This window comes from Anarhichas minor, unplaced genomic scaffold (assembly GCF_050575085.1).
Source record: "Anarhichas minor isolate MPS153535 unplaced genomic scaffold, ASM5057508v1 ptg000010l, whole genome shotgun sequence".
NCBI lineage: Eukaryota > Metazoa > Chordata > Actinopteri > Perciformes > Anarhichadidae > Anarhichas > Anarhichas minor.
The window spans coordinates 8,305,048-8,370,408 of record NW_027466456.1 but is presented as its reverse complement, the minus strand read 5'-3'; the positions used below and the strand labels follow the sequence as shown (position 1 = coordinate 8,370,408).

The window sequence follows — 65,361 nt, the reverse complement described above, 5'->3', positions numbered from 1 at the left end:
TTAATGAGTGTACTTTTATCTTTATAGAGCGCTTAGTCGCTCCTTATTAAGAAACGAGTCCTATTACTCTTTATTTTTGTCAGCTGAAAACTGTTACATGTCATCAGACATTTTGGAGTTTATGTGTAAGGCCTACATTTTTACAAAAAATATTAGTTAGTGAAGCTTTAACTTTTTTTTTTGTTCTCCACTAGACCTCATATGAAAGAAAAACAAGTGACACACTGTGCTATATAGCAACCACCCAAACAGTCAGTATTATGTGTTGTGCAACAACAGAAAGGCAGCAGTCCTTCCAATCCGCAGTGTTTTGATATTCTTCATGCCTCACCAGATGAAACCAAATCAACCCTCCAGGCATTAAAATCAGTGTGATTATTAGCCCTTGTGTTTGCATGCCTACACCAGAAATACACAAACATAAATTTGCCAGGCTGTGTGTCAAAATATTCTTTAATATTTGCACATGTTTTATCAATGAATAATGATTACACACTCACCTGATTTGAGATGACAGACGTGCACATGCTGGCCTTTGAATCTATTTTTCCTTTTTTGTGTGTTGTTTTTGTCCTCCATCAGCCATCAATCTCCTTGTGTTGACGGAGACATATGGCGAACATAATCGATGTTAAGAAGAGGGGAATTACTTCTCCGTACTCAGGACCAGACAGTCTGCACTCTCTGACGGACCAGTTATTTCAGTTAAATAGAAATATTCCTTTGAAATGTAGCTGAAAGAGAGAGCCACTAAGGTTTCATTGATGTCTGAGCAGGAAATTGCAGTTTACTTACACCACAGCAATCTTTTGTTATTTTCAGTCATCACTCCTCTCACACATCCATGTTCACATTAAATATTACAGTACCTGCTAAACATCAACATGTTAGCATTGTCATTATGAGCATGCTAGCATTCAGGTGTTTGCTACTATGACTGTAGGTTCTTAGTCTTGTTTTAGACTGGATGGTAAATTATCCAAAGGATTTTGAACATGTTTCACAAGCCACAGAGGTTAAAGAACTGTAAAGAGTGATAAAATCATCGGGTGTGGTTGGAGTTAAAGCACAGTATCAGTATGTGGTTATCCCACTTATCCTGCTCATTTAAACGCTTTTTCACAGCTCGTTATAAACAAATCTGTCTGAAAACATTAGAATTACCAGACCTGGGGATATGAGGTTTTCATTAGCCAGTGATGAAAGCAGAAACTCTACAGGATGTGTGAATTGAGTTTGAATAAAGACACTCAGGCTTCAACTAATTACTTTGGCGAGTGAATCCCACCTGAAGAGGCATGTGTAGTACCACTTCAGATGAGTAATAATTATGATAAGTTCATGATAATCAAAAGAATTGACACGCTTTTTTTAAATTTTTAAATTTTTTTACAGCCTAGTATGATGTATTCACTCCATCATTATTCAACCATTATAGGTCAGCATTTAAAACGGCATCACAGATGCTAATGCCCATTTCTGAAATAGCCTCTTAAGACATCTCAGAAATATATCAGAATACATTGATCTCTGGCATCACAGTATTTGAATATTATTGAATATTATAAATGAGGACCAAAATAGCCGAGTTGTCACATTTGGCGTGCCCATTAATAGCAGACATACACCAAATCCAACAGACAGATTTGCTGATTAAAAATTAAAATCTCCATTTCATGTCATGTATCTTCTATTGGCTGATAGGTACATCATGTGATGTCACAGTTCCTTTAAGTCAAGTTAAGTCAAGTACTGCAGCTGAACATATGGGGAAAGCACATAGAAAAGACAAGATATTGTCAAGTTTTGTTGATCTGTATTCACGGATAATTTAGTAAAATAGTTCCTGAGACACTGCCAGGTGGCTACTACACTGTACACCACACAATATAGCATACAGCAAATAGTACAAAGCACTTTGTACCTCCAAACTGGTGCCTAATATAAGTCCAGTCCCATATCTCTACAGTGAAGCATGCTGCTCAGTCTGCAACTGTCACTTTCCCACAAACCTCAGGTCACAGACTGTCAACACAATTATGTACCTCATTTCACGATCGAATGAAAATTGCTCTCTTAGTTTTCGGTCATTTGTCGTTGTGGGTATTGTGTGTTTGTTTTCACGGTGCAATAGAGCGCAGTGACGTCACCACAGTGCGTTGTTTGCCTGAGACGGGTCAGACCTTCAGTCAGTGTGACCCAGCAATCTGAAAGTGTGTGTGTTTTCACAAACACACTTGTTAGAGGAACTGAGTGTTTGCTTGTTCTGTACTCTTTGAGTGTAACCAGAGAGACCTCAGTAATGTCATTCAGAGCATGTCTTTCTGCTTGATCAACGATAATGAATTGGGCACCACAGAGCTCATTCTTGTACTTCTATCTGTTCGGTCTCACTGCAGTTTTATGTGACTTTTCCTCCAAATCCAACACCTGAAAACCGACATGCTCCATCAAGTCGCCTCAGACCAAATGTGATTTATTTTGATTAAGCACACGGCGGAACTACCAAGCTAACACCTAATCTGCTGTTTGGAGGACAAGTCATTAACAGTGAGCCAGCAAAACACAGAGCGGAGGAGAAGAATGACAAAAAGTTAATAGAGCAAACAAACCATGTCAAATGAGCTAGAGTGGCAGACACTTTGCACCACTTTACACTCTAACAAACACGTTTCCCTAACTCTTTGCCTTTGGTAAGGAATACACCAGCTTTGTTGGTAACTGCAGAATGTGATAATATTACTATTGGTACTAAATATGTATAATATTAAAGACGGGTCACAATCAATTATACTACAAGGTGCATCAGTTTTTCTGGAAATATATGTAGTACGGTACACAGTCTAGCCATGCTAGCGGCTCTCTGTGGCAGCACTTGAGCACATGCTGTCATGCTCACAATGATAATGCATTTTGAGGTTGATGTTTAGCAGGTGTAATGTTTACCATGTTCACCATGTTAGTTAAGCAAACAGGGGCTAGAAACCTCCATGTATATCTGGTGAACAGTCCAAGCTAAATGTGGACACAACACAAAGAGGTGTCATCTAGACACCCAGCAGTAAGTGGATCTAAAAGCTCCCCTCGTCAAAGGTTGACATGTTCTTTCAATACTTTAATGAAAAGCAGGACTGTTTCTGTGTGCTATCAGTGTCTCCGGTGAGCTGACTCCACTTGGAGTTTGATTAAACAAATCTTGGTTAACCGTGAGGTATTGGAGAATTAAACAGCATGCGTTGGCCTCGTTCACTCTTCTGGTAAATTATAGCCTGATTCACGTCTGTATCCTGCTGCCACAGACAAGATAAGGATCATGTAAGGCTAATTTTGCAGAGAAACTGGATGGTGTGGGCATAGATGTGTCCCATTCAAGTTTAAGGTGGAGAACAAACTTGCAGCATGCCTTATTGAACTAGTCTGTAGTTTTTTGGGAAGTTTAGCTACCTTTGCCAAGGTTTTACGGTTTGTACTGTAAAGTAATGATTCAATCCTGTTTCTAGTGTGATTAAAGAGGTTGTCTGAAGTTGGCAGTAAATAACCCCTAAACAATATCCTAAAATGTAGGATATTGTGAAGTGTTTGCAGTGGTGTTATGGACACTTCACAGTACAGCTTACATTTGCCGTCACCTCATGTCGGCCTTGCCCTGCCAGCTCTGGTTTCTTGCAAGCACCAGCCCGATAATACTGGCCGAATAATATACCCTCATCTACAACCTCGCACCCTGCAGTCTAATGTTGGGCTATCACAACGTCTAAATCTTTAATGCCCAAATGACATGTCCACAAAGGAAGTAGTCTCTTTAAATATGTAGCCTATCCAGTTGTTCTGCCGGCTTCATTACAACGCTTTTCTGTGCACAGCATTGGATTCATAATTCATGTTTTTCAAATATTCCCTCAGATGAGTAGAGGCGTACACAGAAATCCCATTCATCTCCAATGCAAGCACATTGGAGATGAATGTCAGCTGAACTGCTCCAGATTAACCAAACTAGGAATATTCATATGCAGAAGTATTTATATTTATCAGCAAATGCAGGATTTTCTTGATGAATGCGAAAGTAGATCAAGGTGTCTGCAGAGCTTTGATATCATTATCCGCTGATTGTTACTGTTTAGAATGCAAACGCAGCCGCCTGCTTTTGCTGCATTTAGTTGTTTGGTGGCCGATAAAAGCAGGTTGCATTCACAAGCCCGCTGAGGTGCGAGCGCCTTCAAACAATGTTGACCCCTCAGCGCCTCTCCTTTTATCTATGCACTTTACTATTTGTGGTAAGGTCAATTACTGCAGCATTAGAGACTATTTGTATTTTTATTAAGAATCCTCTTAAGCTAATGCCAAAGGGGAGCTCTATTCTTCCTAGCATGACACAAAACACCAAAACCACAAAGTACCACGACTTTTGATGGCGAGGCAATATAAATGGATACAAAGTGCTCTGTAATATGATTGAAGCACACTTGTTTTTCTGCTGCTTTTTGTTGTGCTTGTAGATGATCCATATATAAGGCCATGTTCCTGCTGTATCAACACGGGTTACCTGCAGGTGCTCTGTTTATTCTCAGGATCCAAGAAGAAGTTACGTGAATGTGAGTGTGAACGTGTGACAGTCCTGTGATAATGCACTCCTGCCTCTCACCTAATGCATGCTGGGATAGGCTCCGGCCCCTTGTGACCTCGAACAGGATAAGCTTTTTAGAACAAGGAAACAATGGAGTATATAAAGGATGGAGTGGTGCAATAGGAGCGGGTGATACACAATTTAGTTCAACTCCAATACCAAGTAATTCAAGGATAGAATCACCAAAACTGATGTTGTTCATTATTAGAAGCAGCTAATGTACTATCATGTAAGGGAGAGCAATATATAATGATTTATGAAGTAAATGCATGAAGAGAGCTTCTTCTGAATACATTTTCATGATCAACAAATGATCCGCCTGTTTTTAGTTGCGCCCAGCAGCTCTATAGCTCACTCTGTTGGTCGGTTCCCAAAAATTGCTCCACCCTTTGGTGGCAACAGTTTTCGCCCTCGGAGGCTGAACTTGGCTTAGAGATCAAGTGTGTGGGTGTGAAGCTGTGTGTTTGTGTTCATGCTACTTGGCAAAAAGGGGGGGGCAATGAGAGTGGCCTATAATAAAAAGACGCACAACTTCTAAACGGATTAATGTAGCATGGCCAATCTCATGGACTGTTTGTTGTTGAGGGAGGCATCATTGGTCTCAGCAGAGGGTTAATGTTTCAGTGGTGTGGGTTAGCCCTGCCCCTATACTTAAGCCACGCCCTCTTTCATAACGCATGAACAGTCTCTCCTCTGCTGTTTGACTGAGTGCTCAGCACTGTCTTATCAACTGTGACGTTGTTTCGCCACAAATGAGTGCATTCCATAGGCTGATAAAATAAGTTCTTATTTTCACCATAGCACTCGCTCTGCGCACCATTGATAAATCTGAATTATTCTTTGAGCGCCCCACCGTTGGTTAAATCATGATGCTGGGCTCAGCTTTCGATACAGTCAGTCATCGGTCAGCCATGCCGATGGTCATGTCGATGGCTGACCAACTGTCGTGTGATTTATCTGAAATAACAAGGCGATTGAAAGGGGGTATGAACTCAGAAGAGTTCCTTTTTATGTATTGATCCTATTGACTCTGCTATGAACATTGAAAGCGAGACTTTGCTATTTGCTAAACTATACATTTTGTTGTGTAAAGTGTAAATACAACTGTGATGATGCTAGTAGAGTGGCCTTCAATTTGTAACCTTTTGGTTGTTTGAGTAGAAAAGATCTGGCCAAAACATTGCAGGACTTTGATGGCAGGTTGTATTTCCATCCTTAACATAAGCCATACTTGACTCTTCAGGACAGCGGACAGCACTTGATGCAATTGACCGTGAACAAAGCCAGGACTTTACATTGTTGTATTTCCCCATAGCTACATGTTAGTTTACAGTTAGAAATACATTATGTTCTCTTCGGCAGCCCTTTAAATTGATATAAAGAGTCCCGTCCATAACGCTGAGCAGTTAGTCAGCCCCGTATGTGATCCGTCTGTTTCTCTCTTCCCTTCCTGTCTCATCTGTCGTCTCACTCTGATGAATAGATAGAAACGTGACACCTTCAGAACAAAGGGATCGAGATATGATGAGATGAGATATGAGACACACGGGAGGGATCCAGAATGTTTAATCTGAGGGTGGTTAATTGACGCAGCAGGTTGATGACTACCTAAGTTTCACACAGATGCTAATTAGGCATCCTGTTAGCTCTGGGACTCCCACATACTGCAGCGTTTCTGTGGGTGTGCAATTAGACTGTGAGCCGTCATTGTGTGAAGTAGACTAATACAACATGACATACACAACACAAATTCAAAACCTGGGACCGACAAACATCATGAGTTACGGGAGTGAAGATTTTGAAACAATATGGGGATGTTTTAAGTGAAATAATTTAACATGGGTTAAAGAAATACACTGCCATTTTTGTAAATATGTTTCTTGACTTTCTTTCGAGAAATTAGATAAAAGGATTAATACCAGTTTCATCTCTGTGCGTACAGTAGATTAGATTGCTCCAGAATGTGTTTATAGCTCAGGTTAGCATGAAGTTAGCGGAAACAGTTAGCCTCCACAGACGGACAAATACACCTTCAAAAGGTTTTGAAATGATCTTGTTTACATGTTTTAAACATAAATATTCATCTTGTATGCTAGTCACCAATTCATCCAAGAATCACCTGGGCTTTGTTCTGCAGTTGGCGGTTGGTATAATAATTCCAACGTGTAAGCTATCTGTTCATTATAGGGAAACATTATCAATTTTCAAGCAGCTTTGTGCAAGTCGTCTTTGAATATGAACAAGGTTCAATATCCGCTGGAAAAACGCCACACAAATTGCAGCTTACAAATTAAGAAAAACACTTTTTTTAGTTAAAGCTGCTTCTTGAAACTCATCTACCTCCCTTCTGAGTTGTCTATTCACTGAAAGTCAAAGAGATCACCTGTCGATCAAAGGGAGCTGGCATTACTATGAAGTGTTATTTGTGGAATTCTCTGCTGTGTGAGTTTCTGTAGATGGTGCTCTACTAATCGTCTCTTCAGCCACTCCTGTGTACCAGTCAGTCAATCTAACCAACCCAGCCGGACCTCCATTGATAAAACTCAAAATCATAGACCTTATAGTCCTGGCTCAGTTCAGACCTCAGTGGACTGCTTCCTGTACCTCTCTTAGAGTTAAGACCAAACTCAGTAGACCCAAAACATTGCTCATTTGTAAATATCAGACCGAAGGAACAAGTGTTCAGAGACAGAGCTAATGATGAGATGGTGTGAAGGGCTCCTTCTCGGGACAGGACTGCATTTATTTCACTCGCAGCAACATCACACACATCTGTCATGTTTTAACATCATGCGCCTCTCAACCCATCTCTTGTTATCCTAGTAGACATCATTTCATAACAGGTTTGTAGGCATTACTCCCATTATAATGTGTTTTTAAATGAATATCCAATTCATAACATTAAACTTAATGAGTACACTTTGTATGCTATAGTATAATGAGTCTGGTTGATGGACTGATTTTTGTTTTTCAGGTGGAATGAAATAGACTATAAGTTACACAAAATAGTGTGTTTTTATTACCAACATACAAAATTATGTTTATTAATTTCTCCAAAGGGGAAAAGCTTTATAGCTTACTCTATTTTGAATCACTAAGTTGAAGACGTGCTTACACGTATGCAAATAGCAGGTAGATCAAAAACCTTATCGTTTACATGTCACAGTATCCTGGTTTCTTTCAGAGTCAAACAGCTCACCTACACTGGTTTATCAAAATCAGAATAAGGACTTATGAGTATGAGATGTTTACATGTGCAAAACTGTTAACAGGTCACTCTAAATCACCTGAGAGTAACTAGAAAACTAGCGCACATGCATAAGTGCCCCCCTTTTAAAATCCCTGTTAAATCTGTGTTCTCATCTGGGAGATGCACAACAGTCTCATCCATCCTCAGCTGCTGTTGGATATTAAGCATGCCTGCTGGGAAATTCACATTTTGTCAAGGACGTCTTGGCATTACTGTAGAGCTACTGATGGAAACCACATCCCAACTGTATCATCGAGTCAGCCACTCTGGCAGTCTTTTGGAAGCTGAGGGGTGTCATATGGAGTCAAGACAATCCTGTGCTGACCCCTTACACCACAACAGCTGTCTGCTGTTCTGACAAATTGGCAATGGGGACTAGAACATGCAAGTAAGCATGTGTTACTCACACCACCATATGGTGTTGTGGAAGGGGTTTGTGCTCACTGTATTCTTTTGAATAACGATTCTGAGCGTGAAGTACCAGTTTATTAGGTAAACCTACTGTATAGCTAAATCTAATGCAGTCTAGTCTGACTCACAGGACTGTGGGTATAAGCCTTCTATTGGATGCGTATTTCTCATGGCATTCTCCTACCCTTCTGCTATTGTGATTGTTTGAAAAAAATACAAGCCAGAGCATTTTTTTCCCCCTTTGCCAGAATGAGGAATGTGGAGCCAGACTTTTATTTGGCGCAGGTCTGTGGAGATCGGTCTGGCTATGTGATACTAAGAGAGGTGTTGATTCAACTTTATCCGTCATCTTGAGTAAATTGCCATTTTAAAAAAAACGTATTTCCAAAGGTAATGGCACAAAGAAGAGCTTATTTATTGAAATGATACTCTATCTGAACTAAGAAATGAACCCTCTCTATAGAGATTTACACAATGTATACTCTGTATACTATATCTAGCTCCAGTTCTTATAATGGCTTTACAGTGTACGGCCCTCATGTGATTCCACAGACATCCTAAGAGAATGACTGACAAGATGAGCATAATCACTGCCAAGGTTGGGTGATTCCGCCAGGCTATATCTGATGAATTAAATGAGATGTGGAAATGATGGGGCGCAAACCCAGCAATGCAGCAAAGAAGTGCTCTCTCTATTAGTCTCTCTCGCTCCGTCTGTCTGTCTCTTTTCTTGTTTGGAGCCCAGTCTTATCACCATCGTGACAGCTGAGCAGAAGGAGAAGCAGAAGTTATACAGGTAAAGATATTTGTTGTGCTCGCTCCTTTTAGGAAACTTATGAGGTTACAGTCTAGGCGGAAAGGGACAGATTTTGTTTCCTCCCACTCTTTTGTCGTCGTGCTTACTTTTGTTTCTCATTTTCTTCTTCACTGACTCAAACACAAGCATGTGAGCCAACCTCACGAGTACTTTATTTCATTTGTGAATGTATTCTGCCATGTGTGAATTACTGGTTAGACCGCTGACACATTTTTCAAAAGGAACAGCTCACTGCAATTTTAGCATTTTGTGCCTTTAATTAAACTCGCGAGAGTTAAAAATAGCACAACAATATGTAAATGAGTCTAGTCATTGTATTGTCTGAACTCCAGGTGACTCAGCATTGCAGGATCTCATTTATATGCCACCAAAGTCTCGCCACCAGCATCTTATTCCACTATTGCGCAGACAGAAAATGCACCGGATTACATGCTGATTAGCTGTGTCTCTAGCCGTCTGAAAACACCTAATTCATCAGTGACCAATTACTGGTGACCTCTGAACTTGACATCACTTTACCTCATGCAGCAAAGTGAAGGTTCTAGGAGATTGTCCCACAGTTGTCCCACAGTTACATTTCTCCATCATCTGTCCTTGTGCAGCTTCAGTGAGTAGAATGAGTCATCACTTTCACTGAACTAGCTTACAGTCATCATTGTGTTGAATCAGTGTGGAGAATCAGATGTGTGATAAATGAGACGTACTTTGTTCTTTCTTCTATATTCATGCTCTCATGCTGTAAAATACTCGACGATAAGAAGAACAAGATGAGACAAATCAAGAGAAAGTGGGTGTCCAAAAGCATCACCAGTATGTTCTGTATAGATCACTGATCGTATCATTACTGAACAGTATGTCATCTGAAGGTGGGCGTTCTGTCAAACTGATTATGATGAAGGAGACTGCTGTGAGGATGCTTCATCGCTAAATCCACAGCTTTGGTAAATTTGTGTCTTTAGGGATTATAAACATTACTTCCTTTCACAGTGGGGGGCAGTTAAGCCTTTTACAGATTAAAAGCAAAAGTCCTTCTCTCCTTAAGAACTAAGAACAAAATCTGTGATCATTTTGGTCCATTCATTACATTGTTTAACACAATTTCAAATCCGTAACAAACAACTGACATCTCAGCATGTAACGGATGCAGTCTCTGTCAATATAGAAAGATGTGAGCCAGGGCTCGAGAAAAGCACAGAGGTGCCGATCTCTTTAAAAGGGGCAGTCCCTTCCTTATGTAACACTGGCAAGTCTGCTGTACTGCCTCCAAGGGAGTTTACAGTTCTTCTCTCTTCATTTTGAACGCGTCTCCTGTGTGTGAGCAACAACAAACATCCACATATACAGTATATACACTCACGCAGCTATTCTGTGCAGATAAAAATGCTTTTTATATGGAAACAGTCGGATCTCCTTTCTGCCACTGGATTCATTTATGTGATTTTTGAAGGTTTTACAGCCGGCAGCAAAGAAATCATGTGTGCCTTCTTCTACGTATTGGTTTCAATATGAATACTGCAGGTATCTAATGCTAGTTTAGAAGCTACAAAAGAGAAACGATGAAGCACCTTGCAGCGTGGATGTGAGCTGGTCGCCCTTACCGGTCTTGATTATTGGCTATAAAATATATCACCTCAATCTTACTGAATATCACAAGATAGCCTCGGCACACAATCGGTAATGGGTTCACTTCATGAAATTCAAGTAGGCCACTTACCACCAGCAGGTGTGACCTTGCAGCCACTTGCCTTGAAAGGCCTCGAGATGTTGCTGCACCTCATTTGCATTTTCTCTGCTCTGGAGATGAACGCAACCCACAAAATGCTGGAGGAAGCCTTCACCCCTGGTTCACGTTGTGACACCGTCTCTCTCGCAAAACAGTTAAAAGTAAAAAAATAAGTGAGGAATTTGAAGAGTGGTCATGCCGAACATGGAGGCGGGCAGCAGCGGTTGAGCTGCAGGTTGATGGTAGAGTTTAAAATGTGAGGAGTTGAAGCTGAATTGAATTACAATCATGCTTTTTTGGGCTGCAAGTCACTTGGTGCAACTCCTCAGTCGGTGAGCTGACAGCAGCCTGTATTGTTGACTCATCGTCTTGGGTAATTAGTCTCACCGGGGGATTGTTCAGACTCTAAAAGAAAGGTGAAGGAAATGAGCGAGTTCGATTTCTCTGGTAGAGGGCGAGTAGCTGGCGTGCGGCTGCAACGTAAAAGCAGCCTCATAGGTGATTCATTTTTCTTTTCTTTTTTATGAAAACAAAAGAAAAAGTCATTCAGATCCTGAGGGGCTCATTAGTAAATGTGAAATCACTTTTAGTTTAAAATTTCATTTTATCTTTTCAAATCTGAATATGTCAGGTGTGTCGGAGAAAAGCACAGCGTCACGTTTACTGCTGGTTCATTTATTGATTTAAGAATATAGCAGAATAGCAGAATATAGCTGCTGTAAGTCAAACAGACAGAAATATCGTAAACGACAATATAGAGAGCGAGTTTTCATTTTCTATTGAAATGAAAAATGTCATCAGGTAATTTCACTGGCCACACATTTTATTATCCAGTGCATCAGTGAGAGGAGGAGGGACAGGAGTCTGGTGGAGAGGTAGATTTTAATGGAGCGAGACAGCATTGTAAATCTGTCACTGTAGTAGAGATGTATTCGACATACAAGTACATCAACAACTAACAAAAACTGATCTGTCAACAGGAGACACAGCACAGGGGGGAGCAGAGCACACTGACATGTAAAATGAAATGCATCTCACAGACCACTCAAGTCGTTACCACATTAGTAGGTGGAGAGTCAACACATGTATCTAAATCTGCACATTATATTAACAGTATATTCATTGTTTTTCTATTTATTGGAATGTATATATGTACATGCATGTTTGATTTAGTATACATTTAAACTTTTATCATCCATACTTCCTTGACACTGCATGCCAATTTTGTATTCCATACTTCTGTATTCTTATCTAAATCTCTCTCAGTCTATCAGCACTTTTGTTTTATTTATGTGCATCTTTTTGCTTTCCCACGTCTCGCTGTGATGAATGATTTGCATAATTCTGCAAGCAGCATTTGCATGATTCCTTTTGTTTTGAACTGCAAAACATTTGTTGAAACTATGTATTGTTCAAAGTAACTTGTCTTGAAAAATACAAGTCTTGTTTTTTGATTGAGGAGGAGGAGGAGGTGTGCGACCCCCAGTCTGATAAACAAACATCAAATGAAATGTGGCAGGTTCAGGCGGGCTGAGATGTGAGATTGTTATGTGACGTTTGAGAGCTCTGAGAAAACAGACTGTTCCCCTCTAACCTTCCCGGTCCCGGTGGTTGACCGCTGAGTCATTCTCCCCCTCCACACAAACAACAGCAAACGTCCATTCATCCATCCATTTTCTATACCTGCTTTTTTCCAATGCAGTTTATTAATGCTGATAGATGTGTTTCATATTGACAAAATGCAGTGGTGGAAAGTAACTAAGTATATATTTACTCATGTACTGTACTTTAGTACAATTTTATGTTATTCCAGTTTATGTATATCCAGTTCATGCTACTTTATATGTCTACTCCACTACATTTCAGAGCAAAATATTGTACATTTTACATCCCTATTATGTTATGAGGTTGCACACAGCTAATGAATGCATTTGATAATAACACTATTGACACTGTTGTTGTGTTGAGTGTTGTCTCAAGACACTTCAAAGTCATTACCCCCTCACAGAGGACTTGATAAACAACACAATATTAAAAAACACAAATGGGTAAAACACAGGGAAATAAACAAAATAAAGTAGCTATTATGTTGGAGGGCAATTGCAAATTGACCAAGACTACATAGCTACGGCTGCCCTATTTCTGTTGACACTAAAGCTGTTCAATTGTTAGTTGCCTGTGGTAAAATGCATGCATGCGTGTTTGTGTCGAAAGGTGCTTGCAGACAGTAAGTGGCTCCATTGTTTGTAATGAAAGCAGCCATGGCTTGAGGTTGGCAACAGCAGCAGTAAGAGAGAGCTATCCACACACTGCTATTTTGCCACTGCTGTCTGAATTGATGTTGGTTGAACTTTTTTATCCTGTGTGTCTGAAAGATCTCTATCTGATGGATTCTTAAGATGGAGTGCTGTGGAGTTAGAGAATCAGGCTTGAGGCAAAAAGTTGAAACATTCTCTGGGTTGTTGGATGTGAACAATGATCTTCCTGACAACACCAGAAAAGAGGTTTTCCTTTTTTTTAAATCCAGCAGAAAATTCTGTCAGTGTTTGAGTGAGTTTGCAGCTAACTCAAGTAAAAAATTTCTTTATCAATCAGTACAGTATGCAAGTATAGAGTCCTTTTTAACAATAGACACACATCAAAAATAACTGCACAATTCTCAAAAGAGGCAATCCCTCTGAAGGATTATGTCCTCTCAACAAGCGCATATACCCGACAGTCATTTCCATGGCGTCTTTATCATTGCAACTTATCTGGAAATGTATATTGTTTTCTTGCAATTTATCTTCTCTACACTGGAGGACCTAATCTCCATTTATATTGCTACTTAATGCTCATGGTGAGCTCAACGCTGGGTGCACCCTGACACAGCAGACAGGCCCCTGACTGGCCCAACACTACTGATAGGTATACCGAGATGACTCCTTGTGGGTCACCGCAATGTCAGTTAGAGGGAAGGGTCGAGTAGAGAGTAAGTGTGTGTGTGTGTGTGTGTGTGTGTGTGTGTGTGTGTGTGTGTGTGTGTCTTCAAAGACAGCATAAGAGAGGGATGGATGTTGTGTTAGAGTTATGCATTAATGTTATGCACATTTAGTATATTTGTATATGGTCAGTGATCAGTTAATAACTCCCAACAGACTGAAATAAGTAAAACAAGTGCCTCATTATTTTGTTATTTTGTTAATATTTAAATGTGATACTAATTGATAAAACTGTTGATGAAAACAGGCCAAAAGCTTAACAGACTCTTGCTGAGGCTCGTTTGTTTCCAAGTTTTTAAGTTCAGGATAACAGATTACCAGAGCTTTTGTGTTAAAGGACATTATGTCGGTGTTGACACTTATCATCAGACTTCTTCACAGTTTCCTGAGGAGATGACATTCGGCACCAGCATTCAATGAGTAACGTACGTAACTTGTCTGTTTTGCTAAATTCTTTGGGATTTGAACAAATGTTGCCTTTTCATGTGAGAAACTAGAGTAAATGTACCTTCCAAGTATATTTTGTTGACTTGACATTGATTATAGATATAAATTTACTAAATGCTCAATGTGAATATCATACTTACACAAATATTACAGTATTCAGCTTCAAAACGTTTCACAAAACACCATAATTCATTCAACTTGCAAAAATAAAGACACATCGAAGAACACAAGAAGAGACATACTGCTCAAATTACATTGCAATCAACTCCCAACTAAATCAACTGCTGGCAGTTTTGTTCTTTGAGTGAACTTAAAAGTTGGCAAAATTGTATTCTTCCTCAATCTAATGTTTTAAGATGACATATGAAATGAAATGAACCTGACAATCACACTCAATTTATCTGGACCTTGACAGAGAATGTTGTGCGCAGCGACAAATCATGTGGATGCTATTATTATTGTTATTGTCCAAAGTGTAAATCTGTCTGATGACGGCTCCAAATCACCTGCTGTTCCATCTCACCCTGCGGTATCACTTCGCAATGACTGAGAGGCCCCTGTGAACCACACACAAGAAACTAGATGTCTTCAAGAGAGATACTTTTACACTTTTGTATGAGTTTCTACACCTTTATATTCTGTGTTTCTATTCTGATATGAAAGCACACCACCTCTCCTGTTTCAGTAAAAACAAAAGAAACTGTGTGGGATTGGAGATGGATAGCTGCTAACGCGAAATGTTGATGTGGTTTGTGAGGTTCGCACCAGTCCATTTGATAAAACTAGTGGCAGAAGATCATCAATTCAATGAATATTCTCATTTACTTTACCTTCAGTAGTTAATGTCATTGTCACTGCAAATGAACTCCGCACAGCTTCTTGTGATAAAAGATGGAGTAGAGACCTGCTGAACATTAATCAGCCCAGAAATAGCTTTCCTATTTTTACATAGACGAATGGTCCATCGTTAGCTTAGCTACAGTAGGAAGGTGCTGAGCAGGCTAAACAGTGTTTTAGAAGTCGCTCGTTCTTGTGGCCGTTGATTCACTCTGTGGTTTAGAGTTGGGTTTGTGAGTGACCTCCTTCTTGTTCCTTCAAACTAATTAGATTCTGTGCTTTCCTTGCTATTATTATTTGTTATACATATATTTTTGATGAATTTTGGGAATGAGTGGAGGGTTGTGTATTGAAAATTGCAAGCAAACCTTCAGCAAAAGACATCTGGAGCTTCTTATTGCAAAAAAAAGGAGCTTGTGAGTTCATAGGCAATGATGAAAATAAGAGTATGAAGTTATTCTGATACATGTCAAAAAAACTGCTGCTGGACAAAATTTCGAGATTTTAACTGCAGTTATACACGTTTGTGTGTATGCGTGTGTGTGTGTGTGTGTGTGTGTAGGTGTGTGTGTGTGTGTGTGTGTCTTATTTGAGCGTTATGATATACTCAGCTGCATTGGCTGTCCTATCCAAGGCAGTTCAGCTGATGTGACGTTGTAGTTAGATTGTTTGGAAGATTTAATTGTCTGTCTGATAACGTTTGAATCTAATTTGACAGAATGGTGATACTCTTATCTAAAAATATCCAGCTTTCATTTTGAACTCAAGACAAACGAGGACAAAACGGAGACTGCAGAGACTTGTAAATCACTTTTAAAGCAAATGTTATTCTCTCATTGTGTTTCAAATTCTACATTTTGTGTGTGTGTGTGTGTGTGTGTGTGTGTGTGTGTGTGTGTGTGTGTGTGCGTGCATTTGAAACATGACGAAACATGTTAAGGCCCAATTAGGTTTGTATTATTTCCAACATTCAGTGTTTGTTGTATGTTCTGCTGTTTTATCATTGAACTGTGAATGTGTTTGTATGTGTGGTGTGATTATTGTGGCCTCGTCAGTGTGAAAAATGGGTTTCACATCAGTGTGGTTGTTGGGGAGATACATCGGGAGCGTCAGCAGGCAGAAACTTGTACGATCCCTCCAACAACATCATCTTGCCTGAAACATTTCAAAGGTTGTGTGCAATGTGGGTTCATTTTTTACACAGTAGTCGAGCAGATATTTGGGCTGTAAAACCAAAAGAAATGAGCTAAAAGAGATGCAGAGTTAATGCTTCATTAACAGCCCCGTTCACATAATAGGGCCATTTGATTTAATGTAAAAATCAATCAAAATTTTGACTGATACAGGATTAATGTAAGTAGTTTTTAGAGATCCCTACAGTTTCTCAACGTATTGGTCAGTACTCATCCTTAAGCACAGATCAATAATCGCTTTCATTTTTATCACTGAAGTCCTTTGGTCACACCCACATACGTAGTGTGAAGAAGCCACCAAATGACATAAGCACATAAAAACATACAAAACTGCAATCAGTGTTTTATTTTTAGAATGTATTTGTATACCAGCAGCCCCTCTTCTCACCCTTTGCTTGTCTTGTAAAATTGAGTGACTTGAAGTACGAGTGCAGCACAGTAAAGACACTGTCATATCTAAAGGTCATGTGGTAGAGCTGCAATGTACTTCATTTAATTTACCAAACCCCAAAACCTTTCTTAGTGACCCACAGAGCAGTCCTGTGGGGTAGGAGAACAGAACAGACACGATCGCTCTAATTGCAAATGGCCATTTAAGAGTGAAATACTTTGCCCATAAATCTTGAGGTTGAATGGCAAAGTGCTTGCTTGTGTCCTGAACGCTGGGCCGATGCAGTATCATCTACTTGGGGTACAGCGAAGGTGAAACAGCTCATTAAGTCAATGACAGCATTGTCACTGGTGTGTTTTAGAATGGCATCATAGATCCCAAAATATCTCAAACTTTCCTTTTATCTAGTGACTCAAACTGACCTCTAAATGAACAAAATGATGTGACTAAGCACTTTTGTGTGTGTGAATCCTGTTTCAATATGGATGCCGGAGTTGTTCCTGTAAAAAGGTTTTTACAGCACCCCTGTGCAGATGGATGAGACCTCTGTCTGGGCAGCCGGCAAGAGTAATTCTTAACTAAAATTAGACAAAGGAGAAGAGGACGGGCTAAAAATAGGAAGGTCTTTTTTTCTTTCTAGCTGAGCTATTTCTGTCTCATTTCCTCATACAAATCCTGACAAGTCATTATTTTAAGCTAATTTTTCTTCTTGTTTTGGCAGCTGGGTCGTTGGCATCATTATGTAAAGTATTATAGAAGATTATTCTTCCTTCATTGAACATTTTTAATTCCTTTTTTCTTAAAATATATTGCGATTGTTAATGCTGAGATCCCTGTAGTTAAAGGTTGAAACCATGGATTTTTAGTTTTAAACATTTTTAAAACATGTCTGTTCATGGCAGCTGCTGCACCTGTATCTAAAGTCTGTTTCTCAATGCACAGTTAAATGTTTTGGCACATTTCATTGTGTTTTGATAATTTTGTGTTCTTATCTGAAAACATTTTCTCAGCAGCTCCCTCAGCTCACTTAAATCTTGTAGCATATTAATAACCCTTTAATCACTGACATGTGCATTCTGTCACATAATTACACATCAGCATATTAGACTCTTGGGTGAAAACATGAAGAGAGTAAATTAAGTACTTTACACATGCATGATGTAGGTCTAAACAGTGTTTAGACCTACATCATTTAGTGATTATTATTTTGGGATTTATGGTGACATACATGTACTGTATGTGACAAGCAGTCTGTCTGCACAATTTTGTGTGTCATATGAATGTTTTCCATGTAAAAGATTTCATGCGCTGGTTAGATGTTAAAGATACATCTACGTCTCTGGAGACAATTCAATAATCTAATTAATCACTGAGGGTCTATACCTTTTGTATAGATTGTCTTGAGCTAATTATTTCATGGAAATAAGTTAAAATATAAAAACATGCTCTGTTTACAATGTGCCACCATGACAAGTTTCAGTACCTAACAGATTCCATTTTTAGCAATGAGTGAGGAGGTGTCATTGTGACCCCAGCTCCATGTTGCTGCACTGCCTGGGGGTTGCAGCTGGCAGGCAGAGATTGGACTCAGCTTGCACTGCTGGAAACTCCTCAGGTGGTGGGGTGGGGGGTGAGACACCAGCGCCAAGGCATCTGTGTTCTCCAGTGCCAGAGGCCAGGACTGCCCCTCAGTGCCGTCTGCCTGTGTAAGACAGCTTGTGCACGTGAGCTTGTATTTCTCTATACTTATGAAGACCATTGGCTCAAAACAAAACAAGGACGAGGAAGCTGCTCTGTAAGCAATTTAAAGACTTGATATTGGTGTACAATTTTGGTTTCGGTCGTGGTTAAATGTTAGGTAAGTGGTGGTGAAGGTCTTTACAGGAGCTGGGGGTGAGCGGTTTTCAATTTGCTTAATATACATCTTCCTGGTGATGAATATAAATATAGAATTAAAAGTCAAACCAGGAGACACCAGAAGGTGATTCAAGGGGTGGCAGGTGTTCTGTGTCTTTATGAAATATGGCAAAGAGCAACTTTTGAGTTTGTATGCAAATGAAGATCAAATTTTAATTTGTACAACCCTGGGTCCAATATCAGGGAGGAAGTAATCTAAAATACCTGATGAACCTCACGACTGGACAGTTTGTTCCAGGCTCTCTTTGTTCCCACTTTGCGCACTAATAAAACAAGTCCCAGGGGGCTGTTACCTGTTACATATGGCAGATGTTGATGTGTAATTTGTGGCACAAATAATTGTCCTGAGCTTTTTTTATTGTAACTCATTTGTGCTTTTAAGCTATTTACATAGCAAAGTCTGTTGTGTATATTAAAAAAACAATAAAAATGTATTGTTTTTCTGTGTGTCTGTTGACATTTGTATGCGTGTTTCACAACAGCAGGTTGCAGCTGCATCACAAGGAAGCGTCTTGAGGCTCGAGGGCAGCTGGACTGAGTCCACTCATCCAAGAGAAGACGTCTTTCAATCTGTGGGTCAGTCAAGTATCAGTCAAGGCATGAATAATAACATAATTCATCAGAAAAAATATGCAGAACGCAAACTACCAAAGAAAGCATGTATTTTGTGAGCAACACAGAAAAAAAAAACCTAATTGGTTTTGCAGCTTTGATGTCACTATTGTATACTATATTTTCACAGGTGATGTGGTGGTTGAAGCTGCTTTTGACCATTATGGGATTGAAAGATTACAAAGCAACCACATAGCGAGGGAGTCTTGACGAGTCTCCAGCAGGTTAAGTCACAACCTTTTAAATGTAAGTCCAGAATTCATTCTGTTCGTTATCTTTGGTCAGGTTCTTTACATTCTGGGGAAAATATCTGGGTTTCTAGTTTGCTAAATGCTCCACATTCTTCCAAAGCAAATCATTCACATTGTCTCCATGCTGTAACCTATCATGAGTTTGCCGTGAGCTTGTTTGCTCACAGTGATGGCCTCTGGTTTTCTATGGTGGGAGCCGGAGGTCTGTAAGCAGCACAGAGCTGTAGTTTAGTTTTGATTGTCAGTGGGAGCCGCAGCAGCAGCAATCCTGTCACATTACAGGGAGTAATCTGTGTTTCTGTTATTGCCAATGAAAACGTATGAAAAAGTATTTAACTGAAGTCAAAGTTCGGACAAAAACTGAATTATAAATGATGAAGAGTTAACACTCAAAACTCGGTTAATCTTCTGCAGTGTGTGGGTGTGAAGTGATTGACAACATAAACAATGATTGGCAGATCAAAGCGGCACAAAGAACGGATCTCTTCTCTTCAGTAGTCCTGCTCTGTTGTCGTAGAATAGTCTGATTGACAACTGTTCTGAGCCAATCATTGCAACGCGGCCTGTGCGACACCGTCCACGTTGTTACAACATCTTGAAGGTGCACAGCACCGCACCGACCATGCGGACTGCAAGAAACATTAAACTGGTTAAAGCCCTGACCACTTCAATCTTGCAAAAACACAAAATCAAAAATCTGTTCTAACTTTGGCCAAAAATGTTGCGTCCGTCTAGGATCCCACTGCTCATATGAAGAAACTGATTGATAAGCTACAGTAGAACCTTTAGAATATCACTATATGGAGCTTTAGAATATTAAATGCCCACTATATGTCATGAAAGTGCGATGGTCAGTGTGATTGGAGCATCTCGTTATGAAGAATTTTCATTGCTTGTAATTTTTTTTCAACCCGCCTCGTCCACTTACACTTGTCAATTTCCCAGAATGACCTTTGACAACTGTCACAAAAGTAAAAAGGGGATGTGAACTCGTTGGTTTCTATCAGAATGGATCTGGGCGACTGTGGTTAAGTGGATAGCAGGGCCGTCTTTCAATCAGAGGGTCAGCGGTTCAATCCCCGGCGCCGGCTCCGCTAGTCGCATGTCGATGTGTCCTTGAGCAAGACACTTAACCCCAAAAATTGCTCCCGTAGCTGTGCCTACGGTTTAGAAATGTGATAGACTCTGAATTGTAAGTCGCTTTGGATAAAAGCGTCTGCTAAATGACTGTAATGAAATGTTTTTTAGTAACTTTAGAATGCTGCAGGAGTGGGTCTAGAAGTGATAGAAGAAATGCACAATAGCATTGACTTTTTTTTTATTTACTCTTTGCCTTAAGAGTTCTATTCTTTAGCCACAGTTGATCAAATATGAATCTCCCCCAAGAGCTTTCTCTCAGCTTTTCTTATGACTTCACAAAGCAAGAAAATACTGTGGAGAATGGGAGTTAGAGTGCTTCAAAAATCAGCCAGCCATATCTGTCTATTCTCTATAATAGGCCTCTGTTGGTCATTAACCCCGAGTAATCAGGTGTGCCATTTCAGCTGAAAATCCATCTGGTTACTGCAAACTATTTTCCAGTTGAAATCTCTTAGTTTGGCTGTACGGGGCCCCACCTCATTTTATGGCCTCTTATGTTCTTCAGACACTTTGCCCTTTTCACACACAATTACCTCCTCAGCTCCATTTCAGGCTCATTAGCAGGACTTGCAGGCTTATTCCTTCCTAAAAGCAGAGGCTTCAAGGGATATGACGAGTTCTTCCGCTTCTGGAAAAGGACCGTTTAGCTCATCTAAAACTGTAGAACTGTAAAGCCATTGAATTTCAAAATGAGAAATGAAAGTGAATTTATCAAATTATCTCTTATAATAGGAAGAATCCCTGAGAGAAGATGAATGTGAGTTTGATATATCAAGTTATAGTTTCATCCCTTTGTCTACACTGTATTGTATAAGCACTAAGGATTTCTGCTATACAGATTTCTCCATATTTATTTTAAATCATCTGGATATAGTCCATCAGGAAGGTTTGATCCTACGGTTTGATCCCTACAACAACCAGGCAACCTTTCACGGTGTTTGAGGGCAAGAATGTAATCCTCCTTGTACTTTGGTCTGAATGTATGAGATCTTTTGAATGTAACAGGTGGAAATTAGAAAAAGAGCTGTGAAATAAATGTCGCATTAGGAAATAAAAGCCCGCTGAAATAAATTAATGTGGAAATCTGAAATAATTTTTTTTCCACATAGAAACCAATATTTTTATTTTGTTGGAAGCCACTGGATTTCACCATGTGGTTGAAACAAAGAGAGAGGACTGCATGTAATTTTGAAAGCCGAGATTGTGAAATTGCACCAACTGCCCCGTGTGAGATTTGGTTCAAACCACAACACTGGTGCCTCATTGGCTAAGAGCCAGGGGAAACCCAGGGAGTCCCTGTGACACGGCCATGACGTCACCAAGGCTATATAGACCGGCACATACCTTCACACTTCGCCATCTATGCAACGCAAAATGGCATTCCTTATGCACTGTGAGGTTTAAGGAAATAATAAGTCATATTTTGTGTCATTATGAGCATCAGAAGTGAGTGGAGAGAGGCGGTTCACATTTGGATGTTTCTTGACCCGAGGAAATGAATGGTTGTTTTCGAAGTTTCTAGAAGTAAAGTAGGACATTTCGATGGATTCACCGGGAAATCTGATACATAGTTTTGAAAGAATTACTGAAGCTGCCAGTACGCCAAAGCCAGTTCAAAGTGTAATTACATTTATTGAGGTTAGCAACAGAGAGAGAATTTGGTGTTTAGAATTCACTAAGCCTATAGGCCCATGCCAAGAGAAGAGATAGGACAAGATCCCCTGGAGACGAGTTTCTGGTAGCAGCGGGTGGTTGATGGAAACTCTCAGTTAAATCTCCTTGAACACCCTGGAGGTTAAGATGGTGATGGGTTGCACCATAGTAGGTCTGAAAAAAGAGCTTCAGGGACTGATTGGCTTGAGGAGAAAAAAGATGATGATTGGTCAGATATGATGGTGTCAGATTTGTTAATGTTGGGACTTTGACAAAGTGACGGACAAAGATTAGAATGGGAGAAAATAGCAAAAATGCACTCATAGTGGAATAAAGGTAGAACGAGAAAGAAAAGATCCTCAGTTAAAAACTTTTCCCAAAGCTTCATATTGTGATGGTTTTTACACTCCTGCAGGAGAGCTGTTAGAGATACAGTACCAAAACATCTGAAGACACATGCCAGATATCCCAAGTACAGTAAGGATGCTGTACATCAGTGGATCCCAGACTTATTGGCTTATGAATCCATCAAATAAATCAATGTCTACTTATGACCCCTGATCACAGGTTCTTCCTCCGTGTGGAGATGAATTGTAAGCAGTTCAACCAAGGAGACAGTTTTCCTGGTCATATTGTTTCATTTGAGGCACCAAAGAGCTAAAAGTATCCAGAAAAGAAAATAGAAAAGAATTGTGTATCAGAAATATATTATTTTCCATATTTATTACCTTAATCTCCTTGTGACAGCTCATTTATATTGTCTTGGGACCCTCTTGGGTAGTTATTTATAGAAACCACTGCTTTGCAGACCAAGCATTTTTCTTTAGAGCAGAAGGAAGTTATGCTCATTTAACCTTCATGTCAAAGCTCATTTAAGTTTGACTTCTTTTAGCCAACAAATAGAAAAATAGATAAAGGTTTGCGCATAAGTTCAGTGTAATCGAACAAAAAGATTTCAACTCCAATTTTTGCCCTTTCTGACAATCACAAAGGCCCGGAAATGCATCTGTTTTATGTGTTCTCAAAGAGATACAGGGAAGCAAGTGTAGAGCAAAAACACAGCAGTCACTCAAATCTGGATAAATGATAAAGACATCAGACTGTTTTCTTCATTTGAAGACGAGAATAGCTTTGCGATGCAACATCATAGGAGAGGACTTAACAATAGCTAACCGTGCAGCATTACACTCAGCTGCAATTCAGATTCAGATGAAATATTTAGCAACACAACTCTTCCGTTGAGTTATGTAGTATGTTGGTGTTCATCTGTGCAAGACATCTCTTGGTCAAGACTTGTCATATTATTAACAAATCATTTTGGTTTACATTCTGTCCTTTCTGATATAGCTGCCTATTCATAATTCTCCACTGGCATCAGAACACCCTTATCTGATGTAATTGAGTTATCCCACTCTGCTGTGTGTGTGTGTGTGTGTTTTTCTCCATATAGCCTCGAGGTAAATCTGATAAAGCAAAGTTATGTTACCCTCATTAAGTCTCTTCATTCACAAGCCATGCTGTCTGGCACAACTTCCTACATTTTTCCGTCACAAACGACTCCTCTAAAGGGATTTGTGTAAATTGCGGTGTCTGGAGTAGTCTCAGATTGGATCCCATCTGATTAAATATGAACATATTTTATTTGACTTGAAACTAGATTCTGTTGTCTGTATCACTTGATTTCAACTGAAACCCCCTCTGTAATGCAGTACAACAGCTTCACCGAGGGCAGAAACACCACTGGGAGCATTTTAAGGAGTGAAACCGTTAAATGAATATTTTTCTGTTGGCTTTATCTTTGAAAGTTGCTGTTTTTTATCCAATTCAGAAATGCCCTCTAGTGGAAGAGATTGATATCTGCGCTGAGTTTCTTCTTTGCACAAAGAAGTTAGGAAACAAAAATGAGTAAAAGGCACATCTGAGAAAGAGAAACTAAATGTCCACAGAAGATTAAAACATGGCAGTTTATTAATGGTTCTGTAGGCAAACACACATGGAGCAAATCCCAGCTGACATTGGGCGAAGGCAGAGTACACCCTGGACAGGTTGCCAGACTATTGCAGGGCTTACGCATAGTGACCCTAACCCACCTACGGGCAATTTAGAGTCATCAATTACCCTAAGTTGCTTGTTGGCATGTCTATAGACTGCGGAGGGAAGCAAGAGAACCCACGCTGCCACGGAGAGAACATGCAAACTCCACACAGAAGCAAAAATACAAATCAGACAACAATACAATATAATCAAGAGGATAAGATACTATAATAAAAGAAAGGAAAGGTGTTTCATTTATTTTAATACCAATATATAACAATATTACTGAAAATAATAGTTATAGATTAACTAAATTGCTAATAGAGATCTTAGAAAAGGTGGCATTTTGAACTAACTTCAATTTGCAGTGTTTGTAGTTATTCGGTCATATAATGTAGAGTGATGTGGTTTTCCATTGTTTGGACTTTATTCAGTAACTAGGTTTAAGTGTTGACTTTGAGTTTTAAGGCTGTCTGGGGTTTGGACATTGTAGGGACTCATAGCCCCTTAAACCTTTTAAGTATCTTTTAGTTTATATAAAAAGGGCTTTTGAAAAATGTTTATTGAACATATATGTAGAAATCCTGAAATAAAAGCTGACCCTTCATAGTTACTGTTCATTGTCATAGTCATTATTCTGCTATACCATATTTTAAAGGCACAAAACAGCAGGTGAACAGTTTCTATTAAGATAAGTTTTAGTTTTTGATTATGTTATTATCTCTCACGCACAAACTCACACATATGTTCACACAGACTGGGTTAATGAATCTGGCCTACTGTTTTCAGACAGACCACCCTACTAAACACAAATCCCAGTCCCAGACCGATGCTCAGTGTTCTTTATGAATTGGCCTGTGGGATTTATTCGTTTAGCAGTAAATATCCATTTTGACCTTTTGAGAAGAGTGCAATCATTTCCGTTTTTGTTAAGTAACATCATAAGTTTGCACCTTTTATAAAATACCAGTGATGAAGAAAAAATATAGCTGTAATACTTAACTTGAGCAGAAGAAACAAGCCCATACGTTTTATTTTATCTACTAGGATGTCATCTAAATTGCAGACACGTGTTCACCAATTCTAGATTGCGTTGGATAGTTTCCAAAACTCCTCTTGTTTTTTGTGAATGATAATTTGAAGTCTTGTGGCTCTCTGTCTCCCCCTGCTGCAAGACAGTGTTTGTTGTGCCTGGATTTCAGTCATAACAAGACAAACAGATTTCCATTAATAGATTAATAGTTGTACACGGTATTATGCATATAACACATTAATATGCTAACAAATATATATTTTTTTTTTTCAGAAATACTTTACAGCACAAAAAATTCCAGATGTGAAATTGCCACATGATATGTACAACCTGCTAAAGAATGCAATCAGCAAAAATATATTATTAGGAATGTATAGCTTACTTTAATATTGGGTTCAACATCTCACCCAAGGACGCTTCGGCAAGTCGTATGGCTGCTAATGTGCTCATTTACTGTCATTGGCAACAAAGAAGTGAGCTTTCTCTAAAGTTCTGTTGTTAAAAGTCCTACGGTCCCTGCCTCTTGTAGAGGCCTCAAGATGATCTCTCTCCTGTGCGAGAAATGGGTGAGTTTGACCCCGTGGTTTGGCTTCTCCCTGCGCTGCAGCAGGCGGTAAAGAGACAGGGTGAACTTAGCCAGGGCCAGTGTGCAAATAATCATCACCAGCAGCAGGGCAGTATAGATCATCATCTGAGATTTGCACCCCTGAACTTTCTTTCTGTATAGATATGTGAAGGAAGGCGATGGCTCTTGAGTGACCGGCTCCATAGGACAGGTGAAGATCTCTGGAGTGGTTTGTGGAGGAGAGGTCGTTGTTTTGGTGGTGGTTGTGGGCATAGTTGTTGAAGGTGTTGTTGTGGTTCTAGTAGTTGTGGGCATGGTTGTTGTGGTCATAGTGGTTGTGGGCTTAGTTGTTGAAGGTGTTGTTGTGGTTCTAGTAGTTGTGGGCATGGTTGTTGTGGTCATAGTGGTTGTGGGCTTAGTTGTTGAAGGTGTTGTTGTGGTTCTAGTAGTTGTGGGCATGGTTGTTGAAGGTGTAGTTGTGGTCATAGTGGTTGTGGGTGTAGTTGTTAAAGGTGTCGTGGTCATAATGGTTGTGGGTGTAGTTGTTGAAGGTGTAGTTGTGGTCATAGTGGTTGTGGGTGTAGTTGTTGAAGGTGTAGTTGTGGTCATAGTAGTTGTGGGCTTAGTTGTTGAAGGTGTAGTTGTGGTCATAGTGGTTGTGGGTGTAGTTGTTGAAGGTGTAGTTGTGGTCATAATGGTTGTGGGTGTAGTTGTTATGAAGGTTGTGGGTGGAATTGTTGTCAAAGTGGTGGTGGATGCAGTTGTGATAGTGGTTGTGGGAGCAGTTGTTATTATAGTGGTAGTGGTTGTTGGCAGAACAGTAGCTGTTAGTATTGTTATGATGGTTGTGGCTGGCTGTGAGGTGGAGACGGGGGTGGTTGTTGTAGTTGGCAAAGTGGTTGTTGATGTTGTAGTGGCTATGGTAGTGGTGGTTGTTTCTGTGGTTGGGAGTGTAGTGGTGGGTGTGGTGGTTGTGGGGCTTGTACTTGTGGTTGATGTTGTAGGAAGTGGTGTTGTGGTAGTAAGGATGGTGGTTGTTGGTTCTGTGGTTGGGAGTGCCGTGGTTGTTGTTGGGGGAAGGGTGGGGCAAATAAATTGATCCTCTGGTAATAATTTGATTTCCTGCCCTTTCAGATTATCTGGATACTCACAGACAACAGGAGACATGATCTTCACAGAGTTGGCTTTCATCCAGAGGTAAAGATTTATCAGATTGCAGTCACAGTGCCACGGATTGTCATTGAGGTAAAGCTTTTCCAGTTTTATTAAAGTCTCAAAAATATCCTCAGGAAGCGTCTGGAGGTCGTTGTGAGCTAGCTTGAGTATGATCATTGATTGTAGCTTTTCAAACACATCTGAGTCCAGCGATTGTATCCTGTTGTTCTGTAGATTTAGCTCCGTGAGCTTCTCAGGACCTTCAAAGTACTCGGGATACAAGGTGACCAAGGTATTCTTAGACAGATCTAACTTCTTGAGTTTCTTCAGAGGGCTGAATATTCCTTTTGGAAGAACGCTGAGATTATTTTGATTGAGATTTAAATCTGTCAATCTAGGCATTTCTCCAAAAAGCACAGGTGGTAGACTTGTCAGTTTATTCTTCTGTAGAGTGAGTGTTTTAAGTTGAGGGAAACCGACGAAGAATTCTTCTGGTAAGCTAGTCAAATGGTTGCTATCCAAAAACAGTTTAATTAGTTTGTCTTTATGTGGAAAAAGATTAGGTGACAAGTCTGCTATTTTGTTTCCTTGCAGGCCAATTTCCTTCAAATTTGGCAAATTCTGAAAAATCTCCTCAGGAATAGTGGTCAGCTGATTCTCGTAAAGCCGTAGAATCTGCAGTTTGTTTAGGTTTGAGAACCAGTTGGCAGATACAGCAGAGAGATTGTTTTTAGCTAAATGGAGCATTGTTAGGTTCTCCAGACTATCAAAAGTCCCGTCTTCAATCGATTCTATCTCGTTCAAATTTAACTGCAGCTCTCTTACTTTTCCAAGACCGTCAAATAAGCCTTTCTCCAGACTACGAAGCTTGTTCAACTTTAGTATAATCATCTCCAGGTTGCTGAGGTCTTTAAAGACTCCCACTGGGATCGACGTTAATGGAGTGCTGGAGATCTCGATATGCTTGAGGTCTGACAAACCATCAAAAGCTCCAGGCTCAATAGATGTCGTGTGGGTGTTCATGAACTCCACCTTTTCAAGCTGCTGGTTTTCAACAAAGGCTGCTTTAGGGATTGTTTTAATCTGGCTACCCACAAAGAAAACTTCCGTCACAGCTGGTTTCAGCAAACGTGGGATTTCTGTTGTCGATGAACTGTAAACATCCTGGTTTTCTTTGGGGCAGTCTGTTTCTTTTTCACATTGTTTGTGTTGAGACAATGAAGGCTCAAACAGTAAAGACAGAAAAAGAACAATGATTTCTCCTCTTGACATGCTTATTCACTAAAAAAAGGAAAGAAAAAGAAACAACTTTTATTAGATTTACCTGGATGTGTTAATTTTCTCTTTCTTGTAATAGCATATGTGTGCTCAAATATCAATAACATCATAAAAAGCGTTGCTATGCCACGTTATCAATAACTCAATGAGCTGTCACAGTCAAATGCCAAAACCTTACCTTTTTTATTTTCTGTCCCAGGATGAAACGGGTTGTTACAGCAGTGAGGAGACACAAACAAGCTACATATCATTAGTTCTCTCCCGTATCAATGTTGCCCAGCAGGACTGGAGAGTGTAGCTTCCTAGAAGAGGCGTGGTATAACACACTTCTGCTGCTCGAGATAAGAGCAAGGACGGATGGTTTATGTCAATTTAGCAGGTTACTTCCCTTCTCTGCAGCATAGCTCCAATAGTTTTGGAATTGATGTATGATTAAGCTTTCACCACAGATTTTAGTGCACACACATAGACAAACACACACAAAGCACGCACAGACATGCCGCTGTGGTGAAGTGAAGGATACTCGAATTGACGGCAACTACGTTACTGTACGTGCAATATAATATTTGCCGGTGAAAAGCCAATACTTTATCAATACATCTGTAAACATTAAAACGAAAGTGAAACCTAATTCATTCAGCCACGACCGCTATGTTTACGCTTACTTCTCTGCTGGCTGAGAGAAAGCAGCCAGGAGGACAGAAGACAGGAGGAATGACTGATACTGACGGATGTCTGTGTTGTTCATTCTTTAAAAACTTCACTCAGAAATATCATTTATTTCATTGACATTTTACAGTTGTTTCCAGTGACTTTGCTGTTTAAAACATAACTGTTGCTGCTCTAGAAACAATACTTAGCAATATCTAGATTATAAATACCTTTAAGTTTTTTTGAATCTTATACATCTTTTTAAAAACAATTATTTAGTCATGTAGAAGAGCTGAGTATTGATAAGAGTAGCCCCTAGTTGTACTAAAATCGTAAAGATACCCTTTCCCTACCTGTAGTCCACCGTAGTTCTCTGACACACTTGGAAAGGGAAGGGCTGAGCTGAGAGGTATTTGGTTGATTGCAACCATTAGATCCCACTAAAAACTTACACACTGTCCTTTGAACATACTCTATGGTACACAAACATTTAGTCATTTTTAACATATGCATCTGTTTCCACATCAGGAAAAGCAGAAACCTCCATTTCACAAGCCTTTATATCCAGTTTGATGGTTGTGTTTTATTTTGAATTCCTTCTTAAAACATTGTTATTGTCAGGCAACAATTAGACACACATTACAGCGACTGATGGAATGTTTGGATTGTATCTAAATGTTTCTGACTCCCTTGAATTAGATGGCAGTCTTTTGTATATGATTCATTTAATGGAGAGGAATATATACATATGCAAGATAGGTGAATGTAGTTATAAATGTACACCATCACTCCATTACAAAAAAAATACAGAATTCTGTGAATGCAATGCTGTGTCTACTCAGTCTAAACTTCCTTGTGTTCTTCTGGACATCCGACAAACTAACTTGGTACAATCAACAAAGCCAGTAAATTATTAAATATCTGTCTAATGACAATGTAGTGATCACAATAAGACCATCATACTGCAAAAAGTAGACCACAGCATACTATGTAAAAACATAATCTCAATATGATGTGTTAATGTGTTTCTTCATTTTCATGCAATGTATACAGTATGCCAGCATAATACTACTTCCTATTCAAATAACTTAACCCTCATTTAAGCATTTAAGGGGAATTTTATCCTCCTTTTCACTCCTGAATAATGTGTAGATAACAGTTGATTTGCCATCAGATTCAGGAGGTCAAACTTGCATGTAGTACTGCTTAGTTCAGTAAATGATTAACACAAGGTGAGATTGTTTTCACTAAAAGTAGTGCATTTATTCAATGTATAGTAGCATTTTGCATTGTAAGTGTCAAAACCATTAAATGAATTGTATTACAGTGGAGTCAAAATTACATGTTTTGATTTTTCATGGATAGCCATTTGGATAGTAAAACTGTCTCCTTAATGTATTGTTGTTAGCACAAACACACATTGTCAAACTGCAATTACTAATTCTGAAAAATGGAATTCTAATACTGCATGCAGTTTTAATTCTACTGTAAGAAGTACACTTTTTCAGTGCATCGGAGCTCACATTCACCAAAATATCCAGGTTGCCCACAAGATGGCACCATAAATGTTTTTACCATTAGTACATGCAATGTCTGTTCTATTTTTACAGCACACATGAAGAGGGATGCTGGCTGGTACATTTGATCATTAAAAATGGAAAGCTAATGAATTCAAAAGTTGACTTGTTTGTTCTAGCTGTTACATCTGAATGGAGCCGAAGTGGTTCTTTCTGTTGCCTTTGAGACTCTAGGAGTGTCACATTTTCCAAGTAAACCACAGTAATCAGTGAGTACTTTCCCTTGGCTTTAAAAGTTTTTGGGTTGCTAACATTGGGTGGTCTAAGCTACAGCACAGAGTTCTTATTACTGCGGCCTATATTTCCGCTGCCTCTCTTGTTCCTCCTCCAACACACACAGCTGATGATGACAGTGCTGATGATGACAGTGGCCACTACAGCAATGAGGATGAGGATGATCGAAATATCATTAGAAGTTGTTCCCGTCTCTCCTTGGCCTCCACTGGTGACCTCTTCGTGCTCTGATGTGGGGGTGGTCTTGACCGCAGGTGAGGAAGTGCTTTGTCTAGTTGGAGGAGTGTGGGGTTTCCTCTTCAACTCGGTCGAGGTCAATACAGGCTCCTCTGTAGAGTTGAGAGGCAAGAAGTTCTCATCTGCCAGCAAAACAATGGTCTCACCGTTCAGACTGAAAGGTGTTTCACAGACTACAAGAGTTTGGTTGACCTTGAATGGGTGCTTTCTCAGCCATTCTCTGAGTGGCAGAATATCCTTGTCACACCTCCAGGGGTTCTGCTGCAAGAGAACCTCCTTTGCTACAGTGAGGGCATCTAGACTCTTCTGTGGCAGGTTGGGAAGGGAGTTATTTTGCAGGTCTATCTGTCCCAGGTTGATCAGGCCTTGTAGAAAACCCGGTGGTAGGGAGCTGATGGCGTTGTGCTCTAGGGAAATGTTGACCAGACTTGGCAAACCTTGGAAAACCCCAGGTTGCAGGGTTGTGAGCAGATTGGTGTGAAGTGATATCTCTCCCAGCTGCTCCAACCCTGCAAAGGCCCTTGTGGATACAGAGCTGATCTGGTTGCGACTGAGCACCAGGAGACGCAACTGAGTCAGGTTCCTGAATGTGTCATCCTCCACACGGCTCAGCTTGTTGTCATACAGCCACAACTCTTGCAGCGCCATGGGCCCAAACACTCCTGGTCCCAGACTCTTCAGCTGGTTTTCATACAGGGAGATCTGGGAAAGAAGGGGCAGGTTTAAGAAGATCCCTTGTGGAAGAGATGTGAGCCTATTGTTGGAGAGGAACAGCTTCTGGAGTTTCAAAGTCTTGGAGAACAGGTCATGGTGGAGATGAGTGATAAGATTGTCATGTAGGGATAGTTCCTCCAGGTTGCCAAGGTCATCCAAACTGCCAAGGGGGAGTTCCTGTAGCAAATTCTTATTAACCCGTAAGACTTTCAGCTTAGAAAGCCCATTGAATGTCTCTCTAGGTAGTTGACTGATATTGTTTCCCGAAAGAAAAAGGTATTCCAGCTCAGTAAGAGGGTGAAAAGTTTCCACAGGTACGGAAGTGAAAAGATTCTTACTGAGGTCAAGGTTTTTCAGCTCTGCCAACCGGGAAAACCAGTGAGGTCGGAGTACGAGGAGCTTGTTGCCATTTAGATTCAAAGTCTTAAGTTTCTGTAGATTGTGGAACACGGCCTCAGGAAGATCTTGCAGTTCGGTGGTAATAAACCCGATAGCACTTATGTTCGCAGTGGAATTAAATGTGCCAGTGTGCACTTCCCTCAAAACAGTGTCTTTAATCACAAGGACGCTAAGGGCGTTAGAAAAATCATTTAAGTGTTCTGGTTTCAAGAAATAGATAGTGCAATTGAAGAAGTAGAGGAATGTGGTAGATGAGGGCACAGATGTCGGGAAATCTGAGAGGCCACTGCAGAGGATTTTGGTTTCTTGACATTTGCATTCATCCGGACACGCCCAAACAACAGCATTGATCGAACAGAGAAGTAGGAGCACATGAAGTGTCAGGGGCAGGTCCATTATTTAACCTAGAACAAAAGAAACGGTTATGTTACAGTCAAGGTTGGTTATGATGAATCACATTTACATGGATGGCAAAGGACTTTGTAAACGTATCATGGTCATCACAAACTAAATACGCCTTATTTTGTCCTCTAAGGTGCACTTCACAAATTTTACCGGACAAAATCGGTTAACTCGTCACCGGGAGCATTTCACTCCTGTGAAAGTTTTTCAATTTCCTCTGTAGCTCTGGAGGACCGGAGTCAAGTCTAAGAAAGGTACTCAAATGGCATTACTTCACATTTTTTTAAAGAACGCCTCAAGGGCGTTGCAAAAGATACTATCTGTCAAATTAAGGGGAAATGTCTACTGTCTTTCGAGCTTGACCCAAACTAGCGACTAAAAGTCAGGTTATGCTGGCCTCTGCTGCTTTCATTCTTTTTACAAATCCGCCTTTTGTAAGTCCCCCAACATCATGTAAGGGCAATATTCAAGTGGAGGAGTACAAGTGCTGAGCTTTGCACATGTGCATGCCAGTATCTTTGTCTAAAAGCTGACTGATTGTAGGACTCACCAAAAATGCTTGTAACACAAAACAATAGAGATAAAGCACTGGATCTACAAAACATAAATGTTTTCAGCTCTGAAAAGTAATAAAAATGTCAAGTTGTTGGTTGTGTTTAACGATAATAGGGTCTATTCTTGGTCATGAACTGCTCTACTCTAAACTTAAGCCTAAGCCTCGGGGAGCATTTTTGCATTTGTTGTTCTCACCGCACTACTTTTTAAGACTTGACGTACCTTAGTTGTTAGTTTCCAGGACAGTAAAAGAAGAAACAGTGTGTTTGTTCTCCTCTCAACGACAGAACAGCCACAAAGGAGATATTCTGCATTTTAAATCATCACCATAATAAGGCAGTTATACTGAAGGCAACTCTAATTAGTAACAGTGCCTACATGCAGCATCAGCATTCCTGTTTAAACTTAAAATTAGACATTTGCATAATCTGATTCAGAGTTGTACTTTGTTGCCTGTGGCTTCATCAACATTGCCAACAGGGTTGACTGGTAAACAAGCTTGCTTAGCAATCTTTTGGCATTAAAACCATTTATTCAGGAACTGCGTTCATCAGTGTGTTTGGAGCTCACATGTAAAGTTTGCTGCAGAATGTTTTTGAAACAAATCCCCAAACCACAGAGTATATTCTCATTGAATATGGACACAGTGTTTGGTTTGCAATTATCTCTGTGTTGTGTCTACAGTGCATCTAAACATGACGGACTGCCTGCACATGTTTGAGGCTGTGGCGGAGGCTGTTCTTCCTGTTTGTTATGGCTCAGGAGGCTCCAACGGCAAAGCTGTGCCAATACAAAGACCTGCTTCTCCATACAAATCCATTTAAAGTTCTGCAACTTAAGGTTGGCAAGCATGAGTTGTTGCTCAGTGGCTGAGACGTATCAGGGTGCAGAGAGAGTCTTTTTGAGGAAGTAACTTTCTAAAGAGACCAGAATGTCCTTCAATTGCGCCGGAAGAACCAGATTTTCTTTCTTTCATTTATTCTTTTCTTTTTTTGTTTTTTTTCACACCAAAGATAGAGGGTCATGAAATTGTGCATCAAAGCTGTTTCCATTTCCAATATATTTTGTACTTATCTGCTTTCATTCAAGAGGTGGGGTGCTGGGTCCCTGCTGTGAGATGGAAAATTATGTTTTCATTGTTAGTTATTAAACTATTTTTGAATATGTTTTTTCTGTATTCCCCATCCAACCGCTACTCCTACTTCACCAGTACTCCTTCCTTACTTTTAATAATTAGTTGTTTTTCGGGGGGCAACTACCACTAGTCTCATCACTATCTCTAATTCCCTTGTCTTTACTTCTGTGAATGCAGAAAGTCAAAGGTCACATTTAAGTCAAGTATGTGTACTTGATTACGCAATTACCAGAAAGTCAGATGTCCATTGTGTAATGTGTCATCTATATACAGTTCCCCTTCCCTTGAATGTGCGGAAAAAATTACTACTTAAAAAAAACAGTTTGGAACAATGGATTTAAGCAGCTTTTAGTAGCTTTCAGACACATGACACATTCTAGCATCACTGCTTCTAGAAACAAAATCAGCAGAACCTGACAGCTAAACCACGTTTCCTCTCTGATAATGCAACATCGAACCAAAACCACTGTCTGCTCCTGACTGGCACAGCATGGAGAGCTCTGCTGTACAGTGTAATGGCTAAAGCATTTCCAGTTCACCATTAATTGCTTTTGGGTTTGTTTTTTTACCCCTTGCCATAGCTGAAGGATCAGCACTTCTAGCAAAGCGTGGAACTATACTTCGAGAGACCAGCAGTCCAGCCAATCAAGTTAATTCATCTTTGACATATAAGGTTTTTGATTACCACTTTTTCTAACATAGTGTTAGGACTCAAGTTATCCAACCTAAAGCACATTTTCATATAACAAAATTCACTTAATTCAGTGCAAACCTATAGGCAGTATTGTAGTTTACACATAAATACAAACATCATTTTGCGCAATCAAGGGTTGAATTATGCACAGAAGATTGTAATTTTAAGATACAATTACACACAAACTTATTGCTGTTATAGCTTAAAGATTGTTATCCTTATCTTATTTAGGTTCAGATTCATTTCATCTCCCTGCATCATTATCTTTGACAAGTATGTCCCAAGTATAAAGCGATCAGCACTCTGTTTACCAAGACAGCATGCCGTTTTGCAGAACTTACCTCTCGTAGCGGCTGACGATTGAGTGAACAGAGAGAGGGTTGGTGTGGTTATCTTTTATGTACGTCCTCCCTTCCTTCTCAACCTCACAAATCCTCTGATGAAAGTTTCCAGCACCATCTGAACTCTCACACCATCACATTTTCCTGCTCTTCGTCATCACTGGATTCCCCTCACCAACCAGTTTTTTGGTTTTGCCCTGAGCTCATGAAGTCCGCAGGTCCTTTCTGAGGCTTCAGTGGCACTGTTCAGCGACAGCTGTACCCTCTGCCCCCTCTTTTCCTCGCTCACGCTCAAGCTCACATTTTTTGCTAAATGTGGTGGGGGGGTTCAATGTGTGTTGGGGATCAAGCTATGCAAGCGGAGGCCCCACCCTCTGGGGATTTGTGTTACAGTAAGGGTGTCTGTGCTTATGTGAATGCAGGGTATGTGTGAGCTGTGCTTCCACTTAGGGGAGCCATATGTTTTCAATAATGTAACTAGATGTTTTTCCCTCCAGGAAAAAATTCTGTCGGAGGTTAGGATTACAAGGAGGGTGAGAATGTGGTTTGGTTAAAGACAATGAAGTTGTTTTTAAGTTTTTTATTCATGACATTGTTTTGTGTGTACGTGCCCCCTTGTTTGGGTGTGCACATTTATCAGCTGCACATATCTTTGGTATGACGTCCCCTGTATGCTTGTAATCCGAGGGTTTGGGCACTTGGCAGTTTTGGACATTCCCAAATCCTATAGTTAGGGAATTACAGATTGCAAGTTCATCCGAAAAACAACCACACAACCTGCAAACGTCTGTTCAGTCTGTCTTGTGTTGCAGAAATAATAAATCTATAATGAACCCTTGTGCAGTCATGTTTGGGAAAATGAATGAAATGCTTTGATGAATGAAATGCTTTGAGTATCGTATAATTCTGGATAAGATTATTTCCTGCTGTTATGGAGGACTTCTCTTTGTGTGCATATCCAGTATGAGAGTGACTGAATCATGGATATCTGGATTGTACCCCAAATACTTTCAAGTAATTAAGCAGAAAACATTACACTGCCTCTAAAAATGATCTCTGTTCAGAAAATAGTGTGTTCCCCAACCTGTTCATGTAAATTAAATGGGATTTGGCTTTGGTGCTAAAATGTGGAACGACAATAAATCAATGAAACAAAAAAGGCTGAGCAGCAAGTTCTGCTGCGTTGAACATTCCTGAGTTGCCATAAGTAAATCCATCTGTGTCATAACATGACAAACAAACTCACCACAGAAACAGATAAGGAGGGTGGAGTTAACGTACAGACAGTTTTTTTTGTGTATTGTAAAGATACTGGAAGACTGTAGCAACAGCTCGTACTCATAAACTGGACATATAATGTATCAGACTGGGTGCAGTCAGGAGTTTTTGTTGTGTTATGAGTTGTTCTAACGTAGTTTATTTAGAGAGCTAAGGATAAAAAGGACTGTTTAAGCGCTGCTACCTTCATTTCCAGTAAACATGCTTGTTTACAACATCAGCTATGACACATGATGTATGTGAGAAAGCCTTCCTGTTGTACTTCCTGTCAGTTCGGGGAGCAGGAGCTCGATGACATGAGAGTCTCTGTTGTTGTTTTCGCATTGACTACAGCCCACATTAGCCTGTGAATGAAACCAGGTAATGACTCGCAGTCTTACAGAAGTTCATGTTCCTCCTCTGAGTTAGGTCAAAAGGTCAGTAGTGAGCAGGCAGATGAAGAAAAGTTATACTATGTCAGTACACTTTACTTTATTTCTCCCTTTTTGACAGAAATAGATACAAACAACTGACAAGCCTTTGATACTACTCTTCTCTTTCAACATCCTTTCACATTTTGAGGTGCTGTTCAGTAGCGAAAGTGTTTAAAGCTTTAGGAGTGTTGCAACTAGTTGAGCAAGAGTCACAGAGTGAAGGTAGGAATGGCACGAAATTGATTAGTTTACGAGGTTTCCAGTAACAACCCTATATAGTACTATAATGAGTTTATTTGTTCCCCTAAATCTTTCGAAAAATGTATAATTACATAGTTGATTAGGCGTGACTAAACAGAGAACTCAATTTTATGATAAAACAGAACCCTTAAAATAATGTTGAAGCTGTCTTGGGCAAAATGTTTGGCTCCATTTGTATATTGTTGATGTCAAAATGCTTTCTAACAGTTAATTATTGGACTTAAGAGGATTATTGCTCTACTTTACAGGCAAGAGTCTGCTGTGACCAGAGTTACAAATGTGCTGTGGAAAATCCCTCTAAACACCAGGTTAAAGTAAATTCATCGCAGACAAATAAAGGCTGGATTAAAAAAAAAAAATCCTCTTATTTTCCACTGTGGTCAGATATTTCTTGTGAACGCTGCAGTATGATTTTCCTCTCCCCGTGCTCCCCCTCTCTCACTGTCTCACTGTGTGTGTGTGTGTGTGTGTGTGTGTGTGTGTGTGTGTGTGTGTGTGTGTGTGTGTGCCCACTGTTGTGTGAGCTCAGCGTACTGGAAAGGCCTAATCACCCGTTGCCATAGCAATGAACTTGGGCGCTGTTCACCGATTCATCCTCTTTTGTTTGCTGTTTGTTTTAAAGTCCAATCACTTCTCGTGGAATTCGTGGCATCCGTTGTGTTTTTGTGCGGGTTTAAAAGATTTGAAAGCTTTTTTGATCATCAGTCGAAAAGTGTCTGTTGTTTCGGCCACGAAAGAATAATTTAAAAAGGTGTTATTATTATTGTATGAAAACTTTAGGATAGAACGAAAAACAACTATTTTCAATCATTTTATGGCTTTATAAGTTATCTTATGTTGTAAGTGAACTTGGACTACTCCGAAAACAGGGGAGTCATAACTGTGTGCACATTGTTCCGTAATGGAGGCTTGTGTGCTCTCTTGCAATAGGAAAAGTAATCAGAGCTTCCTGTTTTGAAGGTTGGTAGGAAGATGATGGTGTTATACTTCCCAGTATTCAAGACATGATTCATTTTGGAAATGCACTTTCCTCCCACATTCCAAAAAAGATGAGAAACTCAGATAAGTGGTATGGTAACAGTAACTCTCTCAAGTACGACTGGTGCCCTGGCACAACTTTATGAAACAACTTCAAATATTTGAGAAGCGTCAAAGAAAGAGACATTTGACCATAGTGCAATTAATTCAGACTCTTTGCTCAAAAGTACAGCAAACAATTTTTTTGAGTTGTGACGCCTCTTAACGCAGTTTGAAGCTTTCACCGCTAGAGGGAAACAAACCACTTGTGATCACTTTTGACCACATAGGCTTGAGTTTGCTTTATGAAGCTTAAAACTGCGCTCTACATAAGAAAAACAGATACATTAAATGTGGGTAGTTTACACATTAGTATGCATCACATTTTGATATTTCTGGCAGAAACCCTAGAAGGCAAACTTCTCCCATATGCACACGGCACCATAGCAAAGACAGGATGACAGAAGGAAAGTTTAATTTAATGTTTATTTTAATACCAACAATTGAATTAATATGCCACATATTTTCCTGATTAATCCATTAACTGTTTGGTCAACGAAATATTAAAAAGTAGTAAAAAAGGCTCATGACAACCCCCAAAAGTGACCTTTTATTTGGCTCTTTTTGTCTATTTGTCGGACCAACAGTCCCAAACACAAAGCTATTTGATTTACTTTCATTTCAAAGAAAAACAGCACATCATCACATTTAATAAGTTATTGGAGAAATGACTGAAACCAATTGATCGATTCTCAAAATAGTTGTGGATTGTTTTTCTTTTTATTGACTTCATCTCTATATAAATTACAGCTCTACATAAATTACAGCTCTATATAAATTACAGCTCTATATAAATTACAGCTCTATATAAATTACAGCTCTATATAAATTATATAAAATTAACAAACAAGTGGTAAAATCGGTATAGCTGGTTAGAGGCTAACATACTGTATTATGTACTGCAATGTATTATATGATATTAAATACTGTATTATGTTACCGTAATTCTTTGTTATCTTAAAATAACTCCCATTAATCTCAAATTTCAAGTCTGACTGTTAAAGTAACACTTGAAGATACAACTTAACACAACATCTAGTAAACCTACAGCTAAGAGGGATCTTTTATAAAATGCAGCCTTTGGAAAAGGACAGGATGGTCTCTTTTGCACCAGGTCTGATAACATGTTTTGTTACCCTGGAGGATGTTCAAACTCAGCCTTCAGCTCATCCATCGTCTTGTTGAGGAGATACATGCAAAACATGGCAGCAAGAATGAGGAACAAGCCTGCGGCCACAAGAAGGATGTGACAGAACATGAGGAGCCCGGTCATGGCTGCATCCGAGGGCAGAAACCACACGTACACCGAGCCCTTGAGACGGTTGTGGTGAACAAACTCGGGCCCCTGTTCAACCACCAATGTGTCGTGGAAAGTAGGTGACAAGTAACAAGACAAGGGAGTCTCGGTGATAAGAAGAAACTCCTCATTAGGCAGAGTGGTGGTGGGAGATTGGAGAGTTGTTGGTGGGATCGTTGTATGTAAGGCAGAAAGTTTTGCAGTTGGAGTGTTTGTTTGGATGGTGACTTGTTGGGTAGCTAGTTGAATGGTGGTTGATCTTGTTGTAGGCATTGCGGTTGTTGAAGCTACAGCTGGTGTTTGTTCGCTGGTGTGAAACGGTTTCATCGGCTTATGTGAAGAAAAAAAAGTCCTGAACGTTGTACCATCGCAAAATAACTCCTCATCACGCAGGGAGCCAACGGTTCGGAGCTGTTGGTACGTTGGACTATGACATATCACATCATCTCTGTCAAGAACCACATGCTCATTATGTCTTATCCATTTGGCAATACCACTGATACTACAAACACAGTGCCAGGGGTTGCCACTCAGCGTAAGATCACTCAAAACTGTGTTTGACAAGAAAATATCTCCTGGAAGATTCTTGAGGCTGTTATTCGTCAAATTAACCGACAAAACCTGTTCAAGGCCCTGAAAAATGTTATCTGAAAGGCTCTGCAGCTTATTGTCATTAAGACGCAGCATGCCCAGTGTGGTCAGTCTGGAGAACAGCTGAGGATGTAGATAATGGAGGTCGTTGGATTTCAATGACAGCTGCTCAAGATTGGGAATGCAGCAGAAGAGGTCTGAGGGCAACTCCCTCAGCTTGATATTAACATGTAAGTTAAGCTTCTGGAGTCCAGACATGTTGGCGAACAAGTTTCCAGGAACAGTGGTGAGACTGGTGTAATACAGATCAAAGACAGTCATGTCAGGCATGTGACCCATTAGCTGGTCTGGTAGAGATAATAGCGGATTCTTGTAAATGGTAAGCTGGATCAACTTGGGCATGTTGTAGAAACTCTTTTCCGGGATCGTCTGAAGTTGGTTGGAGGACAGAGTCAGGTTCACCAGGTTCCTCAGTGACCAGAACACCTGAGGTGGGAGGCTGGTTATCTGGTTCTGATGAATTTTTAGCACCACAAGGTTGACAAGTTCATCAAAAATCCCAGCTTCTAGCACCTCTAGTTCGTTGTTATAGATCATGAGCATGCCAAGATTAGTCAAATCACGAAAAATGGTTGGTGGAAGTTTCTTGATGGAGTTCCTGCCAAGGTTCAGGAAGGTGAGGCTTGTCAGTCCATAGAAAACTTGTGAATCAAGACTGCTCACTCTGTTAGCGCTCAAGTCCAGTTTCTGCAACTGTACAAGTCCTTTAAACATATCCGGAGCTATGCTCTCCAACTGGTTTCTATCTAAATACAGCTCCTCCAGAGTGGTCAATGGACTGAAGACTCGAGCAGGGAAGGCAGAGAGATCATTGGACGACAGCTGTACAGACTTGAGCTGTGGAGCAACGTGAAAGGCTCTGGGATGGATAGTGTGTAGCCGGCTGCGAGTCAGACTGAAACGCAACAGGAGCTTCTTGTTTGCCAAGCTCTGCTCATTTATGATGTTCATGTTTGTTCGATCAAGCCGCAGTGTGTATGTGTGGACAGACAGCTGCTTTGGTATATCTGTGATGGTGTCGCCGAAACACAGGACTTCAGTTGATTTGCACTGGCAACTGCCGGGGCAGAGCATGTCGCAGGTGAGGTGTGGTAGTGTGAAGAGGATGAGTGTCGTCCACAAGGTGCCTGCAAAGTTGAAATAAAGACGCATTTTGACACACAAAATCAAATCTGAAATTAGGTATGTCTCACGTATCTCCCCCTAAATAGCAGAGCATAGTAATGATCTTTCCATGTTTAACCAAAACAACACCATATTTCTTCAACTACATTTTTATCGAGTCAGTTTTTAATGCAAAACTGGAATTTAATTCTTGACATCGAATATTAAAAAGAATAACAATAAAAATATAAAACATTTTGATATTTCTTTCTACAAAAAGACCAAACCTGAGTTGGGGTTAAAACCAAAACAAGTTTGATATTCTACCAACCTCTGAAGTGAGAATCCATCATTGTCTGTTTGATATTATGATCATGTTGCTGGGATCTGTGCTGCTCTTCTCTTCAGGGCTGTCGTAAAGAGCTGAGCACCCTGTCTGTAAAGTCACCCTGCCCTCCGACAAAATGCCCGCCCAAAAGTCAGCCATCACACTGCACATCCTTCATGCTGCCCAACCTTAACCCCCTATCTTGCCTGTCGTGGACCTGGAATAATATGACAATACTGGATGAATGCAATGACTTATTTCATCAAGCTTCTTTCACTAGACCCATATTTTACTGAATGTATTTTTATTTTTATTTATACTTTTATTTAGCCAAGATTATCCTAGATTTTGATTCTCGTTTACAAGGTCGTCATGGCAGCGTAACATTTTCACTCAAGCCCAACATACAAACGCAAATAACAGACTTAAAACAAACAGCAAAAACATTTTAAAAAGTTCTGATAAAAGAGACAACAAACTTTAAACAAATCAGCAAATTATATCAACCAGAGAATTGTAATTGAATGTCGGGACAAGTTAATTTAGTGCTCAAGTGATCCTGTTTTTCAAATCTTGCACATTTTAATTATGTAGTTTAAAATGTCTCTGTAGCTTAAAAGCACTTTCACCAAAAATTGTACTTAATATAGGATTACAATTGTTGTGTTTTTATTTTGTTGTGTTTTTACAAACTGTTACAGCATTTAGAACTGCCAGTTTTCACTGCCGCCCCACGATAAAGATCTTCGAATTGCCTTTCCAATGGTTTCTTTAGTTTTTTCCTTGTATGTGCTAAGTTTTCGGGGAGTTTTTATTTCTTGTCTTGGGCTGTGTCGGAAACAGGCCTTTGGCACATACTTATATTTACTGCTGTGGAGTGACACGGAGGATGCTGACTCAGTTCCTGCAGACTTATCTCAACAGGATGCCTGCGCTCAAGTTAATGGACCAAACTGAAACAGATAATACCCATTTCTGCATTGAGTCAGTTAGGATGTTTGACAACAACAGTATCGCTTCTTCAGTGTGTCTTCTCCCAACATGTCACGTGTGTTTTTAGGGAGAGAAAGGAAGCTTTTCTGCTAGTGTTTGCAGTTAGGCGTTGCACTGACAGTCACAGTTAAAATGAGTACCAGGCAGTGGTGATGTACTGCTGAGCTACCAGATACCAACAGGTTTACAAAAGCATCCCATGTTAGCTGAGTTTGTCCAAAAGTTGTGGATGCATGTTGAGTCACTTAGCTTACACCCCTTTGAATTTAGGGGCAAAATAATCAAGTCAGCAATGCGCAAAAATAAACGTAACTGTTGGTATATATACGACACTATATAAGGAACCACCATAGAGCAGTCTATTGTTTTATGGAATTGGTTCTTTGTATCTTACCTTTCAATATTTTAAATATATAATGTGCTAGATATTTATTTATGTGTTGTACCATAATGTCCATGTTTTCATAACTGCAAAAAGACTCACTGGCTCAAAGCAAGAGTCGACACTTTCTTTGATGCTGCTGTGAATGCAGCTGAGCGTCACATCCAGCGTCACATCATTCTCTGAGTGAACAGCAGCAGCAGCATTATTCAGACAAAGCATGAGACTCATCTTTGTCCCCCTCCTCCAAAAGATGAACTTCACTGTGCAGTATTTCACCCGTCACCGCCGATGTGCAACATGTGCCACATTCCTTCCCTTCCACGTTTATTTCCACTGATTAAAATATTTGATAAATCAAGTAATTAATAATAAAAAGTAGGTATGAGTAGAGATGTATTCAGAGCTCAATAACATGGTGTCCTTTATTTGATTGGAAAGTTGTGCAAATAATTGTCTCCTTTTTAAACCTCTAAAAAGAGTCCATTCAGTGACCAAGTCACGGTCAATCATTTTCTCTTAAGATAAAAAAAAAGGTGCAGATTCACGTTATAACTTTATTTATTTTGTAAAATGAACAGCAGTGCATTCTAAAAGCAGTGACTGACGTCTTGGCAGCGGTACAAAAAATGTTTTGCCCAATTCGGCCACAAGAGAGCAACATAAACACATGCAGTATAGGCAAATAAAATCCCTGCTAAAATAATAGTATGTCTTTACACTCTGTCATATCTGACCCTCAAGTATTTCCAGTGTGTAGCTGATTATTTACAGATTAAAGATGTACAGCTGCAGTCCTTCGACCTCCCATGAGGGCACCCCAGTGCGGCGGAAATGTATATTGATGACTTTGATTATGGTACAACTCTATATTGCTGGGATGAATACAGTGTGATTATATTACAGGTGTTTTCAGTCTTAAGGCCATGTTGGGCTTTGCAGCCAGATTTCACAGTGTTCCTCCTCCTCTTGCATCTGTGTCAGACACAGTACTTCCAGAAGCAAGCTGCAGGCGAAAGAAGCACGCAGAATATTAATACTGCGATGGTTTAGAATTAACTGCAAATGTTAATCAGTTTGCATGATGCATTTTAATCCAGAAGCACTAAATTTAACTCACGTTCGCCCCTCTTCCTAGTTATGGATTTGCCTTCTGCCAAATTGGCTGTGATCTCCCTCTCCATCTCCAGGTCCTCCCTCAGCGCCCGCAGCTGCAAGCAGAGATCAGAGGGATTAAACACACCACGGCAGGTCGACGTCATCTCAGGATCAACACTCCTATTCAATGACTTTTAGTAAGGAAGGAGTGTAACAGGTGTTCATTCAAAGCCTCTTGTCTAGAATTAATACACTTTTTTAGAAAATAAGAATACGCAAACATCTATTTACACCGTGGTTAATAAAGGCTTTCTGCCGAGGCCACATTTTTTTCCAAAGGTACCTCAAGGTGAATCTGTGAATTTTCTTACCTCCTCTAATTCAGCAAATTTATTGGCCAGCTCGAGACCTGCCGAAAGGAAAACCAGTCATCATCAAAGCAAGGAATGCATTTGCGTTATCTATATTCACCGTTTTCTTTTATCTCTCACCTAGAGGATCATCCTTTTCAACAGGAACTAAGCCCCTGTGTAGTAACAGTGCTAGAATCTTGCTCTGAGGATCTGTGTCGTCTTTTGGATTATAAACATGGTTTCCTGCACATACAAAGCAAATAGAAATGCAACTTTTAGCACTCTGAATATCACAAAACAAACAGACAATGTCACATCCATCCCATTTCATAGTCATCATCTCTTAGCCGGAACCATTGACCCAACAATGGCACCAACGTGAAGAGTAAAGGGAGCAGTAGTTGCATCCTCAGCGGCTTCTTCCAGTGTATATATATATAGACCTGAAACAATGATAGTTTTACACACTTACCTTGGTTGAATATGCTCCGTCCCTCCACATTTAGAACTCCCTGCAGTAGTAACAAACCCAGGAGTCCTAAGCAGTAGTTCACAACTGTAACCCTATACATACTCATTGTCCCAAACTATGCTGCACTATGACCACTGCCTCAAGTAAGACAAGCAATCCACTGCCTTGGGTCCATCACATCAATATATTTATCCTCTCAGAGGCCAGGAGGAGGGGCCAGTCAGCTCCTTACGTACTAAATCAATTGTCATTGTTGGTTTCGTCAACAGGCCACCTTTTCACATAGATCGTGGAGAGTCTGAGTGCAATACTGTGATCTTACGTAGGCAAGGCCAGTAACCCTACATCACTCTGACACGGGCAAATCAAACCAAGCGAGGACGTTATCAATCAGCCTGTTGGTTATGAGAGACCAGAATCAGATGGGCTTGGCACTTGCAAGTGTTTTTCTCTTACATTAATTGCTTCTGTAAATAGATACATGGGAGTGTGTTGGTCTGGGGAACAAGTAAATTGGTTCAGTCTCTAAGTGGATCATAGCCAGATATGAGCTCCTTATTCTTGACTGATTTGGAGCTGAAGGAACATCAATCACTGCAGCCGAGCCAACTACCCAACACCTCCTAAGTCACTGTAGATTTTGTGCGTCAAGGAAATCACATCTCATACCTCGGCCAGAGGAACAGGCATTGTGCTTGTGCAGTATCTGGGAAATTAACTTGTTGAAATTTGCCTACTAAATTTGGCTGGTGAGGGTCTCATAAAAGCTGCCATGTACCTCTTCAGAAATGACTCAGGAGCCTGGTGAAGTGTCTCACATCCAAGAACCTTTCATCACTTTAGTCACTCGGCTTTTGAATAGGCAACAGCTCAAGGGCTTGAAGGGGAACAAATTACAGGGGAGCTTATGGTTCATGTCAAGTAAATGTCAGCTGCATGCACCAAGGCCTTAACCTAACTAATTCAGCATTAACTATGGACACAGTCACTGGGTGTCTACTAATGGTGTTACTGACTAGCCAGTAAATGGACCAGTAATACCACTTCACTACACGATGATCAGTAAAGAAAATGAATTGGTGCAGGTGTGGCGGACACCGGCAACTTGAAATGTTGAAGTTGAACACTAGAGGGAGCAATTTCATTAACACAATCACAACACCAGCTGCTGTCAGATCACATGACGTGTGTGTGTGTGTGTGTGTGTGTGTGTGTGTTTAATCGTGGAATTAAGAGGGAAAGAGAGAGAGAGAGAGAGATCGAATAGGAGGCGCATACATAGTAGACATTATGTGTGTCATCTTCATTCAGACAAACACGTGTGTAGTCATTCTACTTTATCCGGGTTTTTTTTTCACATAAGCCGCGTGCAGCGCCTCCAGACATCATTATTCATTCGGGCCGTAGATATAGCCCAAGGAGGTGTGCTCCCTTTAGCTCATAGGCTTCGTACTTACAGAGGTAGACAGTCATTGAACCTTGAGGAGGAAACTGCGTCAAGTTAAACAGCGGGAGCTGGAATTATACCGGAAGTGTGATAATATATCTTCCAAATTGAATCGCAAATCAGAGCATGGCCCTCTTATAACAAGTTCAATTGGTGGCTTTCGATTGAAATATAGTGTCATACATTTTCTTGCAGTTATTGTATGACTTCAATTTATTATTATTGTAACGTTACACTTTTGTTATGTTGGATGCCGTAAATATACAATAACATTTAAGATTTTAGCCACTATTGTATTTAACACACTGCAACACTGTGTGCATTAATGTAATCTAATAACATTCAATCAACAACATATTCTTCAATCAAGGTTCATGTTTGGACTAAATTTCACAGCTTTCTTCAGCAGTAACTTGCTGTGGTGTCTTCGTGTGATCTATGTACAGAGCTTCTGTTCATAATTTTGAACTATTTGAAAAGTAGGGTTTTCAAATACTGAGAAACCTAATTAACACATGTTGGATGAATCATCCATTAAGCTCCTGAAAACCTCTTGTCTCAATAAGCTACCATTTAAGAGTGATGGGATCTTAGCAAAGTTATAACAAGTTTGGTTATTTTTTACGTGAAATATTTCTGTGTGACTGGAGAGCTCATTTGGTAAAAATATGTCACAACATTTTATCTGAAGCCAGTTGTTTTTGACATTGACAAACACATTTGATCAACCCACACCCACCCATCCTCCTGAAGAGAAATAGTAGCTTAGTTTTCACTGTGAATATCCTAATAACTAACATATAGAATGTTTATTTTTACTGTCATTTTCACTTATGGTCATGAATATCTCATGCTATAAATAAACAACAGAAACCACGTTTTAAGGGGTTTTAACTTTAAATTCCGAGTCTTTTATTCTGACATTCCTGAGCGGAAGTCGCGTCTTAAACTAACGTCTCTTCTCGGGCTTGTTGTGAGAAGGTTCACGGAGGGAGGGACGCTCGTAGAAAACCTGACAGGCTAGCTTCAAGCAGAGTAGCAGCTAGGCAATTACAGAGGCGACGTATCGGGAGAGGGTGGCCACCGAAACTAATCAAAAGGGCCGTCCGGCACCTCAACCACCAATCGATTTTATAAGCAAAGGCGATCAATCAGCCTGCGGTTAACCTTCGTTTGAAACGCGGAAGTATAATTCAACGTCAACGGTGTTTTTGACTTATTATCGGTGACACCATGGCTGAATGTGACGTTAGCATCGACAAGAATAAACTACCTGGAGTGAAAGAGGGTAACGACCACAACACGTTTTTTTTAATTAAGCTAGCTGTGTAGCATCACACGTACCTGACACGAGGCTAATGTTAACTGAGTGAACACAGCTGTTTGTGTTTGGTGTTATGGTTGTGGTGGCTGTTAGCACAGCTTGCTAGTGAAATGCTAGATCAGTGGGCTTAATGCCGGGTTCAGGTAGCCAGCACTGATTAGAGACAGCCACGGGGTCGTGCCAGATTTAGTGTCAAAAATCTGTGTCCAGACAGCATTGTTTTAGCAGGGAGGAAACTGGTTGTCATATTGTATCCCCACTTATTATTTCACACAATGTTCTATTATGGTTAAATGGTTTGTGGGCAAATGGACAGATACACTATAATGTGCATACATAATCTGACACGACACTAATGTGTGTAAATGCAGTATTAAAGTCGTAATAATACTGTGTGTAAATGCAGTATTAAAGTCGTAATAATACTGATCACATGGAGGTGTTTTCATGTGTAGGACAATATGCTTTGTTTGATGTGATGATACTGGCCTCTTCCTTTTTTAATTTCAGATAATTTCTGCTTACACTTAGCATGTATCTGTGAAGTTACTGCTTTGAAACATTATCTTGAGATACTTAATTTCCAGCAAGAAATAACCAATATCAGCCCCATTCCTCATAACGTTTTATGAACATCCACAACTTAGTCTGCTCCTGTTGCTGATGTGAAGGTAGAGTGGAGGTTTAGGATGGGGAAGGTGTGCTGTAATGGGAAGGACCCGTTCTGTTGCAGTGAGCAGCAGCTGCCCAGCAGGACGCTTGTTATTCTGGTCAGATAAGCGAAGGAACGTGCATTCCCACGGCTTGGCCGGTCTGCAGAGGGAAAGACTGAGAAAGCTGCTGGAGAAGTTTCAATTTCATCCCTCGTGTGTCAGGAGGATAGTAAATATTGCGAGCTGTCTAGTTGTACTGTAACTCACAAATGAACTGGTCTTCTAATTTCCCATTTCCTCTCTGCATGCGAAGCACAGAGACTCGAGTCTTGTGGTCTTTGTACGTCTCGGACTGATTTTCTGTTTCCAGCCCAAAGTGATGGTGTGAGGACTTTAACCATAGCAGCTGAAACACTTCTGTCACTTGTTTCTTTTTCCAAAATGTTAACTTGCACAAGCTTTTAAGGGAATTGTCACTCAAACCCATTTTTTTTTTTTTTTTTTTTTTTTTTAACAGTGGACAAAAACAATGTTTAGAGCTATACCAGCCAGATTAAATCTAATTTCCTGGCTAAAAAGATTAAGCATATGGTTGAAAAAATGGTCCGTGTTCATCAAATCCCACACTGGTCGGTGGCAGTGGGGGGTCTTTGTGGGGGGGTCTTGCCCTCCTCTTCACAGCATCTGTTTGAACCCAACCATCCACCCAGTCTCCTCCCACCGTATTCAAACAGACAATCTGGACCTCTCATCTGTGTTTTGCTTGAATCCAGGCCTTTTTTGTGCTTGTCAGTAACGCTTGCTAACACTGCCAGCAGCAGCGTGGTGCGTGGCTGCTTGCACGATGAAATCATGGCTTCATTTTGTTCTTCCATATTTGATGCCACGGCGGTTGCACAGTTTTGCAGCTGAATAAAAGTGTCTTACTGCAGTATTTTAAGATATGCTAAACATAGGGGTTTTTTTAAGTCCATGTTGACTGAACCGTAGATGCAGATGCTTTAAGGTACATAACGCCTTATGCTATAAGCTCTATAATTAGCTGAGGCTGTGAGAACGGTCTTAAATGCCCCCTTTAGATTCTACTGTTTCCTACACAGGAAACTGTCCGCATTTGAAGACTGGTGGGTCCCCGGTATTCAAAGGGACAAAAGCTGCCTCATTTCAGAGCACTTCAGCTGGAAGTGTGCTGTTGGTATCGGGCTTTTATGAGTAAGACTCCCCTCCGCCAACCGTCCGCTCAATTGTTTCCAGAATGAATGTTCACAGCATTTTGGCAGTATGTGTAATATTGAAGCCACGAATGGAAAGTCTGTGCAGGTCAGATTTGTTGTGAAGATGGGAGATGGAAAAAACTAGCAGTAAAGTATCTCTGTTTACAGATAATTGAGATCATGACTTTAGCTATACGTGTGCCGTTCGAGTCCTCGAATAAGCCAAATAAAAACCATAAGCTGCTGTCAAAACCTCTGCTTCAGTAAATGTGACATCACTGGTGGAATGGTTTGTTCACATCTCATGCGGTCTGTAATATTTTAGGTCAGAGCTTTAACAGGACAGCCCATTATTTGTGGCTGATGAACGTATTGTACATACATAAGCATTTAGGATTCATCACCTGATTTAAAACACATTTATCTCCGTCTGTGCTGATGGACACACCGTTTTTCGTAGGTAGAAGTTTTACTCGTGTACTGAATTTGACCTGCATGTCACATTAAACCAGCAGCTTGTCAGTAGTACGCTTACTTCTTCATTCTTAAGGCCCCATGCATTTCTAAATAACTTTGCAGAAAAAAAAGTTACCTCAACATCAGTTTTTATTTAGACTTTCACAGTCTGAGGGCAAATGAAAGTTCCTCATTCTCAGTTTCACTTCATGTCTTTGCAAATAGAAGATAACCAAACTACTGAGAAACAGTGTATGCTGAACAGATCTTTGGATACAAGGTCATTTTTCGACATAAGTATGCGTGTTGGCAGATGTGCCGGATGTGAAACACCTGAAACTGAATGTCAGATAGAGATCTGAGCATCTCAACCGCCTCGAGCTTGACTCGTACCAGCTACATAACTTCCAGTCTGAATGAACAAACATGCAGTAGTTGAAACTCATTTTAAACTTTAGCTTTCTCAGTATTCTTTTTTCAATTTCAGTCTCCTCTCTTTCTTTTTTTTCAGTGTGCAAAGACTTTGCTGTGCTGGAGGACCACTGCCTGGCCTACAACCTCCAGGAGCAAGAAAGTAAGAAACTACAAGTTAGCCATGTTTTTTTTATTTCTTCTTCCCAGCCACCATGTTTTCCCCGTAAGAGACGGGTAACTCCGACTCATTTCAAACAGGGGACTTCTTCTGATCACTGATCTGGGGTCACCTTCAGCCAGTGAAAAGCTTGGCTGCCTTTTTTGTAATACGGAAAACATTTGGAGAACGCATACCGATACTGTAGGATCATTCCCTCTTTCCGGAGAGTCTGTTTCAACACTTAAGTCATTTATTGCTGTCATGTCACTGTAGACTTATCTCTGTCGAGCTGCCCTGCTGCATTGCTCCTGTAGGTCACTTAATGCTTACTTTGCAAAAGAACGAACCGTGAAAGATGTTTTCAGAGCGTAGCAGAAAGAAGAATGAATCCACAACGCTCCTCTTTTTTTCCTTCTGGAAAAATGTGTCAAGTGTAACAAACTGCAGTCGATGGCTGCAGCCTGATTAAGCCGACATAAACCCTGCTTCAGCCACACGGTTAGCTGTGTGTGTGAATGGTGCAGGATGCCACGACAACACTGTATCAGGGCCGGGCTGGGGCAGACCACATGACTGGTGCATGTGATGTGTTCGGATCACAATAATGTCCGTGTGCCGCTGCAGGGAGAAGCTGGATCTGAAGTTAGACGGCACAGTCGGCTTAGCGAGGGGACACACTATTGTTTCATGTGTGTACATGCCGTGCAAGTGTTTGTCCCCGCATGACTCATTAGATTAGCTGGTACTTTTATGTGAGCTCATATGTGTGTGTGTGTAATTAGCCGGCATCTTTTTTTCACATGATTTAATAAAGGCACTTTGGAGACTGACCAAAGAGGGTTCGTTCCCTTGGGGCAGAGTTTCTTTTTTCTTCAGTATGTGCATTAAGGAGAATTGCTGAAATCTCATTATGATTATAACTTTTAAACGTTTTGTATTCATCAAAGGCTTCCTTTGCTGCTGGCCGCTCCCTGAACAGTAATCTCCTGCTGAGTTCCGTTGAAAGGCCATTTTGTGACCCAGACACAACAAGGCCTTCCTTTTATCACACATGAATACCTGCAGATGGCTAATGGCCGCTGCACTTGCTCATGTCCTTCACCTGCACTCATTCATAGAGAAGATGATTTAATTGCAAGAGGCTGCAGGAAATGAGTTGGCTACTGTTCAGATATCTTTGGTGAGCTTTTGATTGATTTGATACATTGCGTATCTGCACAGGACAATAGTTTTTCTCTTTCCATATGTCGCCTTAAAATAATAAATTATGCAACAAGCTCTGCAAGAAAGAAGGCCAGATGTCACCCAGCCATACCCTAAGTGCAGATTAGGCTCAGTTTGAGCTGTGATTCATTTGGTTTTGGCTGGCCTTGTGTTTGTCGTTAACCCTTTTAAAGCCGTATTGATCCGATGAGCAAGGCTTGTATCCCTTTGCTCCCTTTGTTGACACACTAACTGATCTGATTTGAACTGGAAAATCTTTGTTTCACCTTTGACCCTGGATGTCACTGAGGAGAATGCTGGCTGATGTAACCCGACGGTCTTCTAAATTTGCAGTGTCCCTTTTTTTTTTTTTTTCCTCGATCACATCAACCGGTGGCCATCCCAAAAGGGCCATTTCAGCACAATCGCTACGAGTTCAACATGGAGTTAAAGCTGGCTTTTATATCCATTCAAAATGTTGAGCATGAAACATCCACATTACACATGGAAAGTATTTCTTTATGGCTGTGTCAGCACTTGGCGTGTTTCTTTTCTAGAATGTTTTTCACTCTGCGCTGCTATGTCTGAGGTTCAGACAGTCCAACTTCCTCACCCTAAATCCCCTTTTGTTCTGAGTGATGCGAGACCTCTTCAATGAACAAATGTCACAATGTCTGGTCATGTTTTTTGAGTTGTTTTTTTTTTTGCTTCCTTGAAAGATCAATTTTCCTGTTGAGAAATGTGACGGTGGATAAATGATAGTTGTGACATCAGTTTTCGCCTCAAAATGTATTTTTTGTAAGGTATCATAAACGTAAACAATTAATCAGTGTCATCCATAAAAATCAATGTCAACCCCTTGACTTTTATCAAGTCGCCACAGCGGTGACTCACAGTGTCCTCTTTCAATCCCACCAGTCAGAGGGCAGAAACTTTATGGAGCCTCTCACGGCTAAATTGCCAAACGTAATTTGGTCCTTTTCACATGAAGGCTGGGGAGCAGGTCGATAGCCAGGTGAAACAGAGCTGAGCGAGTGAGTGATGCTCTCAAAGTGCTCGGAGTGCGTCAGCAAGCAGGATTTATCATCTGTTATGGCCCACGATGTGCCGTCACACAACCTTGGCACCTCGGCTGCGAAAATTTATTTCTCAGTGACTAAAAGGCCGCTCCTTGTTTATTACCAGAGACTGAAGCATCTGTGTCCTCGCAGTTATCTTGTTCTCTTCAGACCATCGAAGCAACACTATGCTCCTCACAGAGGGAACATCGAGAACGCGTGGACCTGTAAATAAACTCCCCAGTGCGCCGCTGCCCATCGCTCCTCTAATTCCTCATCACTGGGGCGGTCCAGCCAGCTGACCTCCTCCTGGTTTGTGTGTACACAAGTGCTGAGAGCAGCGCTCATGTGTTTGTGTCTTAACAGTTGAAAGCCACTTGGCGTCCAACGTCAACAAGAGCCGTCTCGTGCAGACGGACCTGCAGGTGGCCAAGAAGCTGCAGGAGGAAGAGGACCAGAGGGCCAAGGGCCAGAAACAGAAGCAGCACACTGACATGTGGGTGTCACACACACACACACACACACACACACACACACTCATATATGTGTATATCAAAGAGCAATCCCAATGGGAGGAATTAATAATAAAACCATACATGCAAATGTAGTTGTACATACAGAAGGTAACTCATGTGATTACCTAGTATATTTATTACTTACTTTTACTTATTTAATATAATAAATGAGGTGAGATTCGACATTTACTTGAAAGCTGTTTGCTGGTTATAATGGTATCTAACCATCCAGATGTGGCCATAACCGTCCTTTTATGTGCAGATTTATGGATCTTTTTTGGTTTAATTTCTGATGTGAAATGACCCTCAACAAGAAGTCATCAGAGTGCTTTTCAGAAAAAGCTGTGTACGGTATTTGTTGCTTGGTTGGGAGCATCTGTTTCAGATTAGTGTAATCTCGTGTAATTACTCCCAAACCCTGTGCAAAGACAGATGTATGATTCAGCAGCAAAGTGCTCCGTCACTCCCACCACAGATGACTCCAAACTCGTGAGTCAGGAGCTGATGTCTTGCGTTCGCTACCAGCGTGTTTTAGCTCTTTCATTTAGTTTGTGCTAGAGGGCAAAGATGCAAAGGTTTAGCTCTGCTAGCTGATTACTGAGTCATACATTCAGCATCCATGCAATGTAATTGACTTTTTTTTTTTACACTCTTTGTTATAAAGACCAACTGTGTGGAGAATGTTTGTGCTTAGAAAGGCTTTGCTACACAAGCAGCCCAAGCGGATCGTTCAAAGTTGTTGTGGTCTCTGTGCTGTATCTCCATTCTTTATATCCCTGAAGTATAATTATATTTTCTGAGGGGTTTGGGTCAACTCCAGCTGCACGTCCAAGGCTGTGCAGCCTCCACACAAAGATGATTGTTTCCTCTGCTTCAGTCTGGACTCTGGACCACTTTCTGCTCTGCAGTTTGAAATATTATTGCCGACTCCCAGCATAGTGAGATCACTGTTTCACAAACACAAACGGGCATATAGTAGTGGGCACCCCCAAGGAGAAGCCAGATGCACACACACACGGGGAGAATGCAACGTCCCTTGCTTATTAGTACGTACCCACGGAGGAATAAGAGGCCACAGTTTCGTTTGCTTTTGCTGAGCTGTCGGCTGCCTCGGATCAAATACAGGTGCAGTGTGAGGTAGTTAAGCTGTAACTGTTCTTTTTAAGTAAAGCATTACACTCATGTTTGTCTACACACACAAACTGCCCTCCAGGCAGATGGTGTTGTTGTCAAAATCTTGTTTAAAAACAAGCAAGTGAGCAAAAGGTATTCCTGCTCCTGCCTGAAGCACTCGCTGCCTCTCACATCACATTAGATAACTTCACCGCTGATCGTGTGCTGTGTTCACTTCTGTGTTTCTGTGCAGCTCTTTGTTCATTTCAGTTTGAGATATTGAGGTACTAAACCAATATAGAGGAGAGAAATATAGAAAATATGTATATTTAAAGCATGTAATTGTTCATGGTAACATCTTTTTGTTATCATTGTCGTCCTAACTTGTATTATTACAATCATTACGGATAAAGAAACATGTTTGTTAGGGTTGAATATATGTTTTAATGTTCTCCAAACCCCTCCCCATATGCACATGAACCCTCGGGAACCTCAGTGAGCGTCAAGACAATGAGATCGCCCAGGAGATTCAGGATCAACTGGTCCGACAGGCAGAGCAACAGCAGCAACAGGAAGAGAAGGATGCGGTAAGAAACACACACATCCTGAGATTTCTGCCCATTCAAGCACGACGTTTGTTACATCCACCCGTCGGTGGTTTGACTTGTAGTCTCGACGTACTGTTGTGGGCGAGTCATTCCACGTGAATCATCGCTTCCTTTGTGCCTCCCAGTTTCATTAATGTAACAACGGCCATAGTGACCTGACCTGTTCTTCACAAAGTTTTAATCACGATGTTCATACCCTACATAAAGAGCAAAGTGTATGCTGATGATAGAGTATCAGGGTGTTTTCATAAATGTTTTTTTTTTTCCATGATATTGTTGATAAACAAGACTTTGAAGTTTCTGAGATGAGCGTGTTTTCCCTCCCAATGAGATTAGATAAAGGGCTACGGTTCAGTTGTGTTTTAGGTCTCTCACTCATCGTCCTATGCCACTGTGTATTTCTTGCCTGTAAGTTGAGGGAGTGATGGCTCTCATTGCTCCACACTTCTGTGAAAAAAAACACACTACTTTGCCCGAGTATGGCACAAACATCAGGGAACGATGCATCTCACCCGTGTTTGAAGCTAAACTGAATAGAAAAAAAAACATCAACCCAAAACTAATTGACATATTTGTTACAGATCGACATTTTCATATTCATGTGGGGCGCCATGCTTTGTTTGTTTACAGGCCATAGCTCGTAAGCTGCAGGAGAAGGAGATGAAAGAGGAGAAGAAGAGACAGAAGCAGCTGGAATCTAACTTTGAGGAGGAGTACTTTGAGGATCACGGAGGTAAGGGGAGCACCACCGACTCATGTTAATGCGTATCTCCTGTGTGTGAGGACAAGAGAGGAGATCCTCTTCTGTGGGACGGGATGTGTGAGGGTGGGCTTTTGATGCTGCACGGCGCTGGAGATTGTCGCTGACTCGAGGCAAAGATTTTGGAATGCATTTAGCATTTAAAAGCACATAATTAACCTTCAAGGGAGCCTTACGTATTCCTACAGAGAAATAATGTGTCGTTTTGCTCCCGTTTAAGAACACACGCCGCTGTAAAAGGGTTTAACAGCTCCAGTTTTAAAATGCATCTTAAATGTGCTTCGATAGCAGATTTGACCTCAGATGTTAGATGAACGGCGAGTTGGTGGGTAATGAATGCACTAAGAAAATCATTCAGATTTACCAACTGATGTCACAAATCTGTATTATAGCACTTTTCTAGTCTTCCGACCGATCAAAGCATACATCGGCTCATGTCATTTCTAGATGGTGAGCGGAGGAGGAAAATATTTTTGTAGTTAACTTAATACATTTTTGTTGGTTACCATCACATTTCTGTTCTCTATATTCCAGAGACACAATAGTATTTACTTTCACTGTCAGGGTGCTGTTGTATTGACCGTAAGGGTTATTGTTGTCTGCTAGCAAGAGGTATTTTATGTTTTTCCATTCCTAAGGCTTTCAGGCAGTGTTTCCCATAAATTGCCTAGACTGTGGAGGCCTAACACAGCTTTATAATGAAGCCAAAATGTTTTTACACTTGTCAACGCACCCCCCCCCCCCCCCCCTAAAAGGTCCGAGGTCTCACAAATCCCGTGGGAAACACTGTTTCAGGATATGTGTGTAGGTTAAACATGAGATGTAAAACAATACAGAGGACAGTTGTCAACAGAGAGGCGTGGTTTAAAGAGTCCAGTCTCAGAAACAGGACTGGGCGTATGTCCTCAGCTGTCCTGTTGTGTCTGTAGAGATCACCAGACGTCCAGGTGCTGTACCTCTCTAAAGATGTTACACATGGCAGGTGGTCAGAATGAAGCCACAATACGTCCTTGCTGACTGTGCCACTCTGCCCGGCTCTATTTATACTACACTGGTTGAGTCATTGCCAGGCTCTGTCTGTGTGTGTGTGTGTGTGTGTGTGTGTGTGTGTGTGTGTGTGTGTGTGTGTGTGTGAGTGAGAGACCATGGCAGTGTGACTGTACACACAGTAAAACAAAGATTGAGGTCTTTTCTTTGCCCTGCATCAATGCTGAAAGGGCCTGTTGACGTCACACTATTTTATGCAGGTTACGAGATTGTGCACAAAGGTGCTCGATCTTTGAGCAACTGCATCATCTTGTGCTCGTGATTGTTTAATTTTAAATCCACCCTACTAGTCTTTATATCACACTTATGTGAAATCGTGTTGCTTTTCCTCCGACTGCGTAGCTGGCTGCTCCTGTGTTTGTCCTAATGGATCACAGTTGCACACAAACCAGCGTGGCGGCAATGCCTATCCTCCGCTTGACAGATACACGACTGGAATAAAAGTTAGGTGGTACAGAAGAGCAAACACTTCAACTAGCCCAGTCGCTCTGAGCAGGTACCAGTCAGGCTGCTTTTCAAATGTTTGCGGACAAAGTCTCATCGATGAGACGTCAAACAGCCGGTTAGATGACTTGAATTCCATTGAGCTGACTGAGTAATGAGCCTCTTGCTGTGTGCTCCCTCATTGTGCTTTGCTTTCGTTGAAACTTTTGTTGGCCACAGGCCAACTCCCAGCAGGATGGTTTTCATAAGAGATGAACATGTTGTTCGTGCAATGGGTATAATACAGCTTTTGTTTTGTTGACATAGTTTGTTGAGTATGTCACATCAAAAGATTAATGTTAACATTATTATTAATATTAACTGTCCAAATAATCCCAGGGTAGTATCTACAACTCTGGACATTTTGGGTGCAGCTAATTCAATCTTTAGACGTGTTTTGACCCTCACAGGTGCTGTGTCTAACTCAGTGTTTACTAACCATCTTAGCTTATATCATTCCTGTCTGTGTTTTTTTTTTTTTTTCACGTTTCTATGTTCTCATCAACCATCATCATCATCATTCTCTCCATGCCGGCCTCCCTCCTTCTTCACTGCCCTGTTCAGCCGCAAGAAGACCCCTAGACTTGGACAAACCCACCCGTCACAAATCGACCTCCCCAGGCCGACACACTGCATACGCTCCACTGAGCCCACATCGGGATTACTCCCCAGATTATAGCTCAATAGAGCCCAAAAGGAGCAGGTACCCAAAGCAGGACCCGGCTGCACCACACAGCCGCTCCAGGTATCCCGAGCACCACCTAGTGGCAGAAGGAGGGCGAAGCAGGCATGCAGATCCGTACCCAGAACACCTGTTGCCCTCTAGAGGCAAGCATGGGGACAGATACCTAGATCATGAGTCCACAGAGACCGGCAAAGCCAGGGGCCCTGGGTGGGAGGACACGGACAGAGCGGTGAGGAGGAAGGACAGACCAGCCAGACCACCTCCACCACAGAGCCCCACAGAGAGAGAAAAGGCCTGGGATAGAAAACATGACAGGGGCAGAGACCTGGAGAAGCATATGGAAAAAGAGCAGAGGAGAGACAGGGAGCAGGACCTCAGGGGGACGAGAGGAAGAGATGGGGAAAGATCCAGAGATGGAGGACTGAGTGGGGACGGGCAGAGAGAGAGAGACAGGCAGAAACAGAAAGACAAAGACAGACAACGAGCGAGAACCAGGAGCAGGGACAGAGGACTCGAAGAGGAGCCGGGGCACAGCAGGGACAGTCCGAGGGAAAGCCGGGCTTCTTGGGAGGAGGGAGGGGGTGATGTTGAGAGGGAAGGGAAGGCGCTGGGCCGGCCACGTGTCCACTCCGGCCCCGAAGAGGTGTTTGACGAGCTGGAATTGCAGGGCGGGGGTCATTCTCACCCCAACGGAGAGACAGGTACCGCCCTGAGCCCCCTTCTGTGCTCTGGGGGGGGTGTTTGTGTGGTGTGCTGGAGTTTCTTTTCTGCTTTGGCAATCTCAGGTGGTGGGTCAATCTAACAATGCAATCACTAATGAAGACACTCATTTCCTGTTCTCATGAGGAAGACGATTCCAGAGTAATTTCTGATGACTGATTTAGTTTTTGATGGTTTGAAATGATTTGTTGCTGTTGTGCTGTGGGGTACGCTCATTTTTGTATTGTCTGCTGGGTTGTTGCATTGAGCATGAAAAGATTACACAGATTGTTGTAGTGGAATAGCTTCATGGATTTTCATGAGCTAGAATGTGGCATTGACGAAGGGTTCCAGGGCTGGTTAGCTGGTTGTTTTCTCATTCCAACGCTGTTAAAGGCGTTAGACTAAACACAGTGGTAAACACCAGCAGAGATGCACTGCAGCCCTTTTAGGTGCCTTATAGCTTTAAGCCACCTACAAATTAATCTATTGTAGCGCTGAAGCGATGATTCGATCATTCAGAAAATTCAATAAATATTTTGTCATTTATCAAGAAAAAGGCCCAAAGAAATCAGGCAAAACGAGACATTTTAAGACATAGAAATTGTGATTTTTTCATTTTATGTCCTAATTTTCCGATGTCTTGAAGAATAAATAGAAACAAATCAGCAAATGATTTGATAAGGAAAGTAATCTTTAGTTGCAGGCCTAATCTGTTGTTGACATAATGTGCCGACATCCACAGGTCGTATTGTGCACCGAGTGAGTGGAGCAGTAATAACAGAAAATGCGTACGGAGTGAGCGAGGCCACCAAGGGTTTGACAAAGCTGGATATCCGTGAGCAGGAGCTGAAGGACATGGAGGTGGCCAGGAAACTGCAAGAGGACGAAATCAAGGTGATGAAAGGAAAACAGGAAAAGTTTAGTTTATTTCTGCAAATAAAAGGTGTTAAGATGAAGAAAAAAAAAAAGGTTTTATGCATGAGAGTAAAATCAAACAACCTAAAATGCAGAGGAATGGGATAATATGTTAAAGATATCTGATTGTTCATAAGGTTTATACATTTAATTTTAATAAAGTATTTATTTATTTATCAACTCTTCCTCCGTTAAGCTGAAATATCCCAAAATGTGTTACTGTGCATTTTAAAGGTCCAGACGTTGATACCGAAATACTGTCAGTCAAAACCAGCCTCAAGCACTTACACTTGGTATTACTGACGGCCTCTGGATGATGGTAGAATGTGAAGTCATGTCAGAATATAGAACGTCAAATCAGGAGCTGATGATGCATATACATGCATATAAAAATAATAGGCTCAGTGTAACTAGTACAATATCAGATCTTCACACCATTTGATTCGTCAGGGTGGAGGTTATTCAATAGAATAATGTTTTGGGACCTAAAGAGAAAATAATTTTAAATAATGTCCAAGGTTTTGGTTTAGATTATTCAAATGATACGTGAAGTCTATTTTTCTTTCGGCATGCTTGAATAAACATCACGACAGCTTCGATATCCGGAGCAAACACTCTATGAAAGAAGCACTTGAATGGCACGATAAATAATAAACATAAAGCGACATATTCTATTCCGTAAATGACTGGAAGCCTGAAAAAACATACTGAAAGGCCTCAATCTCAGTCATTTCCTCAGTCATTTCGCTGGAACAATGTGTTCCACTTGGAGGGGAAAATGTGACGTCTTGATTGTTCTCTGGTTTCAGGCCAGCAAGATGCATGTGCGGACAGCCCAGGTGGCGCAGGATGAGGTGAGTGGCTATGAAGTCTGGAAACTTGTCTCATGCTGTCTGTCCTCCTCTTTGTTTCTTAAATCCTTTAATTTCCTGAGCTGAGTTCTTTAAGCCATGTCTAAACCAGACTCTGGCCCAAGATTAGGTAAAAATGAATAATCTACTATTGTACAAATTTCATTATAGTTATTTAATGTCCTTTTTTAAAAACGCATAGCTGTGAGCAGGGTGTTTTCATTAAACAGATCTCATATATACAGTGACATGACATCGAACATCCCAAACATCATGTAGGATGTGGAGGTTCGTCTGTGGTTCTGTTTATTATCCAGTGTGATGTTTGTGGTGTCTCGCTGTGGCAGGAAATCGCCCGACTGCTGATGGAACAAGAGAAGAAGGAGTACAGGAAGAATCGAGAACGGGAGAACGAGAGAGAGCGGGAGAAGGAGAAGGAGAGGGAGAGGCTGGCCATGGAGAAGAAGGCAATGGAAAGGAGGCGGCCAGAGGGAGACCACAGGGTAATCTGCCTCAACCGTACTCCTTTTTAAAACGCGTGCTTTGGGATGAAATGTTTTTGCTGCGTCTGACTTTGTTTTATATAAAAGTGTATTTCCACTGCGGTTCTAGAACCATAATCATTTGTGTTTGTTTGCAGCCAAACTCTGAGGAAGTAGTCCGGCCCAGAACACGAGACGAGCATGAACACCAGCGGCAGAGGAACCACAACAAGCCTGCCAAGTACACGACGCGCTACTCCTTAAGTCTAAATACTTCCAGTTAGTCAAGAAGTAGAAACTCCGTTATTTCATTCATTTTCTGTCTCTTCTCTTTTCTGTCTGTCTCAGGCCTCCTCAGCCTCATCAGCCTCATGCTCACGACTATGAGAATGTGAACTCTGGCTACGGCTACTCGGACCTCCCTGCTCCCCCTCGCGCTCCCACCAGACCCGAGGCTGCTTACAAAGGTACCATGTTTCTGTGTTTGAGGACCGCACTGGTGTCCATCATTGCACTTTCACTACAAACTGCATAAAGTCATTCCTTTTGATATACATAAAAACTAGGGGTGCAACAAACTATGATTTTTATATTGATTCTGATTATTCTCTCAAATAAATCAATTTATCAGTCAATAAAATTGTGAAAAATGACCATCGCATATTCCAAGAGCTCAAAGTGAGCACTATCGCATAGGCTTTAGTGGTATTATGGTATACGAGGGAATTTAGAAATCCTGACGGTGTATTGATGTGATGTATTGTAGTGCACAGCACTCGCCACCAGAGGTCAGTCTCTATGCTGTAACAGACGGCTGAGCTCAGAAAGATGGCAACAGAGAGTTTTGGGTTTGGTCTTCTCTACAGTCGTATATACTACAGTGAAATCTCAGCAAGGTATGAAAAAACAGATGCCGCCCAAGCTGACTATAATATGTGACAAAGAAAAGCAGCAGATCCTCTCGTTTGAGAAGCTGAAAACAGCAAATGTTGACTTAAACAATGTATTTCATTGAAGCACAAACGCTGCTTGTTTCACATTACCAGCAGAGCAGTGAGCATAATCAGAAACCAGCAGGAGTAAATTCCACATCTCAAAGAAGACCGACTGATGTCTAGAAAGCTCAGTGCAGAAACATCACAACTACAATCCATCGATGCGATGTATCAAGCTGCTGATGGATCTCTCTGTCTGCTCCATCTCTTCCAGGTGCCTATCACAGGCGGTGACTCAGGCTCTCTACCGACACGCTGTCAGTCCTCCGTCAGTCCTCCGTCATCCTCTTTCTTTCATATATTTTTCTTTGCTTTCAACCATTCGCACTCTTTTGATCAAAAGCCTTGGGACATTTGAGTGGGCAATGGAATTTCTTCTTTAATACCCTCCAAAGTTGGCCCAGAGTAAAGGAAGTGGGGTCTGTGGGCGCTGGAACCACCCATCATTTTTTTTTAATTTGTAAAATTGTGATTATTATTTGTTTTAACTGACTCAACATCAAGACAAGCCAGAATAGCAGCCTTGTGACATGAACTCCCCCTGATTCTTAGCTGTTGAAATAAAGGAACCTGACCTTTTATGGTCATCATGTGCTGATGTTCATCCTATCTGTGGACCATTCCATCACAAGGGCTCAAGGCCTCTTCGATACAACCATGCAATCTTAAAAATTCCTCATGACTCTTCATGGGACGTGCCTGTCTGGTCCAACACGGCTGCCACAGTGTCTTAAGATACCAACATGGCAGCTGCTTTGCACCCCCGTGCTGCAGTTCTGTTCTCTCGTCATGCTGTTCACCGAGGCTACGCGAGCCCGATCCACGTGCCAAACAGCGTACGACTGCTGAGGAATACGCTTCTGTTAAAAAGATAAGCCTTTATCGAGATGCTGGTAATTTTGGCTTTGACATGTTTTATCACCTTGTACCGGTGCAGAGGAGGCGGAGCTTTGTGATCATCTATGGACATTTAATTGGCTGCAGGCTGTGTCTTCTTCTGCTTGTGAGGGGAACTTTGTAACCCCATCACCCTTAAAACTGTGGATGGATGATATTCTGTGTACGGCTCACTGTTTCTATGTGCATGCTTACTGAAAGTGTACAACTGTGTACATGCATTTCAGCTCTATATCAAATGGCCCGGCTCCCTGTTTGTCTGAAAGGGCTAAAGCCACAAAAAGCCAATCATCTTTTTCTCTTTGTAAATGAACAAACTATGTTAGCTCATATACTGCTGTACAATATATCTCTTTTCTGCCACCTTTTACAATCTAAAACTGGCCCATAAAAGAACCAGTACCAAAACGAAATGCATGTACATTGCTTGTCTGTGTCAAACCTGAATTTATGCTTGTGCTATTTGCTTGTTTTATTTAAATGTAAATATCCTTTTTTTGTTTTTTTACTTGTGCTACTGTATTATGTTCCCTATTATCTTGCGTCCCTCCACTTATCTTTGTTCTGAAAAGGGAGCTTTATATTTTATTTTTATACAATATTTCGTTGTTTTTTCTCAGATTTCTCCGTTAATTTCCATTCCCTCTAGCTCACTTTTGGTTTTATTCTTTTTGTCTCAAGCTCGAAGGCAGACATTACTTCCTGCCTGCAGTAAAGACAAACATTCCCACAATAGAAGCACATCTGGATGGAGGGAAATCAGTCTCCAGGTCTGCTGAAATATATACTACTGCTTAAAGGGACCTATTTTTGTGTTGGAACTACTCCAGGATCCATTATTTTCTGTTCATATTGAATAATAAGGTAAATGAAGAGCACAGTACAGCCTTTGAGTTAACCGAGGTGTTTGTGATGGCCACACAGTGATTCAGTCCTTGAACATTTAGTGCTGCTTCCAGGTTCTCACGTTATAATAAATGTTGCTGAAATTGTATATCGGCTTCCGAAATGATTCCCTCCCTGTTCAGAGGATTGTGAGATGTTTGCATTGCCGACGACAAACATGCAGGTGTTTGAGTTCTAATATGTGCTAATTGATGTCGACGGAATGAGATTCTTGCCGTTTGTTTATTTTTTCAGGGACTTGAAAATGGGAAAAGCTTAAAAGTTATTGTGGACGTAGCAGAGCTACCACAACCACCGAGGTGGGACTCCGTATTTATTCTTTGGTGAGAGCACCACCATGTGGACATGTTGACAACTCAAAACAAATGTACAAAATTGATCTGATTGGGATGTGTGTGTATTTGTGGATGTTGTGCATCAGACGTTACTTTGAGATCGAGTGCCGTCTACAAACATTGAGTGCTACGTTTTTAATTTTCTTTAATCCAGGGCTTGTATGCAATCTGCCAATTGTCAATCAACACATTGTGTTGAAACTTGCTGTAACAGAACTTTTTTTTTTTTTAAGTAAAATGAATTAACAAGTTGTTTACTTATAGCATCTCCAAATGTAATAAACTTATCAGCATTTCCACTGTTTATGAATATGACTCTTTCATTAGGTCACAAACACACACGAGCTCTGTGAGCTGAACCAGGAAAAGATCAGGCCTCAAATGAGACAAGACATATCTTAGTTTTCTTTGATCTGATGTATACACACCAGACGGTCACCCAAACACAAAGACGACATGTTTGACTGTAGTACAGTTTTTAAATTCCCAAGAAAGACAAACAGACCACAGCAACCAAAAATACATTAAGTATTTATCTTCAGCAGCTCCGACCTGCTGAAACTTTTGCCATAAACTATTTGTACCAGTGTTTGCTGACACCCAGGGTCATTTAAATGTTACATAATGTCTCACTCCCCTGTTACGCAGGTAATGCTGGTCCAGTCTGAAGTGGACCTCCAGCTGTTTGCTCATACAAATATTAACTACAATTGAATTTGTTTCTCATCTTTATTTCTGAAGGAACAGACTCATTCACTAGAATACATTAATTTCATAAAACATTCTTTGATCCAGGATTGATTCTTTCATCTCTTCGTCATGTGCTCGGTGTATTCATTGTGCTTTCATTTCCTTGTACGTCGTGTCAGGTAGTCTTTCATTGTCATTTTAATACATCATGCCACTCTAAAGGAAAATACAGAGTTACACCCTTCATCTTAGAACGGCTAAGTGGATCTGGTTCACCAACATACCTGACATACTGATGCCTCGTCTGCATGTGGTAACACCACTGCCATGCCCTCAGTGGGATATGTCACAACTAAGCTACACCTCCATAACCAGAAAGTGGCTGCTGCGAGATTAAAAGGTTTCGAAACAGAACAGAATCTCTGTCTCGCTCCTGAGGCCTGTCTGGTGAATTATAAAATAAAATGCTTTTCAAATGAGATATCTGATG

The 65,361-nt window shown here is 40.8% G+C and overlaps 4 protein-coding genes across 11 annotated transcripts; 1 reads left to right on the top strand and 3 right to left on the bottom strand.

The window, feature by feature from the left end:
• Nucleotides 1-24,192: 24,192 nt before the first annotated feature.
• On the bottom strand, nucleotides 24,193-28,650 carry LOC142946598 (uncharacterized). Of its 4 annotated transcripts, XR_012953094.1 has the most exons (4): nucleotides 28,491-28,650; nucleotides 27,031-28,315; nucleotides 25,697-25,915; nucleotides 24,193-25,472 (listed from the first exon to the last, which is right to left on the bottom strand). XR_012953094.1 is itself a non-coding variant. In XM_076088024.1 (3 exons), exons 2-3 carry the CDS (start codon nucleotides 28,304-28,306, stop codon nucleotides 25,761-25,763), a joined length of 1,431 nt encoding a protein of 476 aa, XP_075944139.1. In that variant the 5' UTR covers nucleotides 28,307-28,315; nucleotides 28,491-28,650; the 3' UTR covers nucleotides 24,193-25,760. The 4 variants fall into 4 exon arrangements, 2 of the variants coding, with proteins under 2 accessions (XP_075944139.1, XP_075944138.1); XR_012953093.1 differs by having other exon boundaries at nucleotides 25,697-28,315; nucleotides 28,491-28,649; XM_076088024.1 differs by having other exon boundaries at nucleotides 24,193-25,915.
• Nucleotides 24,479-64,478, top strand: ccdc50a (coiled-coil domain containing 50a). 5 transcript variants are annotated; one of them, XM_076088028.1, is made up of 13 exons: nucleotides 24,479-31,028; nucleotides 44,226-44,330; nucleotides 50,564-50,626; nucleotides 53,254-53,383; nucleotides 55,012-55,102; nucleotides 55,754-55,856; nucleotides 57,978-58,799; nucleotides 59,543-59,694; nucleotides 60,525-60,569; nucleotides 60,914-61,069; nucleotides 61,207-61,289; nucleotides 61,397-61,515; nucleotides 62,258-64,478. In XM_076088028.1, exons 2-13 carry the CDS (start codon nucleotides 44,321-44,323, stop codon nucleotides 62,275-62,277), a joined length of 1,794 nt encoding a protein of 597 aa, XP_075944143.1. In that variant the 5' UTR covers nucleotides 24,479-31,028; nucleotides 44,226-44,320; the 3' UTR covers nucleotides 62,278-64,478. The 5 variants fall into 5 exon arrangements, with proteins under 5 accessions (XP_075944143.1, XP_075944141.1, XP_075944142.1 ...); XM_076088027.1 differs by having other exon boundaries at nucleotides 24,486-43,894; XM_076088026.1 differs by having other exon boundaries at nucleotides 24,485-44,330.
• LOC142946378 (uncharacterized) lies at nucleotides 30,264-41,816 on the bottom strand. The gene is made up of 3 exons (XM_076087556.1): nucleotides 41,664-41,816; nucleotides 39,417-41,355; nucleotides 30,264-32,521 (listed from the first exon to the last, which is right to left on the bottom strand). Exons 1-3 carry the CDS (start codon nucleotides 41,683-41,685, stop codon nucleotides 30,808-30,810), a joined length of 3,675 nt encoding a protein of 1,224 aa, XP_075943671.1. The 5' UTR covers nucleotides 41,686-41,816; the 3' UTR covers nucleotides 30,264-30,807.
• Nucleotides 43,586-45,119, bottom strand: uts2d (urotensin 2 domain containing). Its single transcript, XM_076088033.1, has 5 exons — nucleotides 44,959-45,119; nucleotides 44,625-44,729; nucleotides 44,505-44,542; nucleotides 44,156-44,246; nucleotides 43,586-44,041 (listed from the first exon to the last, which is right to left on the bottom strand). The coding sequence occupies exons 1-5, from the start codon at nucleotides 45,062-45,064 to the stop codon at nucleotides 44,016-44,018; spliced, it is 366 nt and encodes a 121-aa protein (XP_075944148.1). The 5' UTR covers nucleotides 45,065-45,119; the 3' UTR covers nucleotides 43,586-44,015.
• Nucleotides 64,479-65,361: the final 883 nt, after the last annotated feature.

What these genes read in the sequence shown, in the direction of transcription:
- LOC142946598 (XM_076088023.1), bottom strand. Translation starts at nt 28,306, where the DNA reads ATGTCAAGAGGAGAAATCATTGTTCTTTTTCTGTCTTTACTGTTTGAG.
- LOC142946378 (XM_076087556.1), bottom strand. Translation starts at nt 41,685, where the DNA reads ATGATGGATTCTCACTTCAGAG. An exon ending in GATGGATTCTCACTTCAGAG is followed by an intron (nt 41,356 to 41,663) that starts GTTGGTAGAATA and finishes TCAACTTTGCAG; the next exon opens with GCACCTTGTGGACGACACTC. An exon ending in GAGTTTGAACATCCTCCAGG is followed by an intron (nt 32,522 to 39,416) that starts GTAACAAAACAT and finishes TCTAGGTTAAAT; the next exon opens with AATGGACCTGCCCCTGACAC.
- uts2d (XM_076088033.1), bottom strand. Translation starts at nt 45,064, where the DNA reads ATGAGTATGTATAGGGTTACAGTTGTGAACTACTGCTTAGGACTCCTG. An exon ending in ACGGAGCATATTCAACCAAG is followed by an intron (nt 44,730 to 44,958) that starts GTAAGTGTGTAA and finishes TTGTATGTGCAG; the next exon opens with GAAACCATGTTTATAATCCA. An exon ending in AACTAGGAAGAGGGGCGAAC is followed by an intron (nt 44,042 to 44,155) that starts GTGAGTTAAATT and finishes TTTCGCCTGCAG; the next exon opens with CTTGCTTCTGGAAGTACTGT.
- ccdc50a (XM_076088025.1), top strand. Translation starts at nt 47,639, where the DNA reads ATGGCTGAATGTGACGTTAGCATCGACAAGAATAAACTACCTGGAGTG. An exon ending in AACAGGAAGAGAAGGATGCG is followed by an intron (nt 55,103 to 55,753) that starts GTAAGAAACACA and finishes GTTTGTTTACAG; the next exon opens with GCCATAGCTCGTAAGCTGCA. An exon ending in TGCAAGAGGACGAAATCAAG is followed by an intron (nt 59,695 to 60,524) that starts GTGATGAAAGGA and finishes CTCTGGTTTCAG; the next exon opens with GCCAGCAAGATGCATGTGCG.